Here is a 72,089-nt window from a genome sequence, read left to right on the forward strand (position 1 = left end):
TGACTGCATACTGTGGAGAGGTGGGCAATTCTACGTGACTCTACTCCTTGGGAGATGAAATTAGAAAGCTCATTTGATGCAAGTAAAATATATTATAGGTGTGGGGCGGGGCAAAGCATCCTGGTAACATAGAGAATACTCAGACATGTTTTCCTAAGGTCTAATATTCATGGGAGACCTCTAGCCATTCATTGATCACCTAAAGTATGTCTTTTTATTAAAAAAATTGTCACAAAGAGATGACAGATGAAGAATAGAATGATGAAAGGAATTGTAGTTGTTTCTGAGTACTAATTTACTTAAAAAAATGGCTGAACAGTGTATATGGACTCTGATATATCATAGATTTAGACCAAAATCCATCCATCCATCCATCCATCCATGAATTGATCCATGCATTTATTCAACAAATATTTATCATGTCAAATGAGGGTGTATAGGTGTTCTCTTTTACCGCAAAACTAGGAACACTAGGATCCAATGCATGAAAAACGAGGCACACAAGTTTTGGTTGAGGGATGGAATGAACAGGCTGTCTCAGGAGAGAGTGAATTCCTCATCTTTTCTTCTTTCTTCATTCAGTAAAGATTGCTGTATTCCCTTCTTTGTGCCAGAGATTTTTCTGGGCACTGGACATTTAGCAGTGGATAAGGTATACCAAGTTCTATTCTAGTGAGAGTTTATGCTCCATTGGGGTAAAAATGAAACAGATGGAATTCTTGATAAGTGCTATAAATATAAAGTCAGCTAAGGGGGTGCAGTGAGGAGGAAATAGGGGAGCTCTTTTGAAAAGAAAGATCCTGGAGTTCTCTCTAAGGAGGTGGCCTTTGAGTAGTGTCCCAAATGCAGTGTGGGAGTAAGGCTGCAGAGAAAAGTGTTCAGGCACAGGGAATGGCAGGTGTAACTGAGGAGGGAAAGAACTTGACAGGTTTGAGAAATAAGGTCAGCATGGTTGGGAGGGGGCAGGGGCAGAGGTAGTCTGGACAGGAGTCTGGGGCAAGATGTGCTAAGGCCTTGCAAGTCATAGGAAGGAGTTGGAATTTTACTCTGTGATGGGAAGAAGCCCTTTGAGAGCTTACAAGCAGGGAGGTGATAAAATCTAATTTCTGTTTTAGAAGACTGTTCTGGCTGCTGTATGGAGAATGGTGGAGTAGGGCAAAGTGGTCCTTTGGATTCAGTTCTGTTCATTTTTGGAAATGTTAAAGGAATAGATATTCCTTTTTTTTCTGATAAGACACTAGATAATACAGATACTGCATTATTTTCTGTCCCATAGAATCTTTAAACCTTTCAAAAACCCTTTCTAACCTGAACTAAAGTTTTACTAATTTAGCTGGTAATAGGTCAGACCAAACTGTGTATTTAATATAGTTAGATATTTAGTATATATAGTATTTAATAGAGTTAGAATAGCAAAATGATAGTTCAGTCCTTAGTGGTCATTAACTAAATCTATCCCAGAAACCATCATATTCTTTTAGTTATGAGAGTAACCACTCTGGGGAACAGGTGATGCTAAGTAGTTGGTACTACTGAGTTCCCAGGTGCCAGGCATGGTTCTGAGCATTTTGACTTACTTAATTCTCAGAACAATCCTCTGAGTTGGGTACTAATATGGTCTTCATCTTATGACGAGGAACTTGAGGCTCAGAGAGCTCAGGCAACTTGCGCAAGAACACACAGTTAGCCATAGGCCCAGGAGCCATCTTCTATACTGATCCCTGTACATGTGGAGGGGTGCCTCTGGCCAAAAAAGATGCCAAACTGCAGGATTGCTTCAGAAATTTCTTTGCCATGCCCAGGCTCAAGTCAAAGCCTGGCTCCTTCAACTGGGCTTTCTTTAGTCCAGCCCTGCTGCTCTAAGAGACTGAATAGAAACTGCTGAGTGCACCACACCTATTGCCGTCACCCTGACTTCCGGCCCTGGAGCCACAGCTTCTAGCTCTATTGGCGGATCTCAGTGTCAAGCTGGTTTCCTCCTGCTCCTGGGGACAGGAAAGAGGGACAAGGAGGTAGAAATCCCTTCGTGTGACTGCCAAGAGACCAGTGGAAGGGATCCGGCTTTGTGGGACCCTGGTTCTTCAGGTGGTTCCATCAAGTTCCATCGAATGCCGGTGGCCTCTGCTGTCACCATGATCTTTGGGCTTTTAAGGGTTTCCTTGAGGAGGTTTTCAGCATCACCCTGGACTCTGCTGTCACCCTGGACTCTGACAGCCCTCTGGAGGGCACTCAGTGTCCTTTTTGGGATGCACTCACCATACCCTCTTCTCACACTTTTTACTGATCTAGACAAGTGCGTGTATACAAATGTACATGTGGGCAGCTTAACATGGGACATCATGATTCCACTCATAATTTTCCTAGTTATCATTGCAAACAATAAACAACTGTGAGTTTAATAGCAACTTTTTATGTTAATCATCTGTAAACACTTGGCCCAGTGCCAGTCAGGGCAGACCTAAGGCTCCTGCCACACCCCTCCCCCAGGCCCTGGGCTCCTTCATGTAGAAACAAGGAAACTGCTCATCTGTACCCTCCAAGGGAACAGAGAATGGGGGTGAGATGGGGCCATCTTTGCAAACGTTTCTTGGTGTTTCCCTCGTGTGACTTCCGGGAGGGAGTAACAGCTCCCCACAAAGCCTGGACTACCTGTGAGATTTATTTGCCTTCCCTTTTAGCCCTATAAGGATGGGGTGGTGGTGTGGGTGGTGGTTGACCTGTCTGTCTCCCTGCCTCACAGGGAGCCCTGGAGGGATCTTGAGAATGTGAAGTGCTTGCTTTTTTAGGTCTTCAGCTTTGGGCCTTATTTATAAGGACAAGAGAAAAAAGCCCTCCCCTTTGACATCCTGGCAAAGAATTTTGCCCACATATGTTTTTAATTTCCTTTTTCTTTCTCTTATCTTTTTTTTTTTTTTTAACCAGAAAGTCTAAATTATTTGCTTAAAGGCATTCAGTAAGATGAGAACAGATCTAGAGCTAGAAGAAAATCTATTCTGGGATCTTTTTATCATTGTTACTGTATTACTCAATTTTTTCCCTATAAAATGTGAAAACTTCCTATTTTTCACCTCCACTACATATGAGGTAAATCATGAAGTGTGTGATAAAAACAGTCAGACACTCTGCTTTCCTTTGGATTATAGCCTGTGCTACCAGCTCCAAGAGGTGTCAGATTGTGATATTTTGGCTCCTTGAATCCCTGCTTTTTCCTAGAGAATTCATACAAGGCTGCCTTCTCCTTCTCCTTCTTCTTCATGTTTATTTCTGAGAGAGAGAGAGAGACAGAGTGTGAGCAGGGGAAGGGCAGAGAGAGAGGCAGACACAGAATCTGAAGCAGGCTCCAGGCTCCGAGCTGTCAGCACAGAGCCTGACGCGGTGCTTGAACTTACGAACCGCAAGATAATGACCTGAGCCGAAGTCGGATGCTTAACCATCTGAGCTACCCAGGAGCCCCATCCCCAAGCCCTTCTTAATGTATGTTTACCATGTTGTTGCTCAGATTGGAGATCCAAGGGTCCTAGTGGATGCCAATATGACCTTGCACTAACATGACTGTCAAAAGCCAAACCTGGTCCCTGAATGTAGAAATTGGGGCCAAGAATGCAGGGACATGGGATGATTCTTACACTCAGATCAATCCAGGCACATAGTAGGGTGTGTTCAGTGTCTTACCCCAAATTATAGGTCTTTCCATTTGGAACCACCTCTCCTCCACCCTGTGTGGTTCTGTTGTGACAATCTTTTGTGGTTCTGGGAACTGACATATAACACAAATGGGGCCAGAGTAGTTTTCTCTGAGACTGCTCTGCTTGAGTGACCATAGAAGACTAGTTTGTGCTTTTTGAGGTCAAGGTGCTAGGGGTGGAGATGTGAATATTATCCTGCTGATTGTCATTACTCCTGCCATGTGGAGATAGCCTATTTTCAGAATAAAGCCACATATAAAAGGAAGTATAGCTGAGAGGCAGAGAGAAAGACACTCAATGGCATTGTTTAAGCCCCTGGATCCAGCTGTACCTGAAACCTCCTAGAATTCAAGTTATATGAGTCAACATATTTCCTTTTCTCTATTCTTGGGGTATAGGAGTTGTATTTCTATCATTTACAACCCAAAGTCTAATAAGGGTACTCTGGAAATTATGACTAAAAATTTAGAAAAATTAGAAATCTAGGAAAAAGTAAATGAAGTGATCATTCAAGTCTGAAAAGGAGATTGTGTTTCTTTATGAATTTTTCTCTTCATGTCCCCTGAGTACCGAAAGCAGAAGTTGAGATATATGTGTTTGATATAAAAATGTATTTCTAGATATGAATGATTTTTATACATTAAGTTTCCAGGAATGGTTGGAAAAAAGGCATTGAAAATGGGATTGCCATTCTTATGTCCAGCCTGCTTTGTGTGGTGTTGCTTGAAAACAAATGACAGATGACTTCCTAAATCCCTTACAACCATCATTTCCTCAAAATAGTACTGTTTGTGGCAGCACTTGACTTAAAAGCCCTCCCCATACACCATCTATTTGTTGCACACAGTGAAGCTAATCCTGGGCTAGCCCCCAGGTTTCTGCCTGCTTCATCAGCTTTCTGTGACAGGTAAAAGATGGAGAAAAACAGCTGTGTGTGTGGGGGGACAAAGGGGTTTTAGTCCACAGAGGGGCTCCCTCCAGCCATGAGCAGGTGGAATCTTTATGTCCCATGATTAAAGAGGCCGACTTAAAGCCCATCTCACCACATGCAGCCCTGCTGGGAAGGGAAATGGAGCAGACAGGGAAGTTTTTCTTATTCTTGAGTCTTGGTTTTGAAAGAAAAGAGTATTGGAGTTCCATAAAATACGCTGGGGCGCTGAGGGGTGGTGGGGGAAAGTGGGGGGCCAGGGGGGAGAGGGCAAAGTCTTGCTGTTGGGGGTGGGGAGAATGAGGGCATAGCTGGACCTGTGTTGGTTGATCTCTCCACAAGATGGCGCCCCTACTTCTTAGTCTTTGCTTTTAGTTCCAGTCTTGAGGAAAAACTTGTTCAAATCATCATGGAACAAATGCAATCTTGACTTAGGATTCATAATTTATGAAGTTGACTTCATATGCTATCTCAAATCATGTGTTAGTGTGTTTCAGACAGAGCTGTTTTTATTGTATCATTATTATTAATGTAGATGTGCTTCCCCCCCACCCCCACCCCCACACCCCGCCTTCCTCCTAGGCCCTGCTTCTGCCTCTGAGGCCCCACTCACTCTCCCAGGCATCAGGGAGGCAGCCTGGGGGGAGAGCAGTGATTCTCAAACTAGCTTGTGGTGCCAGACCAAGTTCATTAAAATTTCCAATGTTGTGGGCTGACAATATCATCAAATGAAACAAAAATGAGTAACTAGAAAAATTAAATTAAAAAGACATACAAAATACAAGCCTGATGTTATTACTTGTAGTTACAAAAGGTATAACATTACATTTTAATACATGTAATCAAAACAAAATAACATTGGAAAAAAGGTTTACTAGAATCACATGATTGTTCTTAAAAGTGCATGTATAGGAGATTAATATAAGAAATAACTGTTATACTTGTGAAGTTTTGTTGCCCTGCAATCATAACTAATAGCGATTCCCTTGTATGAAGCTACTTGTATGCATGCTTTGAATTAACCCTGTTATAAAATGTTTTTTAATTGTATTTTAAAAATTTTTTAATGTTTATTTATTTTTGAGAGACAGAGAGACAGAGCGTGAGCAGGGGAGGGGCAGACAGAGAAGGAGACACAGAATCTGAAGCAAGCTCCAGGCTCTGAGCTGTCAGCATTGAGCCCAAAGCAGGGTTCAAACCCACAAACTGTGAGATCATGACCTGAGCTGAAGTCAGACGTTTAACCGACAGAGCCACCCAGGTGCCCCTAAAAATTTTTTTTTTATGTTTATTTATTTTGAGAGAGAGCGTGAGTGAGCATGAGTGAGTGGGGGAGGGACAGAGAGAGAGGGAGGGAGAGAGAATCTCAATCAGGCTCTGTGCTAACAGTGCCACTGGACACGGAGCTGGATCCCGTGAAACATGAGATCATGACCCGAGCCGAAATCAAGGGTCGGATGCTTAACTGACTGAGCCATGCAGGTGCCCCAGTATAAAATGTTTTTACGTGAACACATTAGCTTGCTTCTTGCTTAATTTATCTAATCTAGGTTGGATTGATGCAATACCATTTATAGGAGATCATGTATTTCTCAACTGTTGCTATGTTTCATATTTATAACACTCATAAGAGAAAAACTGGGGTATAATGAAAGAAAAAAATTGCTTTGGAATAATTGAAAGGAAAGCTGTGACTTTATTTTTTTCATCCTCTCCCTGCTCTATGAAAAGTTACTTCTTCCTGTTGCAATGTGCCTTTCCCCCAGTGTCCTTGTGCTTTTACCTCCAAGGGCCAGCACCTGTGACTCTCCCTGGCCAGTTGCTCCAGAGGGCAGGAAGTGTCTGGGAAAGCATGTCTCATCTCCCAGCGACCCTGCTCAGTGACCAGTAGGCACAGCTGTAGAAAGGCTCCAGCTTTTTTCCAGCTGGGACCACTCTAAGCATAACGAATCCTCCAGAGTTCTCCTGCAGAACCAGGTCCAAAGCTGTCCTCCATGGAAAAAGCCTTGCTTGCTTTCTTTCCCTTCTCTGTCCTGCTTTCCCCTCTTCCTTACCAGTTCTTTTTTGGGGAGCCCTTCCTTTTTTTTAATGTGAAATTTATTGTCAAATTGGTTTCCATACAACACCCAGTGCTCATCCCAATAGGTGCCCATGGGGAGCCCTTCCTTAAGAACACACACGTGCACATGAATTGTCCCAGTGTCTCCTTCCAAGGAAGCCAGCCTAAGGCAGTATCACATTTAGAGTATTTTAGAAATAGGCACGGCAGGCCATAAAAATATCTTTATGTATTTTAAATCTTTTGCTTTCATGGATACTGATGTCCCATTATTGGTACATAATCCAAATGACCACTTTCGGAAATAAATCAACCTCATTTAACTTCCATGGCTTTTTAGAAATCAGAGAAGCCAGAGATGTGTAATGTACCAATTACATATTTGGAAATCACGTATTTGGAAACACTTGTCATAGACACTCTCTGTTTTACATAGATCTGTGCATTTTTTCCCCTCCTTGTTTTCAATTAATCTAAACCCAATCATTTACCCTTAGAGAAGATAAACGTAAAAGCTTCCTCTCTCTAACAGCTTGAGGTGTGTCCAAGAGACATTTTAGAGTTTTCCCCCCTAGATATTTTTAAAAGAGCTGCATCCACATTAATCTGTTTTAGATGATACGCTCCCCCAGAACCATTCTGACGTGGTCACTTGTCATTTAGCTGTACTTGGGATTAAACCACATGACAAAACATAACAAATTCAGACTAATTTGGAGGAATGCTGCTATGAATTCATGAAAACAATTAAAGGGTTTTAAAAATGGAGAGCACTTTTATTGCTGTAAGGTAAATGTGTGCTGTCTTGTCAACGATCCTTTATTACAGACACCTATTATGCACTAGGTATTTGCATTCTTTCATTTAGTTCTTACTACCACCCTGAAAATGAAGTATTTTTCTTCTCACTTTTTAAAGAACAGATGAGGCATCGAGAGATTAAACACCTTTCTTTTTTTTTAAGGCTTGCAATTAGTGAACAATAGAGCTGGCATTGGAATCTAGATCTTTCCACCAAGCCATGCTGCCTCTACAGTTCAACAAAATTAGCTAACTAAATATTAGTGTACCTCATCAGCTTTAAGGAAGGGTCAATAACTATGTGTAATTGACACACTCATTTAGTATGCAAACAGTATTGTTAACGTGCTGGTTACACTTTAAAGAAAAATAACAGTAATCTCCCTGGCCATCTTGTTTAACAACAATAGCTGCTATTTACTGATTGTTTCAGGCATCTTACATTCATGTGTACTTTACTTAGACAAGAATTCCTAGGTGGGTATTATTAATGTTATATCATATTTGGGCAGATGGTGAAGCACAGAGACTTTCGATAATTTGTGCCGTGTCACATGGGTAGTAAAATGTGGGGTTTGGGCCCAGAAACCGGTGTGCTCAATGGCTATGCTCTTCACTGCTAACGCTTAGCTGAAACTTCCTTAGGTCACATGCAAAGGTGACTGCGAGGTGACAGCGGAATCGGTGGGTGGGAATAAGTAAGAACGAAGTTATGACTTCCTTAAAATACTTTGTTCCTCATTGATGCCAAGTAGGTATAGAGAAAGAGGAGGCCAAGCCAGAGATATGACAGCGCTTGGCTTGATGTTAAAGGGATGCTTTTGTTCTTACTCCACCATTTCAGTTTTCTCACCAGCTTTGGTCCCCTTCCTACTGTTCACCTGTAAACAAAACCACTGTTCCCCCTTTTTTTTGGAGTGGGTTACTAAGAAACTCACAGGGTTCATCATAGCCAGGTGTTTCTCTGCACCTGGTGTGTCTGATCTTCAGAGCAAAGGGATTCATAGACAAACACAACAGGACTCATTGTAGACTACACAATTAATCATTCGAGGTTTCTGATTTGCTCTTGAAACTTGCTATGTTCCTGTAATGGGAAAGAGACAGCTCCATTTATCACACGGCACCTCGTGCTGCTCCTTGGCACCGTCCCCTGGGTCCTTTACCATCCCCAAACTTCGAAAACATCTGCTGTGGGTACCATGGCGGGGATTTCTTCACATTCTCTGCTATACTTGCCTTCTCAGCATCTCTGTTTAAGCTCTCCTTTTGTGACCAAAGACAGAAAGGCCAGTATTCTCTGTGGAGATGAACAATTAGTAAGTTCATTACTTATGGTGGCATTCATGGTTCTTTGCCAAAGATTACATTTTTGTATATGACATTTTGCCTGATGTTGTCAAAAGAGCACTGGACTGGGAATTAGCTTTGCTGGATTTTTGTCTTGGCTCTACCACTAATGATTTTTCTGGGCTTGGGTGAGCTGCTGCACCTCTCTCGACTTTTGGTACCTCATTTAATGATGAATCTAGATTAGATCAGTGCTTCTCTACCTTGGATGCACATTAGAGTCACATCAAATGCACGAAACTCTAATGCCCAGGTCATAATCCAGACCGACTAACTCAATCTCTGGAAGAGCAGGACCCCCTGGCACTGATATTCTTATTCAGGCTCCCCAGGAGACTGTTACATTGACTTAGGTTTGAGAACCACTAGCCTCGGTATAAGGATTCTTTAGTCTCTAAAGAGACATCTTTTTCTTAAGATGGGAGAATTAAGGGGTGCCTGGGTGGCTTAATCGGTTGAGCGCTGACTTTGACCCTGATCATGATCTCGCAGTTGGTGGGTTTGAGCCCACGTCGGGCTCTGTGCTGACAGCTCAGAGCCTGGAGCCTGCTTCAGATTCTGGGTCTGCCTCTCTCTCTGTCCCTCCCCCTCTCATACTCTGTCTCTCTTTCTGTCTCTCAAATAAACATTAAAAAAAAGATGGGAGAATTAAGATCACATTTGTACAAAAAGGGAAGAGACAGTAGAGAGGGAAGTTTGGCGATAAAGAAGAGGGTGAGTGGAGACACCTCTCCATCTTCGAGGAGGCAAAAGACTGAGTGCTATGATGGAAGGGTTGGCTTTACGTAAGAGCATGGAGAGTATGTTCCCGGGTGCAGAACCACACTGTATGGGTGCAGAAGTTGGTAGGTAGGTGGAGGCAGCGGTAGAAACGCACAGAGGTTGTCTTTCTGGTTGCTCCAATTTTTCTTTAACATGAAGAAGAAAGGTCATCAGAATGGATGGGAAAGAAGGTGTTGGGAGAGATTTTAAGAGAGGAGAGGTGTGAAAGTCATCTATAAGAATGGAGAGTACATGCACTAGAGAAATGCGGTAGGACTGCCAGGGATAGTGAGAGTGTATTTGAGGTTGGCCAGTGATTGTGTGCATTTTGCTGACGGGGGTCCTGTCGAGTTTGGACAGTCTTTCTGATGACGGCCATAATCCCAACTAGTGGTTTCTGCTTGCATACTAGCTTCTGTGTTCGTCTAATCCTGGGTCAGTTGTTGCCTTTGAACTATCTGGAATGGCCACCCATTTTGCTTATTTTATCCAACTTTATTGAGATATAATTGATCTATAACATTGTGTAAGTTGAAGGTGTACAATGTGTTGATTTGATACACTTATGTATTACAATATGATCACCCCTCTGTCACATCACATAATTCGTGTGTGTGTGTGTGTGTGTGTGGCACATCTTTATCCATTCATCTATTGACAATAATTTAGATCGTTTCTCTTCCTTGGCTTTGTGAATAATGCTGCTGTAAACATGGGAGTTCAGACATCTTTTCAATGTCCTGTTTTTATTTTCTTTGGATATACATCCCAAAAAGGAATTGATGGATCATATCATAGTTGTATTTTTAATTTTGGGGGAAACCTCCTTACCATTTTCTGTAGTGGCTCTACCAATTTACATTCCCACCAACAGTGCACAGGACTTCCCTTTTCTCCACATCCTTGCCAACACTTGTTATTTCTTGTTTTTTTTTTTTTTTTCTTTATGACAGCCTTTCTAATAGATGTGAAGGATATCTCATTGTGGTTTTGGTTTGCCTTTCCCTGATGATGAGTGATGTTGAGCATTTTTTCATGTACCTGTTGGCCATTTGGATGTCTTCTTTGGACCAGTATCTATTCGGTTCCTTGTTTATTTTTAAATTGGATTTTTTTTTTGCTATTGTATGATTTATATATTTTGTGTATTAAGTATCAGATAGGTGGTTTGCAAGCATTTTCTCCCATTCTATAGGCTGCCTTTTCATTTCGTTGATTGTTTCCTTTGCTGTGCAGAAGGTTTTTAATTTGATGTACTGCCATTTATTGATTTTTGCTTTTGTTCCTTGTGCTTTTGGTGTCATATCCAAAAAATCATTGCTAAGACCGATGTCAAAGAGGTTCTTCCTTATGTTTTCTTTTGGAGTCTTGCTGTTTCAGGTCTATGTTTCAGTGTTCATTTCATTTCGACTTAATTTTTGTGAGTGGTGTAAGGTAGGGATCCAATTTCATTTTTCTGCATGTGATCATCCAGTTTTCCTAACAGCATTTATTGAAAAGACTATCCTTTCTCCATTGTGTATTCTTGATTCCTTTGTCAGATATTAGTTGACTGGTCATTCCTGTTAAATAATGCCTTAACCGCGGGCCACTGCAGCTAGTTGCAATCTCCCTAGTGTTAGGGAGTGAGGTATGGCCTGGCTTCTGGCTTACCTGAGTTTCTGAGGACTCACTGTACTTTCCCCTAGAGACAGACAGTCAGAGCTGCCTTCTAGAAGGTGGTGAGCTACTGTGCCATATGAATGAAGGAGTTATAAAGGAATGGTTAGTGAATTTGAATCTTGTGCAAGAGAAGCTGCCTAGAGATCTTTTTCCTGATTGGAGCAAGACTATCATGGGACAACACAACGGTTTCCCCCTACTTTCCTTAGATCTGCAAGGGACACGGTGCACACAAATAGTAAAGTCATACCTCTAAGATTAGAAAATGTTTTAGTTAGATTAGGACAAGTAGCTTTTGATTGTCTAAAAGTCACCTGAAGTGTTAAGTGGTAAATTAGGTCATCTAAAGTAATAGACTTTCAGACCAAGCTGAAGCAAGTGGCAAACTTCCGGAAAATTCAGCATCCATGACAGCATTTTTCTGAGATAGTGGAGACTGAATATATAAAATTTTTACCATATTCATTTTAGTGCCAATTCAAAAGGATTGGGAAACTAAGAGCCAGCAGGTGATTAAATGGGAGTATTCAGAGAGGACAAAATGGACTTTGTGTTCTTCATGTTGAATAGGTTCTACATAATATCTTTAGATTTTGGCATTGAAAAGTAGAAGGAAAGAGGCCCCACCATTAGTTTGGCAGATTTATCAAGCTGAGCTATGTCAATTGTATTATGCCGTTTCCAAGAAGACAGTAGAGCTTGTGAAATTTAACAGTGTCTGTCACCACTTGACATATTGGCTAAAACAAAAGCAGATTGAGGAAATGACTCACAATAGTTAATTGTTTCAATAGTCAGTCTTTCCCATCTGCACAGTGCGTTGAATTTGATGACGTCTGATGGGAACTTTGTGGAAAATTAATGCACCAACTTGTTTTCAAGAAGCAAGCCCTCTCTTTGCTTTTTTAGTAGCTACATGTCAGTATCTGAAATCTCCATTTTATCTCTTTTTGGTTTAGGTAACACTGCAGTCTATCTTGACTTATCGAATACAAAAAGAAAAGCCTAACCATTTATAAAAAAACAAAATCAGTCAATAATAATTCCAACTCTGTTTCTTCACTTAAAGAATGGATTAGGTACTTTGGCTTTGATAAATTCAAAAACAAAGGGAAAAATTGTTCACAAAGAACCAAATTCAGGATGATATATGCAGCAAACATTCATCTTCCATTATCACATGAATACATAGCACATCTGGCTGCAGAATCTATGATGCCACTCTACAATTTATCACGCTTTATGGGAAACCATTAATTTATAACAGTTGCATTAATGTATAGCTCTGTGCTTTAAGTTCACCCTTGATAGATCTAGGTCTTTCACTGTGCTGAATTCCTTTGTAGACCCCACTTAAAAATCCAACTGACTTATCTGACCTGAAGAACAGTTTTATATTCTGAAGGTGTGGCTATCAAGTAAGAACATCAAGTTTCCTTTTTGGATATCTGCCAATGGGGATAAAGCTTAACTCCATGAAAGTTGATTCTTTTGGAGAGTATTTCTAGTATTTGTGTTCTTGTTGGACATCCACAAATGAGTCTACATTTCAGGTGCACTGGAAACTGCTATTTACAAAGAAGAAAGGATTAGGTCTGTCTGTTCCCTACAGATAGATTTCCTTGGTGCTACTTAAGATATCATTGCTATCTTTTGGTAGTCATGGCAGAACTGTGATGTTTTTTGAACAGATTTGGTATAAAGAATGAAGGTGTCTTGTTAAATAAAGAACACAATAATCTAAGAGGAGACTTCAAGACTTTCAAGAGTTGTGATAGGGAACAAAGAAACTTCTTTTCTACAGCTCAATAGGGCAAAACCCATAGGGCTAGCCCAGATCATTAGCAGGCTATGGCTCACAGTAACAAAGAATATTTCTTTTTTTTTTTTTTTTTTTTTTTAATTTTTTAAATCTTTATTTTTGAGAGAGAGGGAGACAGAATGTGAGCAGGGGAGGGGCAGAGAGAGAGGGAGACATAGAATCCGAAGCAAGCTCCAGGTTCCGAGCTGTCAGCACAGAGCCTGACGTGGGACTCGAACTTATGAACCGCGAGATCATGAGCTGAGCTGAAGTTGGATGCTCAATTGACTGAGCCACCCAGGCGCCCCACAAAGAACATTTCAATAGGGCATTCTAAGGAAATAGCTGCTCTGGGAGGAAATAATCTCCCCATATTTTCTCCTGGGAATTCTATTGGGCGTTGACATTTGGGAAAATTTGTTCCCGGTCTGAGGCAGCCTTTCTCAGTCTAAGAACATGTATTCCAGCTCACTGAAGATTACTGTAGCATTAGAAGTGTATTAATTTTTTGAATAGTTTGAACTTTCAGAGAAGGTGGGTGGAAAAGTGAAAGGCAGGATGTGGGGAGGACGATGTCCAGCGTCCCTTTTGAATGCCTTGCCTCACTGAAGCATATTTGTATTTCCTGAACTGACAACTCAAAAGATCTAAAGTAGAGTGATACACAGCACCTATCAGAAATAATTTGCACACTCCCTGCTTTCTTTGCAGAGATCTCTAAATATATTGGTTCTGCCCCACCCAGGGAGGGCTGGTGTTCAGGGGCAGACTTGCAAAACTTGTAGCATCCCATCTTTGGATACACTGGTTGACTCAGGCATCATCCTTCAGCCTAATCTGAAGAGCACACTGTTTGTTCTCTTCTGGTACAAAAGAGACCTTTTAGTTTATGTGGTCTCCATCTAAAACTGTCACAAAGTAGAAACCATGAATCAGAAGGAGCATTAGTGAAATAATTTTGCTCATGTAGACGGATGAGAGCTGAACTTTTTTTCTTGCTGTATCTATGAATTCCAGTTCATATTTCTTCATGTGAAAGTGGATTTTTTCCTCCTGGATTTATGTTAAGCTGAGCAAGCAGTTCTGGTGAAATTAAGCCCACGTATAAACAATAGATTCAGACAGCTCAATTTTGGTCCTGAATGCCATTAGAATTTTTCCCCCTCCTGTACTTTATTACAATTTCTGATTCTTTGCTTCTTATAACCCACTTTTTATATTGAATATCACATTGTGTACGGGTATGCCAAATTGGTATTGGTATATCCTGATTGCCTTACTTGGGAAAAGTGCTGAATTCAAGTTTGAAATGTTTGCACTTGACCGAACTTTAGGAAAAGAAGAAAAAAGAAGAGAGTATTTAAAACCCAGAAATGATTTTCTTTGCTGTGGTAAGCAACATCTTGAGTCTTAACCAACAGTTAGAATAGATTTACAATCTGCATGAAATGTATAAATGAGATGAAGTTAGAGGAGACCAATAGTACATTCTGAGCAATTTCCAAAGAGTTATAGGAAGCATGAGTGACTTAACTCCTGAAATGTGTGGTCAGATATAATATTTAATTAAAAACTTATGAGGGCAGAAGTGTTGTGGAAGGCACTCAGGAGATGCCAGGAAGTATATTGATATTTTTACAGGTGCAATCTCATTGAACCCTCACATCAGTACTATGAAGTATATACTGGGATTCCCATTCCAAAGATGAGGACAGTGGAGTTCAGAAAGCCTATTCAGGTTGCTTACAGGTTTAGAACCATGATTTGAATCCAGATCTTTCAGATTTTGAAACCATTTGTACAGTAGTAGAAGCTTGTCTGGGCTCTGTGTATTCTCTTCACAAGGAGATGTCAAGGAACATTGAGCAAAAGGTAGTATTACCAACAAACAAAAACCAAAACTGACACATGATGCTAAGGAAGGAGGCAGCTCCCTCTGTAGGGTTGGAAAAGATCATGAATCCAAGAAGAGGTCACAATGAGGCAAAGAATGAAGAAACTTGGGAGATTCTTATAAAAAAAAATTGCAGGGCCCCAAAATGGTGTAGAAGTTTAAAGGAATATGTAACATGGCTCTTTGCTTCCAGGACAAAGAAATAACATCAGTCATGGCCAGGAGGAAAACTAGACAGAGAGTTTAGAAGATGTGAACAGCAAGTGGTAAAGTTACTAAGGGGGACTGGGCATAGAAATACCTGGGATCCGTGATTTGGGGGAGGGGTAGAATGTAATAATAATTTCTCAAGCACTGTTAATTATATAATCCCTTTACTTCATAGAACTCAGTATTTTTTTGTCTATACAATACTTCAATTTTAGAGTATCAGTGAAACACAGGGGAAAAGATGGATTTTCCTGGGTGGCAATCAGAGTATAATTAGAGTTCATAGTTTTCAGGCTCAGACCTTGGAAATCTCGTACCGCAGATAACCCTTTCTCCATTGCCAACACATTTGTCCATACTTTGTTTTATTTTTGGAAACTATAAACTCACTTGTCTCAATGTGACATGACTTCCTCCTGAAATCCCTAATGAATTTATTTATTTTAAAAGAAAGGCTGTGGCAGAATAGGCCGAGATATGTGGGGGCTATTGGTGAAAGCTAGAGAACATTAATGGAAGTGTGGGCTGTGCTTATTCTGTGTTCAGGGAAAGGACTGGCCCACAAGGAATGAGGAAGCATGCTTAAAATACTGCCTTTAATATATTACGAACAGGGAACTAACTTTTCCTTAGTGTATCTCTTATTGTTCCATTTCTTTTTCTTGCTCAATAAATACAAGGAAAAAAAAGCATTGCTTTTACGTTTTAATTTCCCAGCAGCACTCTGTATTGGAGACAGTAATTATTGAAAATTATAGGCTAAACATTTTACAGTTTGCATTAAGTGCTTTATCCATGTTTTGTTAAAGAATCTCATTCTACCTAGAGATAGTGAGTGTTTGAGTGTGTATTAGGGGGGAACACACATGCTAGCATCCCTCTTGAAGTTGTCCCCAACCAACCCTGTATGGTGGTATCTAAAATATGGGGTCCTATGTCAAAGAGATTGTTTCCCTAGTCCTATAACGTGACTTTATTTTTATTTTTTTAATATATGAAATTTATTGTCAAATTGGTTTCCATACAACACCCAGTGCTCATCCCAAAAGGTGCCCTCCTCAATACCCATCACCCACCCTCCTCTCCCTCCCACCCCCCATCAACCCTCAGTTTGTTCCCTAGTCCTATAACATGACTTTAAATGTAATACTCACCTTCTAAGATGCCTTAGTTACCAGATCCATCCACATTTCAAAAAAGAAATAATCCAGACCACGCGTTCTACTAACAAAATTAAATATTGTCAAGCTGTTTAAAAAAAATCTTGAAAACATGATCAGGACATGGTAAACAATATTTTTAGCCTAGCTCATGTTATTATGTTATATAATAAAATTGTATTTTCTTTCAATCTTTCCATTTTATAATTGAGCACAACAACAAAGAATATTGAATTGGGCTAGTTTGACCTCGAAAAATGAAATTTGTATCCTCATTTAGAAGTGAATACACTTTTTAAAGAGTAGAGGATATTTTGCCTAGAGAAATTGAATGAGAAGCATAGAATAAATAGTGATTTCCAAACTTTTCCCAGGCTAATTCAAATATTAGAGTCTTAGGCTGAAATAAGTTAGAGGCCTTATGATCACCATCCCATGAAATAAAATATAAAGTTATTTGCTGAAAGGTATTAAAATAAATGAAAGGATCTGTGGTGTAAGAAAAAGGAAATAGAGGCAGGTAGGGGAAAGAGTGGGTCATAAAATATACAATTATAATTGCATAGCTGTACTTTCTAGTAGACACTCTAATTTAAAAATATAGTGATCAATTTAACATAGCAAAAAATTTTAGGCATCTATTGGCAATAGGAAGATACAGTAAGAAGAGTAAGACCTGTATCTCCTCTCAGGGCAACTATATAGTCTAGGGCATGTCTTTGTGTGTATGTGTGCATGTAGTAGGATGTGGGCAAAACATGGGGTAAGTGAGTGGGGTGTGGGGAGATTATTACAAATCTAAAAATAGCATGTTACAGGATAGCAAGTTACCTGCTGCAGGAGATCATACCAACTATGTCAGTAAGGGCCATACCAGAGTCAGAACTCAGAAAAGAAAAAAGGCCTGGGAGAGCAAAGGCTATGTCTGGAGACAAGATCAGGTACCTTAAGCTCCCTAGGTTATCCAACAGTTCTGGCAAATGAAGTACATCTTACCCAGACGGCTTTAATGGGTTGAATGTCTACACGCTGGTTTGTTCTAGGTAATGTCCTTTGTGCCATCCTCCAAGAATGATTTTCACTAAAATGAATTTGAGATTAGGGTACACAGCATACACACTAATCATTATCGAGAGGCAGTGTGGAAGTGGTTAAATGCATATGGATGAGAAAAATGTCTTAAAACTCAACATCAAGACAAATTGGTATTATCAGGATTATTGACAGATGAAACACTCAATCAATCACATGTTAGAAAATGGAAGTTTTCATCTGATAACCAATTCTTACTAGCAGGAGTATCTGGACAAGTAACAATCTCTCTGAACTTAGTTTCTTCATCTGTAAAATTCTTGTCTTCTAGAGTTTTTGTAAAGATCACATAACATCTTTTGTGTGAAAGCCTTTGCAAACCACAATTTTCTATAAAAATGTAAGTTGTGAGGAGAGATGAATATACTAAATGGAGGGTTTTAGGGAGAGAAATCCCATCACTGTGTGGAAGCTATACTGCAGAGGACAGAGGCACATGGTGGGAAGTAGGTCTGTCAAACAAGAAACAAGACTTGGCCAACAAATGATCTTGCTACAAAAATAGATTTCTACTCAAAAATACTTGCTGGGAAGGGAATTCCTTCCCACCACCTTTCCTTATTCCTATATCTTATGGACAGAAATGGCTTCCATTACTCAAAGAGTTGGGAGTATTTATTACAGATGGTGTTAATGAGACATGTTTAAGTGGTTGGATTGGTACAGTTTCCTGCATGTAATGGGTTATTATATATGTATTTTTTCCTTTCAGATAATTGTTGAGCCTATGCCATATTTCAAAAGCCAAGTTAATTTAGGTCAATGAAAAGAGAATTTATTTCCAGTCTATTACCATCTAATCCCTAATTAAATCAAAGAATAAGGAACTGAGTGATCCAGGCAGATCATTTGTCTCTTGGCAAAAGTTAATCCAGTCAATATAAAGAAAAGAGAAATGATTGTTTCCAAAAACCTAGTAGATTCTTTTGGCCATTTATTGCCTAGGCATGGAGGAATGTAGGTTTTATTGAGAGAAGCTCTGAGCTTTAAAGAAAAGCTTTGAAATCCAAGCTGTCAGGCATTTTATGGTAAGAGATGGAAAGACTGGCCATCTCAGTGTTCAGGAAAGAAAAAAATATCCCCTGAAGTATGGAAGGAATAAATGCTCCATGGCTTACATATCATCTCTACAGGTTTCTTCCCTTCAAGTCATGGCCTATTTCATGGCCCATTTCCCTTTATTTTGAGAATTTTTTTTCTTGATTACAAAAGATTTCAAAGATAATTGGAAAATACAGAAAAGTACAAAGAAGAAAATAAAAATCATTTAAAATTATTTAGTCATCTCCACCTAGAGATAATAGTAATAACCTCCCAGGTTATTTTTCTTTGGCTATGTGTGTGTATGTATGTGTTTGTGTTTATTTATGTATATAAGGCATGTGTGTGTTGGGGGGGGTATGTTACAAAATTGAGCACAGAGTTATATGTAGTTCTCTTTTTTTTGCTAATTAAAATGTATTTTAAATATTTTCCCATGCCATTAAAATGTCTTTATAATATTTTAAATTCTGTATAATATTCCCTTCTGTGGATATGTGGCAACTTATTGAAATACTTCCTTATTGTTTTGCATTCAGAATGTCCCTGCATTTTCTGTTCCCCCCCCCCCCCCCAATCCAAAGGGATACCTCAAAAGATATCTTTGCAGCCATTTATTTATGTGCACTTCTGATTATTTCCTTAGTATACATTTCTATAATTGTTGGATCAAAGGAAAGGCATGAATTACATTTTTGTTTTTGATCTCTATAAACTAGGGACTATATGAGGAATCACCTTCTTAATCTGCAGTGAGCATGCTCAGTGTCTGAGGTGGAAAGGAGGAGGTTGGGGGTTCCACAGAAAGCAGGTTCTGGCTGGTCCTGGGTGACAGTTACTGGTTCAGAATGTGGAAGTACCATCCTCCAATTGTAACGGACCAGACTGCCTTGCTCTACACGGGCAGCTTCAGAGGATAGTTGGATATTTGTAATCTTGGAGGAATGGTCAAGAGACACCTGGGCTATCCTAGGCTAATGTCATTTTAACTTTAAAAGTCAAGTAGAGCCAATAAAAAAGATGCCTGGGGAGTGTACTTCTTATTAGTTGTTCATGCTGTTTGCCTAGGTCTCGCAAACCTAGTTGAGTGTTCAACGTACCAGTGAGCTTTCTCAGTGAAATCAAGTGGGATGGAGGTGGGGTGAGGAAGAGGACTCAGTAGGCTTGTGAAAAAAGAAGCTGTTGGACTTCAAGATTGGCATCAGTTGTTTGTGAGACATATCTGCTGTCTGCAGAGGTTGATCTCTTCCACTACCCAAACCAGTTAACTCCATTTCTATCGGTGCCTGTGTCTGTCTCCTTAGCTAGAAATTTGGTCAAGATTCGTCACCAATCTCCTCTATCCTCTTAAGTCTGAAATGCGCCAAGGCCTGTAATTTTGCTCTGTTTGGAATGTCTCTTAAATCTTCCTTTCCTCCATTCCTTCCTTCCACCTCCATTCCTACTACTGTCACTCTTTTCCAGCTTTCAGCACAGATCTGCAATTCTGGTATCACTTCAAACTCCACAGCTTCTCCCCTACTCCCTACTGCTTTCAGTTTACTATTCCCATGACACCTCTTAACTGTTTCCCTCAAAGAGCCTGAAACTATTGCAAATAGCTTGTCTGTAGACTCTGAGCTCTTTTTCAAGATCAGGGATTTACCTTACTCATCTTTGTAGCTCCAGTGTTTAGGAAAGTGGTCGTCACCTAAACCAATTTTAGCCTGGAAGCAACCCCATGGCATTTTTGAAAGGGACACTGCAGCCCAGGGAAGGAAAGTAATCTGCCTGAGGCTACATAGCTACTAAGTGTCAGAGCGAGGATTCAGTCCTGGGCAGGTCTGTTTTTCCCCAAACTACATGAACTAAGCTGCACTTGGCCATACTTCCATTGTCAGGAGTCTGAGACCTCCTCAATCAAGCTATCTTACTGTACTTCTAGCCCTTTTCTGTACTGAATGCTATGTCATGGGATATCACCTGCCACAAGAAATATATTTGAGCAGATTAGGGGTGGAGACAAGAGGGGGAGGGCAGGTTGATAAAGACCAAGAGAATTTTTTTGGGAGAAGGTGCATCTTAAGCTGGGCCTTGAAGGTTGAAATAGTTTGGTCTCAGCAGGAGACCAGGGCAGAGGCATTCCATATCATGGGAATAGACAGCAAAGGCCCTGAGACAGAAATGAATCAGTAGTGCTCTGAACAATGAAGACATTGGCCTATTTGTAGAAAGTTTTCATATAGTCTTGTTGGAAACAGCCTTCCCTTAAAGTAATGGTTTTATTAGTACCCTGGAAATAAACCCCATGATTTCATAGTTTGAAGTGCTAAGAATTGCAGAGAAATTGACCTCTTTCTGTATGGGGACAACAGAGAGAAGAAAGCTCATTTGGGTGTGGCATTCCTTCACTTCAGATTTCAAACTGGATCCGGATCATGAATCTCTCTGGCAAGTCCTAGAGCACAGGAACCAACCAGCTTTGTAATCTTAACATGGCTTCAGTTTTTATGATAACTTTTGGCCTTCAGAAAAAATTTCACCCCCAAGTTTAGGAAATCTGAAACATAATATGGATTGGAGGTGGTTTGAATGTACTTTCGAAGAGTATTTTTTTACTGGCCAATAAACTCCTCTGTGGCCACAAGTGTGTTGTTGAAAGGGACCTGGCTGATGGCAAACAGTAACATGAGGGAAACTTAAAACTGGAGATGATGATCAAATGTAAATCAATGTCAGGATTATTTCAAAAGTAGTAGTCAAGTAAAAAAAAAAAAGCTGACAAGAAGATAAAATTACATTTTAGTAAAAAAAATCATTAGATATCTCATTTTTGATATTTGCCTTTCCAAACTTAGAATAAGGAACCAAGGAAAGCAAATCTATTAGCTTTTAAGTTACACTACATGAATGTGTGCACAGTGGATTAAGAGAGTATTTTGAATTTCTGCTTCTGTGAACATCTGAAGGGGTCAGGGAGGATGTTATATGTTTCTTCCCCTCCCCATCCTGGCCCCAAACGTCTCCTCCTCTGGGATTCCTGCTATACAATTTATTTCAGGAATTTAGCTCTGTCCTCCAAATTTTCAACAGCCAAAGTGAGAGCAGAATATATGGGAAGTGTGTATCTCAGCCCTAACCCTCAGTCTCCTCCTGAAGGAGGACCAGCTGATTAGCTACCACATCACACAAGTGACTAATGTTCCCAGAGATCATAGTTTCCCAACTCTGATATCAACAGTGGAGGCAGGTCTTTGCTGAGAAGGGCTCCTTCTTAAGGGGCCTCACTGCAGTTGGTTTAGAATCTTTAGGCCTAAAGAGGTTCCACAGAGGGAGAAAGGCCCAACTGTCAAGACCTCACTTGAACAATCCACATGGCGTTTTGCCTTTCTAAAGAAGCAGATCTTTCTGAGCTCTTCTTCCTTCTCAGCCATCCTCCTTGAAGCCATCTTTCCCAGGATGATGAGCACATGACTTACTCAGTGTTCTTGACCCAGTCCTGGTCAGTCTTGTGTGCTTACTCTGTCTTGATGTGGTAACCAGTTTATACCTAACTGGCCCTTGACAGCCTGTTCTGCTTTCCATCTGGGAGACCTGTTAGGACATGCCTCATCCTGACAGGGCTTCAGGCTGCCCCAAACGGTGATGACTGAGATTAGGTGATGGCTGCCTTCACTTTGGGGTTAGTTGCCGCTCCCTTACCCTCCATCAGAGCTCTTACTCAAGAGAAGGGGCTGAGATTAGGGTTTGGTTTAGAGATTCCTTCCCTCCTTCCTAAAGTACAATCAGGTCTAAAAAGTCCTACCTCTTAAGACAGTAATGGGAGCTGGTGTTATGAAGGTCACAATAGAGATACAACAGGAATGAAGGAGTCCCAGCACCCTCCGTCATTAGACTCTCAAAGTAGGGCTTGTGTCGTGTTCAGGATTGAATATACAGCACCAGCATAGCATCTGACACAGAGAAGGCTTTCAAGGAATATTTATTGCATATAAACATTAAAAATGTGCATGTGGGGGACTCTCCTAGTGACTCTTATGATCTGGGCATTTTTCAGTGGACAATACTATTAATTAATGCAGTCCTTATTTTAGTACCCTCTTCATTGCCCTTCAGCCATGGGGGTTAAGCCTGGAACTACTTAGTTTTTTGGAGTTCACAGTTAATAGCCGAGCCCCAAGTCAGCTACTGCTCATAGTAGATGACTCATTGTGTTCCTCTCATTACTTATCCTTGTGTCCACATTCCAATAACAGGTTGCTGATTTGTTTCCTTATCTTTGTGTACCCTTAATGTTCCCCATCACCATATGATCTGCCAGGATCTTCTTACACCCTTGGTGTATGTGTGGGAGTCTTGACCCTGGGCCTCAGATGCCGTAGCTGAGTGTGCTCCCCTTGCTGCCCAGGCTGCCAGTCTCCCATGGTGCAATGCTCTGCCCTCATGCTGGCTCATTCACCTGTGGCTGGACACTGGGCCTGTCTTATGATTATGTCTCTGAGTACTGCATATAGCTGGGAAATTCCTATATTGTGTTTTCTTCCCACAGCTGGTCTGGCTCCCACATTCTGGCTTCCCTTATCAGGTCCACCCTGCTGCTGACTGAGTCTTATTCCTGAGAAAGAGCATATTTCCTGTGTCCTGATGTACCCCTTTTAGTATCTCTACCATATTCTGATTCAGAAACCGTTATGTCCCCTTTTTCAAGTTAATTTTACACATGGTTCTGGATCACTAAGAAATACTGTTTTCTCAAAGACTGACCCTAACCTTGGGCAGAAATTCCAGGTTTTGGAAGAAGTTTAACGTTGTGTATGGGGCTGTGTATCTTTTTGTGGAGGTCACATGTCTTTGGATATGGACTTAAATTGTGTGAACTTTGTGTGTGTGTGTGTGTGTGTGTGTGTGTGTGTGTGTGTGAGAGAGAGAGAGAGAGAGAGAGAGAGAGAGAGAAAGAGAGAGACACTCCTTTTGTAGTGTTTTCTGAAAAGCATTTCTCTAAACAGAACAAGAAGAACAAGAATGGATAGGAAGAAGATTAGCCTTTATTTATATCCTCCAGTTATGTGAAGAAACATCATATATCATGTTGTTTAGATGGTTCACCTTTCCCATGTGATATTTTTCTGGCCTTTATTCTTGGCCTCCTAGTGAACTCAAGGTCAGAATAAAAATGACCATCATGACTGTATAAAACTTCATAGCAGTAGAGAAACAGGAATTTAAAAAGATAATATAGTGTGGTGTCTGATGAAGAGAGCTTAAAGAGTGATTCCATTTGTGTATTACATGCTGTGTGTCTACAAAAAATGGCACAAGGTTTTAATTTTTCTTTAATGTTTAATTTTAATTTTTGAGAGAGACACACACACAGCATGAGTGGGGGAGGGGCAGAGAGAGAGGGAGACACGGAATCTGAAGCAGGCTCCAGGCTCCAAGCTGTCAGCACAGAGCCTGACGTGGGGCTGGAACCCACTGAGATCATGACCTGAGCTGAAGTCGGATCCTTAACCGACTGAACCACCCAGGTTCCCCAAAATGGCACAGGATTTTAAAAACTAGCTATCCTGTTTTAGGAAGAAACATTTTCCTGTTTTACTTCATTTCCAGGTAGAGAGAAAGGAGTTGATTTAGTCCAGTACAACATTTGGATGCTCTTCCTAATCTTAAATTTGTGTTAAATAATAGCTGTATGAATATTCTGTTGCAGCTGACCTTTTGGGATTGCTTTTCCCTAGTGAATATTTTTTCTAATTTTCTTTATGTGCATTTTACACTGGGTTGCAGAAGGGATGGGAATTTAATTGTTCTATTTGTATTTTATCCATTCACTTTCATAGCTAGGGCAAAGGGGTGTATTTTGAATAACTCTAGGAAGTAATTTATAACTATTGATATTGATGAAATACAACTGTAGCATATACATCTTTGTGTGAATATGCCTGTAGGAAGGATCAATGCGTCCACGTGGGAGGGTTGGTATGAATGTGTCTCTCCTCCTCTTTAGCTTTCTTTTGCCATATTAAAAATCCTGCTTTGGGGTTTCCTGCCCTTTTCTGCATTTTAAGCATAGCCGATGGAGGTGGGGGGGGGCAGAAAAATTACCGAGCTTAGAACTAACTCCACAGTTGTGGGGTCTGAGACAGACTTTTGCCCTATGGTATATAGAACAAATAGCAATATCGTGGGAAAATAGTTGGCAATATAGCAAAGGTAGAGTGTGGATCTGTTTGGGTATGGGTTTAAAGGTTGAATAGAGGCATAGAGGCTTTGTTTTTGAAGTGTTTCACTGTTAGAAATAACCTTACAGAAGGCCAGACAGCAATGTCCTTTGGTTGACATTCTGGGTTAGAAACTTGAAGAGACATTTTTCTCTGTGAATGAGATTGGAGTGGTTTTATTGTGGTTGTTGGCAGGAGACCAATAATACAATACAGTTAAATGAAGACTAAGTTGTTTTAGGTCTTCCCAGCACAGTTTTGGAAACCAGTGGTCTAAGAAATGGATGCTGGGTGATAAAGCATGTCCCAAACTCTTCCCACCTCCAGCACTCACTGAATAACTTATTAAATAAAAAAATTAATAGGCATAAGCTTGTGTTAAGGAAGAGCAGTTCCTAAGAATGTGTGGTACCCAAAGTCACATTTTGTTTTGAGTGTGCTTATTTCCATGATCAGATGGAATATACTCAGTGACTTTATTCACTAGCTTGGGTTTCACATGCCCATTTTGAGGTGATGTTCCCCTGGGGGAGCCACTGTGATTTAGCCATACTTAAAATAGAATATGCCACTGCAAATATTTGGCATTTCTGTTAAGGATGAGTGAGACCATGGATTGGATACCACATTGTCTCAATGCTACCGGGGGAGGATTTTCTTTTCCGTATCCCATACTGAAGTGTTAACAGTGAGTTCACTATCTGCCAGAGCATTTGAACAGATTCAGAGCACAACTTAACGTGGGATGAGTAAAGACAGAACACACCCATTCTCATCTTAAGGCCAGGTCTTTGCTGTGGGTGGACCTCCCTGAACAGAGGAAAGGGCAGGAGTCAGGCTCCTCAAATGGAGTGCTGAGTTTGGTGGTATCAATGAAGTGCTTGGGGGAAGTCAGAGGAGGGAAAATTGAATATGGACTTGGGATAGATCAAATCGGTCTGGGAGAGGAAAAGGCCCCAATTGGACTTAATGCAGTAAATGTCAAGGAAAAGGAAGGGAGAAAATTTATTTTGCTTCAGCAACAAGATAAAGATGTTCAAATAAAGAGATCGGGAGGTCCAAGGAGGGCAGGGAGCGCTGGGAGGAAATGGGATCAAAGTCAAAGGAGGTTAGACCTAATGTCTTGGGTATTGGGTCCCCCTGCAGGTGTCTAAACAGGATCCTTGTGTGCTGAACATGGCATTTTATAAATAAAATACTAACTTACTGCAAAGATACTTTGATTAGATAGATCTTCATCAAGGTAATTATTTCTGCTATATGGTGGTTTTTGTTTCAATATACATGTTAAAAACATAAGAAGAAAACTTAATGTGTGACATTTTGATTGTTGTCCAAGTAAAATCAAGGAGAAAATGTTTCCTAAGTCCCAAGATTTCCTTTTCCTCAGTGTCTCTTATCTATACTCTCTTCCTTTGTAGCCAGGTCACCTTCTTAATCCCTCACTGTTTCCTTTCCTATAACATCCTTCTCCTTGGAAAGGGATGAAACATCTGTCACAGAAACATGAATGTGTTATTCAATGCAATCCCAATAAAAATTGCACCAGCATTCTTCTCGAAACTAGAACAAGCAATTCTAAAATTCATATGGAACCACAAAAGGCCCCGAATAGCCAAAGCAATTTTGAAGAAGACCAAAGCAGGAGGCATCACAGACTTTAGCCTCTACTACAAAGCTGTAATCATCAAGACAGCATGGTATTGGCACAAAAACAGACACATAGACCAATGGAATAGAATAGAAACCCCAGAACTAGACCCACAAACGTATGGCCAACTCATCTTTGACAAAGCAGGAAAGAACATCCAATGGAAAAAAGACAGTCTCTTTAACAAATGGTGCTGGGAGAACTGGACAGCAACATGCAGAAGGTTGAAACTAGACCACTTTCTCACACCATTCACAAAAATAAACTCAAAATGGATACAGGACCTGAATGTGAGACAGGAAACCACCAAAACCCTAGAGGAGAAAGCAGGAAAAGACCTCTCTGACCTCAGCCGTAGCAATCTCTTACTTGACACATCCCCAAAGGCAAGGGAATTAAAAGCAAAAATGAATTACTGGGACCTTAGGAAGATAAAAAGCTTCTGCACAGCAAAGGAAACAACCAACAAAACTAAAAGGCAACCAACGGAATGGGAAAAGATATTTGCAAATGACATATCGGACAAAGGGCTAGTATCCAAAATCTATAAAGAGCTCACCAAACTCCACACCCGAAAAACAAATAACCCAGTGAAGAAGTGGGCAGAAAACATGAATAGACACTTCTCTAAAGAAGACATCTGGATGGCCAACAGGCACATGAAAAGATGCTCAACGTCGCTCCTCAACAGGGAAATACAAATCAAAACCACACTCAGATATCACCTCACACCAGTCAGAGTGGCCAAACTGAACAAATCAGGAGACTATAGATGCTGGAGAGGATGTGGAGAAATGGGAACCCTCTTGCACTGTTGGTGGGAATGGAAATTGGTGCAGCCACTCTGGAAAGCAGTGTGGAGGTTCCTCAGAAAATTAAAAATAGACCTACCCTATGACCCAGCAATAGCACTGCTAGGAATTTACCCAAGGGATACAGGAGTACTAATGCGTAGGGGCACTTGTACCCCAATGTTTATAGCAGCACTCTCAACAATAGCCAAATTATGGAAAGAGCCTAAATGTCCATCAACTGATGAATGGATAAAGAAATTGTGGTTTATATACACAATGGAGTACTACATGGCAATGAGAAAGAACGAAATATGGCCCTTTGTAGCAACGTGGATGGAACTGGAGAGTGTGATGCTAAGTGAAATAAGCCATACAGAGAAAGACAGATACCATATGGTTTCACTCTTATGTGGATCCTGAGAAACTTAACAGAAACCCATGGGGGAGGGGAAGAAAAAAAAAAGAGGTTAGAGTGGGAGAGAGCCAAAGCATAAGAGACTGTTAAAAACTGAGAACAAACTGAGGGTTGATGGGGGGTGGGAGGGAGGGGAGGGTGGGTGATGGGTATTGAGGAGGGCACCTTTTGGGATGAGCACTGGGTGTTGTATGGAAACCAATGTGACAATAAATTTCATATGTTGAAAAAAAAAGAAAGAAACATGAATGTGTTTAACCAAGGACCTGTAACCCCAGAAGCTTGATCTCTCATGGAAGAATAACAAGCCTTGTTACATGTCAAGGAATGTCACTCACTGGGAATGTGGGGAGCTAGAGATGTAAGTGGGTCAGGGCCCTTTTCCAGAAAGTAGGAATCATCCCAAGTGTGTGGCCTTCCCACCTGTACTCCCTACTTTTACTCATGCCAGTGTCAGTGTGCTATTATAAATGAATTTGTCCTCCTTTGTTTTTTTCTTCCAAGGCTGAGACTTTAGATTTGTAGGTGGAATATATTTCCTACCAAGGCTATAAGAATCAGAAACTTCTCTGGGGCTCTTTCACTGGAAACTGCTTCTGTTCACAGACCAGGCTCAGACATGAGATAGTTGGGCCCTTTTAGGTACAACAGGCCTGTGATGAGCAACTTTCAATGACCTGTCCACTGGACACACAATCGTGAACAGATTAATGAAAACACTTAAGGAACTACACTAGCAGCTGATGAATAAGGCATGGTTCATGCCCTAAGTGTTTAGTAATGCAGATCTTAGACACAGAAACCAACAGCTTAATGCAGAAATCCTCTCTTGGCATCCCTGATGCTGGTTACTGATTTTGCTTGAGTCCCTTCCCACAACCCTCTCTTTGGCTGTTCAGTCTTTTGTAGAACATCTCCAGCCCTGACAAATACCCGTCTGAGATACTGAGCTAAAAGCTGATTCCTTATAACTTCCTCCCATGTTGGAAATAAATCCTGTTCCACCATTTGAGTTTCTCAGAGCCAAAGGAGAATCTGGAGGTCTCATTACTGGCTCCCAAAAGATCTGCAATCACAGGATCTCTGGGTTAGGGCTGGGCAGGATTCCAGGACAGGTGCTGCAGGAATCCCATGTAACAGTTGGTTCCTCTGCACCTGTCCCAGTTGCAGTGTAACTCAGGGTTCTTAGAAGGAGAGGGTCACCTAAGAAGAGAGGAGTAGAAGGGCATGGCTCTGGTATTTCTTAGTGATGATTGTAAACTGGCCAGGGTTGGTTGGGGAGATGCAGCAACTCCTCAGGAAGATGACACTTTATAGTAAGTCTTGATGGCCAAGAATGGAAAAAAAATGTCTCAAGTGGCTGAGGGCTCAATCTAATAGGCCAATTCTGGGCATACATCAGGACCTTAATTCTGACCTTGTATTCAACATTGAATCTCTGGACCTCCTCTGCTCTTTGTGTCAGGTCATAGATATTTAGAAGAGATGGGGTTTGATAAAAGAAGGATGGTATTAATTCTTTTTGACCATACCCCCAGGCTTTTGACCTCTCAAATACCAAAGGTTATTATTACACATGAACAACTAGTCCAAGTCAGGTGTCATCTTTGAGAGCTGGATTTGTGTCCTAGGTTGATGCCCATGCCAAGGGACGAGCTCTTAATTCTTCCCTCTTTAATTATCTTATTTTTCAACACAGGCCAAAGTCTCATGTGTGTCAAAGTTAGTGCTTTCCAGTTTCCCCTCTTTTAGGTGGTGCAATTGGCACTCCTAGTTTTGATACCTCTTTTGATGCCAAGAGGACAAAAGGGTTTTGAGAAATTTGCATGTTTCCTAGACCAACCCTGCTGAGTGAAAGGTCCCCACTGATGGTCCATCTCACTCCTAACATAGTTGGCACTTCTGGGAAACTAGTCTCCAGTGTTGACTTCAAGTCCATATCCTGGCAAGTATCCACAGAAAAATAGTGGTACCCATTAAATAGTTGGGCTTTTTGAGATCACACACCCAGGGCTGAATCATGATTATCCCTTTCCCCAGGTACTCCTTATTGTTGGGAGGACTTGGTCTGATCTAACATGAGCCTCCTAGGATAGCCTTATCCTGAGAGCTAGCTGAGAAGGGATCTTTCGTGAGTGACTTCTCTGGGAATGATGCTGTCTCCCCTCCATTCTGTTTAACTCTTGTGCGGAAGTCTACTTCCCTGTCTTCAGTCACACCAGCTCTTGAGTTTGGGGAAAAAGCATTGTCATTCATTCATTCACTACCATTTGGTTGCCTATCTCAGAGGAAATTCCCCATTATGTAAAGAGAAGCCTAGAATCTGACTTCATCCTAAAGAGGTCCTTTGATCTTCTCTTTCCATACTCACTTGGGAGCATTAACTGAGGGTTCTGTCATGTGACCTTGGAGAGGTCAGAAGGTTCCAATCTAGCCTGAGCTGGGCTGGCATGTCTTCCTCCTGTGAAGAGCCCTTGCAACTGCTGGAGAATTTGCTTTCCTCTTCTGTTTGTTTTCTGCCTTCTCTTCATTGCTCCTCTCTTCTCTCAATCCAGATGCAAGCCTGTGATTTGGAAAAATCTGGGGATTTTATTTCAGCAAGCTGTCTGCAATACATTTACCACAATGTGCACAGAATATCACCAAAGTCATGTTGAATACTCGTGGTTCTAGAATCTGCCCTTTGAAAAGTACTCCATAGAGATATTTGGCTAGGCCTTAACTCTGGTTAGACTGCAGCCCCATCAGGGAGCAGGGAGTCTGAGCACAGGATGGGTACCTCTGGTATCTCCCTCTCAGGAGACTGTGTCTATCCCAGGCAATGAACCATATAAAGCTGTGTAAATGTTCATTTTCTGTCCTTCTCTCCATAGCCCCTGTGACTTTCAACATTTCTCCTTGGAGGCTGTCACAGTCCAGCTTAGACTTCTCCCTAGAAATTCTGAAGTTGCCCTTTTGACTGCTCCTCTCTTTCCTTCCCCTTGATATAATCCTTGTGTTTCTGCTTCTCTCCTCTTACTTCCTTTGCTTAGTTCCTTTTCTTTCTGCTGTTCTTAATGCACTAATATCGTCTGTTCTCAGTGGTTGGGAATGAATATCTTCTCTTCTGTTTTCTTGTGCTACTAATAGACTTAGTAGGAATCCCTTAGAACTTGGATGAGGGACATATCTTCATTGTACCTTATCATTCTGCAGTCACTCTCTTGAGGCAAACTGACCAAATTCATTCTTTCTTTCTTTCTTTCTTTCTTTCTTTCTTTCTTTCTTTCTTTCTTTCTTTCTTTCTTTCTTTCTTTCTTTCTTTCCTTCCTTCCTTCCTTCCTTCCTTCCTTCCTTCCTTCCTTCCTTCCTTCCTTCCTTCCTCCCTTCCTTCCTTCCTTCCTTCCTTCCCTTCTGTCAGTTGAACCACTGTTCCAGGTCTCTAATCCTAGATTCTTTTGCAATTGAAAGTCACCAATCAGGGGTGCCTGGGTAGCTCAGTCAGTTGGGCATCTGACTTCAGCTCAGGTCATGATCTTGCAGTTCATTAGTTTGAGCCCCGCGTCAGGCACTGTGCTGACAGCTCAGAGCCTGGAGCCTGCTTCAGATTCTGTGTCTCCCTCTCTCTCCTCTTTCCCCACTCACATACTCTCTCTCTCCAAAAAAAAAAAAAAAATTAAAATCACTAATCACTAGGTGGAAGTTCAAGGAGGTAGACAACTGGGAGAAGGAACTAGTTCTCTCTAGCTGGTATTAATGGTAAAGTACTGAAATTACACAAAGACAGCCTTAGCAACCCTCCAAGGAAAGTATATAGAGAAGTTGTTCAGCAATTCTTAGAGCTCCTTGAGCTGTTGTTTTTAAATTTCCCCCCTTTTAAGGTTGGCTTTAATATTTACCAGCAAGTTACTTTACCTTTACCAACACAAAGATTTGGCATTGATCTTGCAAGAAAGGAAGCAGGTAGATGTGAGGGAGCCCTTACTGCTGTTATGTGTTCTGACAATTCAGATGTTGGAAGAATTTCAGCCCTGATTCTAAGATATAAGGACCTATTCTTGTCATCTTTTGGGAGTGCCCAGATTTATTGTACATTACTTCTTTGTTAGAGGCCAACTGTGTGATATAGTCTTGATGTCTTTTTATAAAATAGATTGTATCTGAGACTGAATTCTAACTCAGATTATATCTGTGTTGCGGCCTCATGTCTGAGACCAAAGGACATCACTCCAGATACCAAAATTAAGGGCTTCTTCTGTTGATAACCACATTCTATTTGCTCTCTTGTTGGAAGCAAGAGGAATGATCCAAATCCATTTATTAAATGTCTCCTTTTCAGACTTAAATGCATGTATTCATATGAATTGTAAAGGATGGGTTTCCAGTGTTCCAGAATTAATGAACTGGGGGAGAGAATCCCCTGGAACCAGAACCAGAATGAGTAGCTGTCATCAATGAGTGGATTCCTGGGTGCTTAGGACATGGGGGACATCTCTAGTATAGTTTCCTACCACTAGAATCTACTCTTCTTGCTGTCAACAATAGCAGCTGTCTCTTCTCTCTGTACTGGAGATGGAGGTGGTGCCTATGGTCTAGGTAAAGGAGGACATACTACAGGATCTGGACTCCACAAAATTTTTCATTTCTTTTGAGTTAGAAATAATTGTGTCTTGGATATGGAATCATTTTAATTTTGGTATGTTTGGTCTGACTATTTGATGTAGGGGAGGTTATTGTTTTGTGGCAGGGGGTGGGTAAGAGACTAGAAAGTCAAGTCTTCATTCTTTGACAGAGTCTCCTCTACTTTATGAGCTACCCTGGGGAGGCTCATACAAAGAGGACCAACACTCACTGTGTCATTCCACGGCACTGGCCCTCTGACCTCCTGGTAAAGGTCTTGATCTTGATACATCCTTCTTTCTGGTCCATCTGATCTATCACTTAATGGAGTGAATTACAGAGAAGGCAAAGTCCTCACCTGACTAGGAACTAAGAGGGCACCAGAAGTGCCTTCAGCATGGAAGACCCATTAGTGGCAGCTAAACATGCAGGAGAGGGTTACCGTTCAGGGAAATCGGTCAAGTCAACGTCAGGGCAGTGTTTTCACAGATGCTCTTACCTCGATGTCTTCCTCTTCCTTGTGGGGCTCACTGGCTTTAAGGATGTTAAGGTTGAACCTCCATCTTCTCAGGGAGGGAAATCTGTGGTGGTCTCCTCATAAAGTGACTTGATATAATCTAAGCCACACCACCTTTCATTATCTGTCCTCAACTGACCTGTAATGTATTACTGGGTCTTTTCCTCTTGGAATATAACTAGAAAGGATTTGCAGAGGCCATAACTTGAGAAGCAGTAACAGTCAGAAGATTAAATTTCCCTTCCCTTCTGGCCTTGAGTTCTGTCTACATTCTGCACTCCTAGAGAGCCAAGATTAGGACCATCTTCTAGTCTCTGTGTTCCTAAGTAAAAGAAGGACAAATATGAATTGTTTAATGTAGCAACTGAAATTTAGTGTTTCCTGTTTACAAGTCGTGTTGTTAAAGAGTTATGACATGGAAATGTGAACACTGGCCTGCCTCCTCTCATGGAGTATGAGGCATTCAGACTACCATTCCTTTCCTTCCTGGCCTCTGGCCTTCAACCAGGGAAATATCTCCACCTAAGTAAGCTCATAAGACTCATCTGACCACTGTATTCCTCACCGTGATCTCCACTAGCTTTGGGTTTGTCATAATTGCATTTTATATGCTCCAAATGTGGGAACCCCCAAATTAGAGACATGAGAGTATCAGTAAGTGGGGGAGAAGGAGTTGCCTTAATGCTTTCATTTGACACATTTGCTGAGCATTTTTAAGAGTCAGAGAATAATTTACCAAAGAATGGTGTCAAAACCCCTGGGGGGGGGGGCTCTGTCCTACCTAGCCAATGCTCATCTTTCTGTTGATAACCTCATCCCATTTCTCTCGCATTGATAGGAATGAAGAAACAGTAAAAGTCCCTGAAGAAAGAGACATTTCTGATCAATTTGTAATGTTTCTTCATTAGAATGATATCAGCCTAATGCCTAGTCATAAGTGAAACCTAGGTATGTGGGATCCTTGACATGGGAAGACACTCAGCTGGGCATTAGGGTAGATAGACCATCTCTACTGATATCTGACATGAATAGGAAGGAAACTCCGCTGGAGGTTCTGACTGCTAGGTTTTTAAAGCCTATGAAACCAATGGCCCAGGGGCCATGTGAAGCGTTTTGCGCTGTTCCTACAATTCTCTCTTCTTGCTCTCAACAATGGAAGCCTTCTCATTTCTTGGCACTCTGAGGTGGAGATGGTACCTGTGGTCTTGAAGAAAAGATGTGCTTCTCCATATAATCTGAACTCTGTAACTTTCACCTTCTTTTATTATAGATATATTGTGGACTGGATCTGGAGGCATTTCAATCTTAGTATGGTTGAAGGATGTTTGATATGAAGGATGTTATTGTTCTGTGACAAGTGTGTGGGAGACTAGAAAGTCAGGTCTCCATGGTTGAAAAGTCACCTCTACTTTATGAGCTACCCTGGAGAGGCTCATACAAAGAGGACCAACACTCACAGTGGTCATTCCACAGCACTGGCCCTCTGGCCTCCTGGTAAAGGTCTTGATCTTGATACATCCTTCTTTCTGGTCCATCTGATCTATCACTTAATGGAGTGAATTACAGAGAAGGCAAAGTCCTCACCTGACTAGGAACTAAGAGGGCACCAGAAGTGCCTTCAGCATGGAAGACCCATTAGTGGCAGCTAAACATGCAGGAGAGGGTTACCGTTCAGGGAAATCGGTCAAGTCAGTGTCAGGGCAGTGTTTTCACAGATGCTCTTACCTCGATGTCTTCCTCTTCCTTGTGGGGCTCACTGGCTTTAAGGATGTTAAGGTTGAACCTCCATCTTCTCAGGGAGGGAAATCTGTGGTGGTCTCCTCATAAAGTGACTTGATATAATCTAAGCCACACCACCTTTCATTATCTTTCCTCAACTGACCTGTAATGTATCTCTGGGTCTTTTCCTCTTGGAATATAACCAGAAAGGATTTTCAGGGACCATAATTTGAGAGACAATAATATTCAGAAAGATGAATTCCTCTTCTCTTCTGGATTTGGATTCTGGGTATATGCTGAACTCTCTAAAGAGCCTAGGGATCTTCTCCCTTTCTCCAAGTTTCTGAGGAAGGAAATAGAAGGTCTTTGATTTCTATATACATCCATAAACTGTTCATATGTTTTGAGTGTCTCTTATGTACTAGGTACTATGTTTGGTTATTTCACTTCTTGTGATCATCTCCCTCATGCCTTAGAATTTTAGAGATTGTTGGGGAGATGGGACATTCTCTTCCGTTCCCTGTCTTTGGCCTTCCATACTGGTAGTCTGCCCTGGGAGTTTGTAGTGCTCTCCTTGGCAAGCCTGGTATCACCATTGCTCTATTTCAACCAATGATAAAGCAGAATTCAATAGGAACCCTTCAATATTCCTCATTCTGGTCCAAGATCACTCCCCCCCACAACCCGCTACCTGTCCTTTCTCCAACCATCAATTATAAGATCATTTGTTATAACTCAGACATTTTCACTGTCCTGTGGGAATACTCTGGTTCTTCTAATAATTTATTATAGCTACTGCCCCTGTGTCCTTGGGTTCCTCATTATCTGTCAGTCTCATTCTTTCTCTCGTTCATCCCCACTTACCTGCATTTACCCTGGGATCCTGCCAGGCATCTACTCACAAACTAGAGTCATCAGTGAAGTCCTTTCTCCCGAGAGAATATTGAACTGGCCATGAACTCCTAAGGCCAGTGCCTCATATCCATCTGTCCTCTGTAATTATCCCATATAAAAATCTATGTTTTGATCAGGAAACATGGAGCTGCCAGAGCCTGCCAGCAAGATTCACAGTGGCACCTATCACCACAGACTAGAATGCCCCGCTGAGTTCTCACTGTCAAAGAGAAACCACTATTTGGGTCTTCCATTCCTTTGTTTAAATCTTCAGGGCTTCCTATAATGGGTCTTGATTTTATCCTTTGAAAAATTAAGGACTGAACTTGGAGTATTTATGTCCCAGTTTGCTGCCTGGGTGGTCCCTGGCAGTGACTGACTTTAATGAAGCAGGAGCAGCAGGAGCTCCTTAGTTTCTGCTCAGCCAGTAGCACTGTGCTGGTCGTGAAGGTCAGGCACAAGTCCCTGAGATGCTCAGTGTTGGAAAAGCCTTCAAGAAGCAGGTAATGGAGGCTTTGTAAGCTCTGTAAATCCTCAGGCAAGGTTGGAGGCTTTCTGAGCGACAAAAATAGTCATCTATATGGCCCCATTCATTCCACCATGAATGCTGAGATCTCTCCATTTCACTCTTCTTGGAAAGCTTGATCTAGCCCTCTGGCCCAAAGGTGTCTTGACTACCTCCATTTGGCTTGTGGCTCAGCTCATTTCACAGCATCATTTTTCTGAGGCTCTTCCTCTTAGTGAAGCTTTGTGGGCAGTGACATGAATGGCTTCTGGGAAGTCTCCTCATATGAGGGTCCGCTTATCTCCGTAGCTGGTGTGTTCTTGACTTTCAGACAATTAGTTGGTAATGATGTACCTCCAACTGAGATGATTTTCACCCACCACACAAAAGTAGCAGTCTCCATGGGTATAAAATTATGTCCTGGGGCAGGGGGAGTTCCCTTTTATCAATGGGAAATCTTCCATGGAGAACACTTCCATGTTCTGAGCCATTACTGGATGTGTGCATAAATAGCTTCCTGGTATTAGGAAAGAAAGAACTTTGATTTCCCCTCTCCACCTTCCCTTTAATCCTTTGAGCCATGTTCTGTGTGTGTCTCAGTTCAGATGCCCTTCCCACGCACTCTTACCTTCCAGCAGCTTAGACTCCCCAGGGTGCAGTTACTCCCTTTTTCTGCCATGATTCCTTCAACTTTTATGCTTTTGTTTTTTTTTTAAATCTTATTGTATCAACATTATAATAGTAGAAATATTTTATTAGTGAGAAGATATAAATCCAATAAGCCCAGAAATATTTTTTCATTTTTTTCATGTTCTTTTTCTCCCTCGTTTGTAAGTGGATGAGATATTTATGTAGTTCTGATCCCTGAATGCAATTTTTTTTTCTGAATACAATTTTTACAGTCCTGTATAATCTGCTGCTGCTGGGATCAACTTCAGGGGTGACTGAGGGGTTGTCAATATTGATGATCAGACACATGGCCCTTCTCTGTCTATGGTCACTTGTACGAGGGGTATTTTTTTTTTTTTTTTTTTTAATTTTTTTTTTCAACGTTTTTTATTTATTTTTGGGACAGAGAGAGACAGAGCATGAACGGGGGAGGGGCAGAGAGAGAGGGAGACACAGAACCGGAAGCAGGCTCCAGGCTCCGAGCCATCAGCCCAGAGCCTGACGCGGGGCTCGAACTCACGGATCGTGAGATCGTGACCTGGCTGAAGTCGGACGCTTAACCGACTGCGCCACCCAGGCGCCCCTGTACGAGGGGTATTTTTAATAAGACTAGAAATGATACCTGCCTCTTAAACTCTGTCTCTGGATCTTACTATTAGTGCTTCCATGTCTGACCACCAAATCAGTGATATGGCATCTGACTTAAGCTTTAAGTGGTCTCTCTTAGGGAGAATGAGTCTCCTAAGGGGTGAGGCATTTTCCTTTTCCTTTTATGGACTCTGCAAACCCTTTCTAATTATATTCTAAGAGAAAATGTCCCAGAGAGCATATTCCACAAGAGTCCAGAGGATGGAGAGGCTAAGAGGGAATTAGGATCACGTTTATTTATAAGCATTTATTCAGCCACTGCTCTGTAGATTCTGGCTAGCAGATGGAGAGTTCCAGTGAGGTAGAGTCCAGTTACGAAAAAGAAATTGTCCCACAATCAAGAACTTAGAAGCTACAATAATAACATCTTCAGGAACATTGGCTTCTAGGACACTGCTTTCTTCCAGATTTTCTCCTGGGTCCTTATACCTGCTTGTCCCCTCCAAGGGCCTACGAGATCTATTCATAGCTCTTATCTCACCCTGCATATGCTTTCTGGACTGCCATGGGTGCAACCATGGTGACTTCTACGTGCTTTGTGCTCAGCATCTGCAGGTCTGTTTTTTTAGATGGGGGTAAGACATTCCCTTTAATTTTTAAAATCTAAGGCCATGTTTGTATTATAGGAGTAAAACACTGTCATAACTGGAAAGACCAGAGAATGCAGATGAGCAAAAAGAATACTGACATGGAGTCAGTTACTGTTAACATCTATGTATGTATCTTTCTAGACCCTTGTGCTCTCTTTTTAATGTTATTTCTCCAGGTTTTTAGTGCAAATAAATATAACTGTTCTTGCAGAAATGTGATCATAACAGTTTATCTGCCCACTATCATTCTCCATAGAAGGCATCTTGAGCATCTCATCTTAACTATTTGCATTCAGTATCTTGCTCCACTCATCCTCTGCTCAACATTCTCCACCTCCCATTATGAGTGACATCACCACTTAATAAGTTCTTTAAGTCTGACGAACCTGAGTCTACTCCCAGAATCAGATTGGTACTCTCTGTTTCACTGTGGCTGTCCAGTTTTGCCAATTCTATGTCATCACAAACATCCCTTGAGTTTGCTCAGCACCCCAATGTTATTGCCTTAATTTAGGCCTTCACTAAATCTTGCTTGGGTGACTCTGATTCCAGCCCTTACTACAAAATATCAATGTTTAATCCCTGGTTAAAGTCCTTTTTCTCAAGTTCAATGATGATCCAGATATTCCTCTGCCTAAAACCCTTCACTGGCTCCCCATTGCTTACAGGGTAAGAATCCAGATTCCTTAGCAAAGATGTTACTGATGTGACTCCTGCACAGCCCTTCTTATGTCTTGTCCCATCTTTGCTTTTCCCATGGACTTTGGATTCACACTTACCATACAGTGTCTCCAAATTTTTGTGCCTTCTGTTCCCTTTCATTGGGATGCTCATTATCTTTTTCCATCCTAGGCTAACTTCCACGTGTCCTTTTGCAGTCACTGTCCCTCAGCTACTCAGAACTCTTCTAGGTCCATCACATATCTGTCCATCTTCTTGGGCAACCTGGTTTGGGGATCCTTCTGCTGAAGGTTGGGAAGACAGAGAATTTTTGATGCATCCAGTAAGGAAAACAGGTCAGGTTACCCCAGCCACTGCTAGAAAAGGCCACTGCTCTCATGAGGAGTGAACACATGGGCCCTGCATTACTGGAATGAAGAAGGTGAATTGCCATCACCTTTTTCCAAGTGCCCTCAGACTGCATGTTGGGCTTTAGGACTTCTTTAGAAAATGCCATTGCTTTGTTCTAAAAAGGATCAAAAGTGTCACACATAGATAAGATACTAGAATACAATGAGATACATAACATTAAAAACAGGTAAAGAACTTGTGCCAAAGGGAAAACAAAGGTCATAGTAACCCGGGCGCCAAGAGATAGCACTAAGTAGAGTGAATACTGCTATCTCATTATAGAGAGGAGACACATATTTAGCTCTATGCATTAAGTTATTCCACTTAAAAGAGGGATAACTTAAAGAAGGATGTTGTGATCATTATCACAGACCTGTGATTCAGGAGCAGCACAGTCATCCCTGAGGCTGAGACCTAAGTGACATTTCTATTTGGACCTGTCTTCATAGAACTTTTGGGTTCCTTCCCTATGGTACTGTCTGAGAAATTAATATTAACCAAACTTCAGTGTATACCAGTTATGTGGAGTTGGGTATTACAGGAGGAGTAATTGGAGGGGTTTGTTCTGGGTCTTCAAAGCCTTTTGGCTGCATGGTTCCTATTGATTGGATGGTTTGCTTAGGCCCTGCACTCTCTATGTCTAGATTTTAGTTATTCTTGGGCCTATACTCTGTCCTGCTCTAAAATGCTCCAGATTGTGTCCTTTCACCCCCTACTTTTCCCTAGGTTTCCTGGTTTCTATGATCTTTCAAGGGATGTAAAAATCAGAGTTAAATTTGGTGTGGGTTTCATTTATTCAACAATATGCTCCATGCCAATGACTATGAAATATACCAGAGATGGCACAAAAGGGTGCACAAGAGAAGAAAATGACTCTGAGCAGGCATCTTGCCTGAATAGCCCTGTGTACATACCTCTTTTCTGTTACAAAATTCATCCCAATCTTCTCATGGTACGAAGATAGAAACAAAATCTCCAAAGGCAGTTCCAATCCATTTGTGGAATGTTTCCTCTTGGACTTGTGTATATCCCTTTGGATTATAAAGGAAGTCATAAGTTTATATAGGATTCCAGACCCAGGATGTGAATCTGCTGGCTCTTAGGGCAGTTAGACTGGTTCTCGCTGGTGGGTGACCCAGACGCTGCAGGGACCTCACTGGAACCTTCTGCTGATGGACCTCCCTTGCTTGCTCCATTTAGGGGCCTGTGGGCCTCTAAGGAGGGTTTCTTACTGTTCCTGGTGCTTTTTTGTTTCTTGCCCACAGAATAGGCAATGGGGTGGGCCCTTCAGCAATGGAGATGGAGATGGTGACTATGGTTCTTATAAAAAATAACCTCATTGAGGGGTTGCTTCTCTCTAAGACGATCTGGTCTTTTCACCTTCTATGAGGGCAGTGGGTGGCCTGAATGGAGATATTTCAATCCTGGCATGACTGGTGTGGCTGTTGGATATTGGTGGGGGTGTTCTGGGGACTGGAGTGGCTGGGCTGTGAAAGCCACTCTCCATTTCAGAACTCTTCCCATTTAGGGTGCTCTATATGGGCTCAAGCACATCACAGTGACACTTCCTGAAGGCTTTCCCAGGAACTGGCCTCTTGGGTGGAGCTGTTCTACTTATCTTCACCATACTCTTTGCCTTGATGGTGCCCAAACTTTTATCCTACATAGTTAAGCCTCGTCTCACCTTGTGTTATGTGTTCCAGAAGGGCTGGACTGTGCTTCTGATTGGAGAACAGAAGCCTGAAGGTCCTGCTAAGAGGGCCACTCTCACTAGGAGTTAGAGAGTTGGAGATCCTTGTCTTGGATCTCTTTTGGCACATTATTAGGTCATTAAGCTGGCTCCTCTGGTTGTCTCTTATTCAGTAGCTTTCAGTATTCATTATTGGTCAAAAGTCTGTGGTGGGTAATGGGAAATCAGATGGTAATTACCATAGTCTTCATTGTAAGCAAATCCCACAGTTTCTTATAAATGTGTTCAAATTGTCCCTTTTCTCCTTTGTAGATGCATGTAGCACATTTCCAGTCCCTGTTCTTGGGGCACAGGTTAGAAGTGAACCACAAGGCTTCTCCCAAGTAAAGGAAGGTTTTTGAAGTGTAGGGATTCCCCTTTCTATCTTGACTCTGAATTCTAGTGACCTTTGAACATCTTGGCTGGGGGGTCCTTATGTTTTTTTACCCTCAGGACCCCGGAGAACTGAATTACACACACACACACACACACACACACACACACACACACACACACACACACTTTTTTTTGAGCGCTTTTATATAGTGGGCTTTATGAATTGGAATTTCCTATGCTGATCTCACCTCTGGTGATTTTACTTCTGCTGTGACACATCAAGGGTTGCTGAACAAGAGGCATTAGCCACCTACTATTCTGATGCTGTCTCCTGATTACCCCAAGAGATCCTCTGGATAGGTCCCTACTCCTCCTACTCTACCTTTTCCATTTCCCTGAGGGAAGGATTTAGGTTTGTACTGGAATTGGAGTCTACACATAATTTGGATCTTGCCTGATTCTTACCTCCACTTCACGGTCATTGGGTGAGTGGCAGTGGCTTATGTGGTCTCCATTGTTACTGTCTAGCCCTCTTCAGCTCTCTTTTGTCCTCTGCCACCTTGGTCTTAGCTCCAACCCACTGCATCCTGATCTTTTCTCCCATTTTGTCCTAGCATCATGCATCTAAGAGGCTCCTTGCTACTGTGGAGCTACAATGAGCAATTTCCTTGCAAGGGAATGGAGAGAGCTCCATGATCTCATTATATCTGGAACTCTGGAGAAGGACATTTACTTGTTTTCTGTTTCCTTTCTAAATTAGCAAAAATAAAAAAGAAATTAGGAAACCTGATTAGCATTCTCAGTGGCTGCTGGCATCCATCAGATTGCTCTCAGTCCCTGCCAGAGGCAGACCACTGTTGGGCCACGCTCCTCTGACCTGGCCAGTCAGCTTTTGTGCAGAGTGGTTTCCTTTTTCATAGAGCAATTTACTTTTCTATGCCTCAGTTTCTTCTTCCTTAAACACAAGGAAATGATACTGATTCATACCTAGTTAGGCATCTTTGCTCCCCTGGTTGCACTTAACTAAGCCACAGTTCTTGTGTCTGTTAAAAGAGTCACTCTTGTGGCATATATACAGGCATGGATTGCAGATCCAGGCAACATTAGGGAGGGAGTCCTTTGTGAGATCTGTGCTTCCTCAGTTTGATCCCCTACTGAAAGTCAATGACAGCAGAGCTTTTTGTGGCTCTCTTCTATGCTCTTTGAAGTTTGCAATTGTAGATTCTCGTTACTGTTTTCTTTGGAGGGAAAAACTCCCCCATCTATTCATTTTTGGCTTTCTATGCCTTCCCCTACCCTATTGGACAGCTTCTCTGATCTCCTCATGATCCAGATGCTTTTTTAAGGTCTCTTCATGTTTGGGACCAAGTATATCTCAGGATGATCCCTTAAAGCTGGGGGCTCTTGTCTGTTTGCTTGGTGTATTCTTGGTGCTCAAACACTTAGTTGACGTTGAGGTGAACTCAGCAAATCATGAGAGAGGGGGCTCCCCTCTCAGTGAACCAGGCAGCATCAGCCCTCCTGAGGACCACTCTGGCAGGTCCCTTCTCAAAAGTATTTAGGGGTGCCTAGGTGGCTCAGTCGGTTAAGTGTCTGACTTCAGCTTAGGTCATGATCTCACGGTTCGTGGGTTCGAGCCCCACATCGGGCTCTGTGCTGACAGCTCAGAGCCTGGAGCCTGTTTTGGATTCTGTGTCTCCCTCTCTCTCTGCCCCTCCCCCCGCTTGCGCTCTGTCTCTCTCTCTCTCTCTCAAAGATTAAATAAACATTATAAAAAAATTAAAAAAAAAGTATTTAATCTTCTCTGGAACTCCAGAGTAGACTCAGAAGTATAAGGTCCTCACTTCATACTTCCCCAAATAATGCCCTTTTCCCCCCAAGGAAAAGTTCTCTCCACTGGCCCATTTTTGATGTCTTTCATTATATAGCTGCATTTAGGATAAGTAGTTTCCTTCTTTTGGGAAGATCAGTCTGTCATTTTTCTACTTCCAATATAGTCCCAACCTTTTTTTTTTTGTCAGAGAAGGTACAAATGACCAGGGCAGAGGTTATCCCCATTCAGTATACTTCTCAGGTAACTAGATCCACAAATGAACATTTATTTTATATCCTCCCAACACTAATTTTTTTTATTCTAACATAATAAAAACAAAATATCATGAAAAGTTTTCCACTTTCATTTTCTATTGTTGTTTATGATATCTGATAATATGTAGATATGACCCTTAAGTAGTTACAGTCAAAGTTTGGATACAATTTTGCTGTTTTAATAGATTTCATTAAACATTTTCTGTATTGTTATGGTCTTCAAATGAATGTTTCCAACAATATAGGATTTTATTGATTTCATAAACCATAACATATTTTGGTTTCTTCTATTGTTTATTTCCCCCTTTTCTTTTGCTATTACAAATATTAAAAAATAAACATCTTTGTATATAATGCTTCTTTCATTTGATTTTGTTCCCTAGAGTTGGATTAATGGGTCAAAGGAAATGAATGTTTTTATGGCTTTGGAATATTTTCCCAACTTATTTTCTGAAGTGTTGAATCTGTCATTTATTACAGTTGCCACGAGTGCTAAGTATGTCTCTGGCCATGAAGGAGAGGATATAATATGTAGGGTGGTCTGAAAATGGCTGAACAAATGGTATCTCTCTTTTTTTTTTGTTTAATTTTTTGTTTTACATTTTATTTAAAATGATAAAGGAGAGACAGAGCACAAGCAAGGGAGGGGCAGAGAGAGAAGGAGACACAGAATCTGAAGCAGGCTCCAGGCTCTGAGCTGTCAGCATAGAGCCTGATGCGGGGCTCAAACTCACCAACCATGAGACCATGACTCAAGCTGGAGTTGGATGCTTACTGACTGAGCCACCCAGGTGCCCCAAATGGTCTCTTTTTCAAACAGGCAAACTCAGGTTCACAAACATGGAATTAAGGTGAGTGATTGGTAGTTAATTTCCTTGACTTTTATCCCCCATATGCCGCCACCTCCTGTCCCCTCTTTTGTCTTGGGCAACACATACCTTTCCTGTATGTATGTAGGGAATCCTTAGAAATGCCCTTATTGTCTCTCTCCTACCAATGGTTTAGTAGGAGGTAAAGTTTCAACAATTGAGTCTACAGAATCAAGCATTCCTGCCCTTCTCTTATTTCCTTGCCAACTTCTCTTTTAAATAACAAATCCAATATTCAAATAATGTATTTTTACTGAGAATTTGAAAACTCTTTAAAAAATATAGACCCACAAGTCACTGAGCTCCATGTGGCATGTGATCATTTGGCTGAGAGGGAGAGAACAGAAATCTGGTTCAACTTAAAATTCTAGGTTGAACTTTGATGACAGGGTGAGAGAGTATGAGGTAGTAAGAGCACAAAGACAGAGGGCAGTTCACACAGACCTGGGATGGCATCCCATCCAGAGTACAGTAGAATCCTGTATGGAGATAGGAGCAACAGTGTCCTGGGGTGTTGCAGAGAGCACTTGACAAGTGGGAGGTCCCTGGCAGGGTCAGAATAAAGGCAGGGGAACTGCACCTCTCGCTCCAGACTCCAAGTTTTCCTTCAGCCACACATCTATTTATGTAAGAAGAGAGGGTGTAATGGGGGAGTAGGAAAGGAGAGAGCTAACCTGTAGAAGGTCCACCTGTAATCCTGCTCTCCCAAAGTTTGAACCACACAGAGTCAGTGGCATGATGTTTTGCCCTCCAGGGATCTCTGAATCTCTATTAAAACTAAAACCAAAAATGCCCATCTGATTATTCTGGAAGAGAGAGAATAATGGATCTAGGGGATAAGCAAAATGATTACAGAAAAACTAAACAACAGGGCCAAAGAATAACAGAGGAGGTTCCTCATCACCCTCTGACAAAATAAATTTTAAGATACAAAAGCAGTTTTTAATTTTCTGGGATGCTTCTCTGGATGGGACCTTGGCAGAAAACCCACAGTTGGATAGTGGGATTTTTCTAAGTCCGTTTGGGTTGTTATAATGGCATCATACCAGTCCACTTTTCCTCAAAATTGGATGCTAGGAAGTTGTTTTTCACTGATCTCTATATTTCTACAAAGGAAGGCGGACCCCAGGATTACCCTCAGTTGAATGTTTAGGTTTGAGGTAGTTAACTTCTTATAGGGATATCCACCATTATAGTACAGACTTTGTTCATCTGATTGACATGTTATAATTTTCCCATCACTACCATGTAGATCTTTACATACATACATCTATATATCTAAATATGATAATATACTAATAATATAAATTTGATAGAAGGTATCATTGGTAGAAGGAGAATGTCTTCAAAATAGGAGCAAGAGGACAAGGATATTTTAAGTAGACCCATTTTCTCTGGGTTAATGAGCTTTTATTTCTACTACCTTGGAGGAGGGGATTTCCTGTTACCTTCAGATAATACACCACCTGGAAACAATCCTGTCTGTGGTTGTAGCATAGAATCGTAAGCATCTTTTAACAGAAGATACTATTTAATGAGTGCTTACTGAGTGCCATCTTTGTGCTAAGTCCCTACTACTTGGAAAATGTTAGTCTTCACAGTCACCCATCATGGTACTTTTATTATCCCCACTTTACACATGGGAAACAGCATTGGAAAGGTTAAGTAGCTAACTTATTCGAGTCTCACAGATACTTAGTGGTAGAAGTAGATTAAACTCAGGCAGTTGGATTCCAGAATTTGCTTTCCAAAGTCAATGTGAGAATGCTCAGGAAATTAAGACAAGTAGGGTGCAGAAGAAGCCACATAGCAATACTGCAAAGTTTGGAACCAGGAAAATTTTGCTTGAAGGAAGACTGTCATTCTTTTTTTCTTTTTTGTTTTTCAAATATATATATATCTCATATATATATATGATATAGATATATATATGATATATATATCTATATCATATATATATTTTCAAATATATATATCATATATATATGATATATATCATATATATATATATATATGATATATATATATATATGAGAGAGAGAGAGGAAGGGGCAGCAAGAGAGGGAAAGAGAGAATCCCCAGCAGGTTCCACACTCTTAGCACAGAGCCCACCGCGGGGTTCAAACTCATGTACCATGAGATCATGACCTGAGTGGAAATCAAGAATTGGTTGTTTAACCTACTGAGCCACCCAGGTGCCCCAAAGACTTGTCATTCTGAGTAGTCTTTCAGTGTATGTGGGATTTGTGGGTGAGCAGCTGGATTTACCTGGGAATCAGGGAGATTCCCTTCTTGGCCACGATAGTTGGGCAACAATTCTCAAAAGGAAGATTCATGGAGATGCCAAACAAGTTTACTAATGCTAATAATCAGAGCTAGTTGTGTGTGCTAGGCATGGTAACAAAAGCCATTTTTTCAGAACTTTAATCTTTCTGCTGTTATGTAAATCTACTACTATTACAGTTAGGAAAATAAACTCAGAGGGTCAGTAACTTTCCCGACATCACTTACCTAACATGTGGCAGAAACAATCACTGTCCCAAATTAACCACCACTTGAAAAAAAAAAAGGCTGTAGCTCATCCACACTGGCTGCCAGTTGGGAGAGCTGATAGTGGTAGATGAGCAGTAGATCTCTGCAGAAGACCAGTGCCTTTGAAAATCCTGAGGGATCCTCACTGGCAAGAAAAGCTAAGACCTCATATGTTTTCAATGAATACATTGAATCAAGTGAAGTTCTCTCAAAACACTTTGATATGGGAGTAGTTTGTCCTCAAACTGATGAAAGTATGTTATCTGATACTGGAATAATTAATGTTCAGGCACTTAAATTAAGAAAAAAAGAAAAACTGAAAGCATTGAGAGAAATCAAATTTATATTTGCAGCATAGATTCCTGCAGTGTATTTATCTTTACCAAACTCAGTGTCATTATAACCATATTATCAGAACACACTCATCTTTTATATAAATGAAATTTCTTACCTCATTAATATAATGAAAGTTTTATCCAGAAAGGACAATGCATAAACTCTACTTTTGCTGCCCTTTGAAGCCCAATTATGTTACCAAAAAACAACCTATTGGTGCCTACTCAATATACCTCCGAACTTAAAAGATATTCATTCACAATCTAGGTATTCATAATCTAGCATACTGTTCTTTACCCTCATTGATCTCCTGGGACAAATTAAGTCTCTTAATTTTGTGATAACTGAGTAATAATATCTGGGCTACTCTATGTGATCATTGTAGAGTTTCCTTGTACTGCGTATATGGAAAGTACTTATTTCCACTCATCACTCAGTGCAGTCTTTTATGAGAACTGCAATTATTTGGACAGAGTAAATACCAGAATTCTTGATTTGATGTAAGCAATAACAGCAAACAAACCAGGAAACATTGATTTCATACATTAAAGTTTCTTTATATTTCTAGGGTACTTTACAGTTTATAAAGTACTTGAATCAAATCATTAATTTTGAGCCAGCAAGTGCAGGGAGGCTCAGTGATATGTTCAAGGGCTTCTAACTAAACAAATGTCTAACTAAGGGTTAAAATCCATAATTTTTGAACACCACGGCCATGATTAACATCATTCTTATAAAATGTTTTGTGAGTAATTATTGATTTCAATCCCAATTTTAAAATATTATTGCTGGAAATACTACTGGGAAAGACAAAATAAAACAAGCAAAAAAGAAACTACTGTTGCACTCAGAGATATGGAGCAGACATAAAGTTCAGTCAATGAAGTAAGAGATGGAAGAAAACCTGCAATATGATTGCATGCAAATGAAGTTCAATAGTAGGCAAAACAAGGATTTCCGTTTCTGGCCAAGATGAAGTAACCGGGATTAGAATTACTCTCCTGCCTGAAACAACTAAAATCCAGACAAAAAGTATGAAACAATGTTTTTTAAGATGTTAAATGTCAGGCAACAAAGGACAGGGATCTTTGAGAGAAGGAAAAGAAAATAGGTTGAACCTCAGTCTCCTCCAGGAGAGTTTCTAGTTTGCAGTCCTAGGAGGGAGACTGCCAGTGAGCCTCGTATCATAGGGCAGATGGAGCTGAGAACCTGATTGTCACAGTGGCTAGAATTCTCAGGCCAAGTACGAGAAGAAATCTGGACAGAGGAAGAAATCCCTAAGATTTACAGAGGGTCCCCTTTGAGTCTTTAGCTGAGTACCAGTGAGTTCTTTGCATGTAAGAAAAGAATCACCCAAAAGGATTAGTGAGAAGAATCGTTGGAGCTCACTCAGGGCCAGAATGGTTTCTGTTCCCAGCACCCAGAATATACAACCTCCTAATTCTCAGGGCATTGGGTAGAGTTCTAACTCAGAACTTAGATTTGGGAAAAACTGGCCATAGACTAAATACTGCTCTGGTCCCACCTACTAAAGTTTACCAACAGACCCCAAATAATCAAACTGTTTCCAATCATGTCCCAGAACAAAGCTTAAGAATATATGTAGGAAAACAAAAATACCCAGCATGTACAGGCAAAATTTACAATATCTGGCATCTGATGAAAAATTATCAGGCATGCAAAAAATATATTTATATACCCAGGAAAATATAACTTACAATGAGGAGAAAAATCAATCAAAACTGATTCAAAAATCACACACATGATAGAATTTGTAGACAAAGAAATGAAAACAGTTATTATAACCTTATTCCGTATGCTCAAAAAGACAGATAAAAGATTGAACATGTTAAGTAGAGACATGGATAATATACAAAAGACCTCTTAGTAGGCAAAACAAATCTAAAATGACAGAGGCCAGAATAGTATTTAGTTTTAGGGAACAGTAATAGGGGAGGGCATAATGTTGCCTTCTGAGATGCTGGAAATTTTTTATATCTTGATCTGGGTGATTCTATATGCATATGTACATATGTAAAAAGTAATTGAGCTCTATGCTTAAGATACGTGTGCTTTATATAAGTTAAACCTCAAGAAAGAATCCCATACTATCAATGCTGTTGCAAAGCAAGTAAACCCATGTAAATAAGCAGATCTTTTATTCCATTGGATGGATAAAAATGGATGTATGTCCTCAAGAGTCTATAACAGACAGAAATTAACTATTATGGAGGAGGTAGAAATTAACTGCATCATAGAGATTAGTTTACCATTTTAGTTAAATTAGTCCCAACTGGTCAATGAGGGCAAGACTCATTAGTTGGCCACTAACTATTGTTGGTTGCTATTAACTCTTGCCAGTTTTGGTCCACAAAGGTACAAGATGGAGCCATAAGGAAAGAAAATCAATTGTTTTTTGTTACGCATTTAAGAAAGAAGATATGCAGAGAGGGTCTAACTTACAAAATAAAGATTGATCATATCCACTTTGCCAGGAAGTCCGTACGTGTGGTACAGAATAAAGATAGTACAGAATAAATCAGCCACTTCTGATAGATAGATTCTGTGTGGACAATGGGACAAGAATGGGGTCAAGGCTAGTAGACTCTAGATGGGAGTCAAGCGATCAATAAAAGTAGATTTCTATTGTTTCTGTCACTCTGCACCACTCCCACCAAGTACCAAATGCAGGCCACTGAGTAAATAGTTCTCCATAGGCAATTCTACTTCTATCAGCTGCTGCTTCTCAATTAGAATGTATCTCTCACCTGGAATTCCAGTAGGTCAAGTTGTGGATCGAAGAGCAAGAGGCCACATTTCTTTTTCTGTAAAGGAGGGACACATTGGATGGAGAAATTTTTCACGGGGCTTTCTTTGAGACAGAGTGAATTATTTCTGAATATTGTCATTAATTAAAATAATAATTGTCATATCTCCTTATGGAAGTTGACACAAGGCTAGTTGGTAGTCTGAGTTTGATATTTTGTCATTTTGTCATTTTTTTTCTTTTATTAATTGCCAGCCATAATTTTCATTCGTATCTTACAAATTTTCCCTGTGAACTGTGTTTTTTTGACACTTGGCAGAAGAGTCATAGTAGTAACCAAAAGAAATGAAGACGTCAGAAGATCGTATTTAAATTTTTTCTCTGGGCATTAGTCTTAGTTTTGAAGCATTAATGGTGGTCATTGCTGGGGATGGTTAATTTTTCTGGGTAACCTTGGGGAATACTATGACCCAACACTGGGAAGATCTCTAGGCCTCTAGTTTTGTAGGACTCAATAGTGGAAATGTCACTAATGTTTCCAGAGTTATCTGGATGGGGTAAAATAGGATAGCAGTAATGGAGATGAGTATTGCTCTGCTTCTGCCCAGCCCTCTCTCAATCCCCACACTCTGCAGAAATCTTGTTTCTGCATTTCTCCCCATGCATTTAGGGGGTATTTCTGGGTGATCATTTCAACCTACCACATGTGTTCACTTTTTCTCTCCCTTTCCTGTTCTGGTTGTCTGATATTAATATAATGGAAATTGTAGTGGTGGATTGATTATATTGATGACCCATTTAATGCCTGCCCTCCCTACTCCCTTTCCCTGGCTTCTTGGTCCTGTAACATTGTAGGCTCTTCCCACTCTGCTTCTGAGGTTGGCCATGTGTCCTGCTTTGACCAAGGGGGCTTACAAAACACCTTAATGTTTTTGTTTCTTCTTTGGCTCCTCTACCTTTGTCATGAGAACATGTTTAGGCTAGTCTCCTGGAGGATTAGAGGCCATATAGAACAAAGCCAGTTTATTACAGCTGAGGCCATTTTGGGGGCTTAAGATCCTAGGATGCAGATTGCTTGAGTGAGCCTAGCTAAAATCCACCAAATCTGGCCCAGGCCAGTAAAACTACTCTGTCAACTCACTGGACTCTTGAGCTAAATAAATGTTAATTTATTAGCATTTTTAAACCACTGCATTTTGGTTGTTTTGCAATGTTATGATAGAAATATATAATTGATACATGTGCCTGTGCCATGAAACCCTTTGAATCGGGTTCTCATTTGCTTCTGTCATTCCATACATTGTGGATATGGCTCATGGCTGAGGTTACTGCTTTTTTCCTGAGTCCCTATAGTCACCCCAAGTTGGAAAAGTGTCTTTTAGCCCTCCTTCCAAACACTGCTGCCCTGTGTTCTCACCGTTGGTTATTATCTAGAGTGGACTTTTTTTTTTTTTTTAACATTATGAACTATTTCGAAAATAAATATGTAGAATATCCTATAACATACATCAGTTCTGTATTTCTATAACCCATTTTTATCAAATGCTTTTACTACTTTGCAACTTGTATTAGTTTCTTGGGGCTGCTGTAACAAACCAGGTAGCTTGAAATAACAAAAATTTATCATGTCACAGTTTGGAAGGCTAGAAGTCTGAAATCCAGATGTTGGCAAAGCCAAGTTTTTTGGGAAGGCTCTAGGGGAATGGCTGTTTTATGCCCTTCTCTTAGCTTTTGGTGTTGCTGGCAATTCTTGGCATTCTTTGGCCTGTAGCTGCTCTACTCCACAGTCTCTGTCTCCGTCATCACATGGCATTTTCTCCTCCTGTCTTCAGATCATCATCTTATAAGGATATCAGTCCTATTGGACTAAGGACCCACCCTACTTCGGTATGACCTCATCTTAACTAACTACATTTACAAACAACCTTATTTCCAAAGGTCATTTTCTGAGACACTGGGGTCAGGACTTTGACATATCTTTTCTGGGGACACAAGTTCAACCCATAACACCATCCATTTGTTAATATGTAATATTTTTGCATCTGTTTTCATATGTAAGCTTTTTTTACACTTGTACTATGCTTGTCTAGTTTTGGTCTCAAGGTTATTTAGCCTAATGGAAATAATTTGGGAAAGTTCTTTCTTTTATTATTTTCTGAAATAGCTTATAGGGGATAGGTGTAATTTGTGACAAAGAAGTTTGGTCATATCCATCTATAAAACTCTATTAACCTATTATTTTGGGGGGAGGGGTGATTTTTGACTCTTGACTCAATCATTATGATGGTTATTGTTTTCTTCAGCTTTTCAGTTATTTCTTGAGTCAATTTTTATAATTTACACTTTTTCTAGAGACTTTACTGCCATAAAGTTATTTGTAGTATTTATTGAATGTTTTAAAAAATCTACAGTCTCTTTAGTTATGTTTTCTTTTGGTCCTAATATTATTGATTTATGCTGCCCATACCACTTTTTTGTTTGCTTTATGCTCTATTTATGTGATTAGTTTTACTATTTGTCTATTTTATTAGCATTTTCATGGAAGACTTTCTTTGGGTTATATACTGTTGTTTCTTTTCTAGCTTGTTAAATTGAACATTTAATTAATTGAATTTTAATCTTTTCTTTTGTAAGTCGTTAATTTAGGTCTATAAGTTTAATTCTAACTACTGCTTTTGCCTGATTATGCAAGTCTTGATATGTCATTCCTTCACTATTATTTAATTATATATGTTTGGGAATGGCAATCATTCACTAAAGTTGTTTAGAAGTGTATTTTTAAATTCTCAAACATAAGATTAGTTATTTTAAAACATAGCTTCAAAATTGTGTTGTGGTTAGAGAATGTAGTTAGATATTGATTCTTTAACATTTATTGAAAATTTCCTTGTGAACTGGTACATAGTGAATTTTCATGTGTCCTGGAAATGAATACATTATCTTTAGTTATTGAGTGTAGAGTTCTGTGTATCACTCTTAGAACAAGCTTATTAATTATATTTTTAAAAAATGTTCTATATGCTATATCAGTTATGCATATTATATTAGTTTCTATGATAGGTATAGTAAAATCTCTTGCTCTTATGATTGATTTGTCATTTTCTTTTTGTAACTTTTGTCATATATTGTATTGTATATTTTGGGATATACTGATAGATACATTATTTCATGGTTTTGCAACTTCCTGACAAAGGTTTATTATTTACTGTCTTGCTTGACACATATCAATGATTTTCATCTTTAAATTCTATTTTGTCTAACATCATTTTTTATCCCATTTGTCCTTAAAAAAAACAAAATCCAAGGATTGGTTTTTAGCTGGTGAGTTTAATTTGCTTTCATTTATTTTTTATATTACTGGTATATTTAGAGTTCTTTTTATTGTCTTCTTCTAGTCTTTAAGTCAATCTTTTTATTGATTGCTTTATTCTACTTTTCTGACTTTATTTGGATTATTAACATTTTTTCTATTTCCTCTTTGGTTTTCTTTGCTAGGTTGGAAGCTATGTATTTTATCACATATGTATAGAATACATATATACATTTTATGTATTTAGTGTGTAATACATTAAATACATATTTATGTATTTCACACATACGTTTATTTGTATTAAATATATATTTGCATTATGTATGACATATACTCTATGGCATAGTTTTCTGAAATGTTTAATACACACACTTAACTATAAAGTTTCCTAACAAGATATGAAGTCATTCAGTGTTGCTCTTCCCTTTAATAGTATAAGAGCTTCAGTGTACTTTACATAGATATTGATAAATCTTCACTTACTCTTTGTTGTTATCTGGAGTTTTAGTGTCACTTGATTTCAATACAAAAATGTATAATTTTTAATAGCAAAATTTACCTAACTTTAGCAATTTATTTTACTAATAGCTGTGCACCACATATCTCATTCATCTTTCTTTTCCCCTCTGGATTATCTTTTCTTTTTGCTCAAATACTTCTTTTAGTAGTTGTTAAGCAAGAGACTGTAGAAGCTCCTTTAGTTTTATGTATATAAAAATGTATATTTTGAATACTAGCTTAACTGCATCTAGAATTCTTGGTAAACAGGTTATTTTCTCTCAGTACATTGGAGATTTGCTCTATTGTCTTTTGCTATCTATTGTTTCTGATTAGAAGTCTATGTTCAGTCCGTTGGTCATTAGTTTGTAGGCTATTTTCTCCCCAATGTTCTTTAAGGTTTTCTCTCCCTTACTGTTTTAGATTTTACTGGATGTGCTAATGTAGATTTATCTGCTCACCTCTCAGACTTTTAGTCTTTCAATATTGGTTCTCTGCCATTCCCTTTGTTCTTTTCTTCTTGATCTCTCATTGAATGTTTGTAGATTCATGTTGGATCCTCTTAATTTATATTTCTTTTAGCATTTCTGATTGGTTCTTTTTAAAAAATGTGTGTTTTGGGGCACCTGAGTGGCTCTGTTGGTTAAGCTTCTGACTTCAGCTCAGGTCATGATTTCACAGTCTGTGAGTTCAAGCCCTGTGTTGGGCTCTGGGCTGATAGCTCAGAGCCTGGAGCCCGCTTCAGATTCTGTGTCTCCCTCTGTCTGCCCCTCCGCTGCTTACACTCTGTCTCTCACATTGTCTCAAAAATAAATAAATGTTAAAAAAAATATGTGTTTCCTTTTTTCCCTGTTTTTGTGTCATTATGTCTCATCCTTAATGGGTTTATTCAGTCTTTTATATCTTTAAGAATGTTAAATCTTATTTTAAAATCATTTTGTAATTTCTGCATTAATTTCATCTGGTATGGTAGATCAGGGCGTTAACAGCCTATTGCTGATTTTCTAGGCACTCTCTCATCATTAGTTTTCACATGTATTTTGGACCGTTATTTGCAGGCTTTTCTTGAGTTAGTGTTTTCTCCTCCTCTCTCTACTAACTTCATTCTGAATAGGGTTTTTTATGTTTTGCCCCACTGGGTAGCTTGGGTTCTCTAGCTCACCATTAGATGTTACAATAATGACTTACAGCTCATGTTCTGTTAGATATTGAGGATGTTATATATCCAGCTATTTTGGGGGTCCTCAAGACCCACCCATATATTCAGTGATTTGCTGGAAGGCTTCATGGGACTCAGTGCATAGTCGTACTCAGGACTAAGGTTTCTTTTTGCTAAAGGATACATGGCAGGATCAGTAAGGGATAAAGACATGGAAGGAGTCTGGAGAAGTGCACAGACTTTGTTATACCCTCTCTCTTCTGTGAAGAGACACACCTAGCATGTTTCCTTCTCTAGTGGTAACAAATGCAGAAAGATGTGTGTAATAGGCTGTGCCCATTACAGACTCAGGGCCTGTATTTGTTTCCTAAGGTTGCCATAATGAGTTACCACAGCTTGATGGCTTAAAACAACAGAAGTGTATTCTCATATTCTGAAGGCCAGAAATCTGAAATCAAGGTGTTGGGAGCCTTGGTGCCTTATGACGACTATGAAGGGGAAGCCATTACACACCTCTCTCCTAGCTTCCGGTGGCTGTTGGCAAACCTTAGTGTTCCTTGTATTGTAGACACAGCAATCTCTGCCTCTGTCTTCACATGGCTTTTGTGTTTCTCTTTGTTTGAAATTTCTTTCTGCTTTTTCTCCTATAATAACACCTACCTTTGGATTTAGGGACTACCTTAAATCTAGGATGATCTCATCTCAAGATGCTTAACTTAATTCCATCTACAAAGATCTTTTTTCCCCAAATAAATCACATTTACAGGTTCTGGGTATGAGGGCTTGGACATGAATTTTGAGGGGCCACTATTCAACCCACTATAGTGCCCAAGGTTTTAATTGGGCACCGATCACATAGGCACCTTCTGCCTGGTATGTCCCCAAATTCCAAACTCCCAGAAGAAAAGCAAGTGTTCACAATAAAATACACTGTTTGTATGAACATTCAAGGTACAGTGAGACTCCCTCATAAGTAGGGGACCTGTTTGAATGCCAAGTTCCCAGATGCCAGCTCAGGGCCAATCTTGAAAGCAAGCCCTTCAAAATATGCCAACCTAAGGTCTGCTATATTAGCTCTTTTCTGTGAAGTCTACCCACTTCACCTGATAAAGATATTCAAGATATCTTTATAGCAAAATTAGTATCATTAGGAACCCACAATCTAGGGACCACCGTGCAATATTGATTTCAGTCGTGCCTTCCAGAGTTCTAGATTTAGCCAGTTAAACAAATCCCACTTACCATAAAGATCTTAGAAAGCTTGGTGACTTCCTTGAGTGATATGCCTACCTCAATTTACAGCTTTGGGCAGGCACCGGAAGTTATGAATGCAACTAGTCTCTGTATCAGGATTAAAGAGTCAGCCCGCTCAATATCAGATTGATATCAGGGAACAAATCCCATTCCATGGACATCTGTATGTAACTCAGACCAGCCAGCATCTACAATGATTTTACAGTTTACACTCCACTGAGGGCTGTTCTAAATTTGCAACAGTCCCAGAGTCTTAGTCTTATTCATTGAGTGGAGAGATCTCATCTGATTTCAGTTTAGCACAGCTGAGTACTAAGGCTAAAATAGCCCATAGCAGACAGTATAAGATTTCAGCTTAAGTCTAGGCAATTAGGAGTTTGAATTCAAAATTACAAAAATGCCAGCAACCAATTTTCTTCTGCGGTAGCAAACCCGAGACACTGCAAGGCCAGAGAGCTGTGTTCAAAGTCCAAATAATGAGGCTTTCCCAAGGCCTTTTTTTCCCTTGTCTGAGTGTCCAGATTGACCCACTCTAAAATATGCACATTAGGCAGGAAAAAAATCATCAGTCTTTAAGGGTCAGGCATTTGGTTTCAATAGGAAGTCATTAGCAAACTAAAAACTGCTTTTTAAAGCTAATAAAAAGCATACTTCCATTTGGAGACCCCTTTAAAAGAGGCTGCAATAAGGGGCACCTGGGGAGCTCAGTCGGTTGAGCATCGGACTTCTGCTCACACTCCATGAGTTAGAGCCCCGCGTCAGGCTCTGTGCTGACAGCTCAGAGCCTGGAGCCTGCTTCAGATTCTGTGTCTCCCTCTCTCTCTGCTCTTCCCCTGCTCATGCTCTGTCTCTGTCTCAGAAATAAATAAAAACATTAAAAAAATAAAAAAATAGGCTCCAATAAGCAAAAATTATAACAAAAATCATCCGTTATGGAGAATTGTCCCGTTTTGCATACCCAGACTTTAAATTTCACTCAACCACTCACGGCAAAAATCAAAGGAATTGTGTACCACTGACATTTTTTTTTCTTAGAGTCTTTCCATGATCGTGATGATCCCTTTCTAGCATTCATGAAATTGTAAGTGTATGATAATTTTTAAATAAATTTTAATCGTACATAGATGAAATAGCCATAAAACACAAGGGCATTTATGCAAATCTTTTTTTCCCCCATTGCAAGTTTTGCTCCAAGCCCTAGCAGTAAATTCAGCACTTACAGGGTTAAAACTACAGCTACTGCTGGAATACAAAGAGTTGGGGTGCTTTAGACAGGCTGCATGAAAGGCTTGAGTGCTCCCTACTTTTTTTTCTTCTGCCTGAAGGGAAGGTGAGAGCAACTAACCAGGTAATTTTTATGGTCTCTAGCCCATTGAAAGCCCAACCCGTGGGAATGTGTGATCCCTTTTTCCTCCCACCAGGTGGAGAGCACCAAAAAAACCAAAGGCATCACCTGGGCTTCTCTTTTTTCTTCATTTTAGCTTAGCAGGGCCCAAAGAAGTCAGGGAGTCCAATGAGTCAAGTCTCCTGGGCTTAAATCTGTTGTCAAATTCCACGGGTGAGTTTCACCTCTCACAACAGATAGCAGTTAAGCTGCTCTTTTGTGCTCTGAATAATTCCATAATCATCCATGCACCAGGATTTTGTCATCCCCTGCTGTTCTTCTTCTTCCCCCCCTGCCCTCCCCACCTCAAATAATTCTGTAGCCATATTTTAGCAAATTGGAGCTGGTCTAGTGAATCCTGTGGCCAGCACCACTTTGGGGATCCTGAAGGCCATAGATGTTTGGAGAATTTTTAGAAGCACTTAGGGAACTCGGCACATAGTTGGACTGACAACTGAGGTCTATTACAGTGAAAGCATATATGACAGGGTCATCAAGGAAAAACACAAGAAGATTCTGGAGAAATCTATGAACAGGCTTCCTTATACTCTTTTTCTCCCATAAGGAGAAATACCAAGTGTGTGTGTGTGTGTGTGTGTGTGTGTGTGTGTGTGTGTGTGTGTGTGTATGGGTGTGTTTAAAGCAAACAAACGTGGAAGTATGTGTGCAATACTTCTGCTCAGGAGAGCCTATTAGAGAATCAGAGTTCAAGACTTTTATTGGTGGCTGATTACATAGGCCTCTTCTCCTGAGCATGGACTAAAGTTCCAGACTCCCAGAAGGAAAGCAGATGTTAAGCATAAATCACATTGCACAAATAGTCTAAGTACAATGAGCCTCTCTTATTAGTTAAGGAGTGATTTGGGTGCCAAATTCCCAGATGCCCAGTCAGGGGCCCAGCCTTGTAAGTGGGCCCTTCCAGATATGGCAGCCTCAGATCTTCTATTAAAGCTTCTGTTTGGTCACTGAACCTGGAGGTGGGTTGAACCGGATCATGACAGAGAGGCTGTATTGGTCTCAACTTTCCCTACCTTTCTTGGTTATGCAGCTGTATTATATAGAACATAGTCCCAACACAGCACAGTGCCGTGTGGCTAAACTATTTTATGATGAGAGAGTCTCACCATAGTTCTTGATTTCGAGCTTAGGTCTCCTGTGGTGTATACAGGAGGTGGTGCTGGTGGTGGTGGGGTTATCCTAACCCTTCTTAGCCTCTAACAGACTTCGGACCCAGGACCCAGAGGGTCTGCAGCTTTAGCCTCACTCACTGCTTTGTATTATAGATCACTTTTTTCTCTATAAAAACATGACTGTGTGTTTTAGATTTTCTTTTAAAGATGTTTATCATTGCTATTTGGAGCAAAGTGTGGTGGGGATGGGGAGGCTTCGACTGTAAACTTACCCGGTCTTAACTAGAAGCACTCTTTTACTTTTAGATACATTGCAACTATTTCTACTAAGATTCAGGACTGAGCCCAGGGGGCTGAGCTGGCCTTCAAGACAACTTTGGTGGTGGATACAGTGCTTTACTCAAAATTGTCTTTTATTGATGTTTCTGGCCTCTTGTCCTTGTGTCTCTTGACTATCTCTTCCTTTGGGATGAATTATTCTCCATGAGGTTCATTATTGGGCCTGCCCTGCAGTGTCTGTTTTTGTGGGGCAACCTAGCCTAGGTGCACAAGCCAAAATTCCCCAACTGCCCCTGGATTTGGCTCAAACGTGTGACTTAAGATGAAAGAACAAAATCAGTCAGTGTTTGGGCAGTCTACCATGTCCAAAAGCCATTCTAGTCACTGCAGGAAAAGACAAATGACTAACCTATAAGTCAACTACTAATTCATTTCCCCCATATTAACCTAAATGGTTCTCATTACATTTATTAACAGCATATGTTCTGATTACTCAGCATCTGCCACCCCAATTTCTTTTTTAGAAGTTCTCTCTTTTCTATTATGTGAGCCTGTCTTGGTAGCACAATAAGTCCAGATGTGCATACTTTTACTACACAAGTCACAGGAGATTTTGGAGCCTCTTCTCCACTCCCCCCACCCCCCGACCCCCAATCCTTTTTGTTGACTACTCTGGCCCACCAAAAGGGTGGTGAAGGAATCTCAGCTCGGTCAATGAGTTGATGTCTCCTAGGATATTCACTCTTGGATGGGTTGAGGCAAGCACTAAAGACAAAGAATTGCTTATTCCTGCAGCCATGCTGGGTCAGCAAAGAAATTCTTCCTATCCTAGTCTATGTTATTTTATCTTCTATCCTAGTCTATGTTATTTTAAAATCTGGCACTGAAAACAGAGCATGGCACTTCAGATAAGATGTGACTGATGTATGCTTAGTGATTTCTACTGCTGGTGAGTCCATGAGATTCATACACTACGCCGCCCCCCCCCCCCCACCTTTTTTTTAAATGTAAAAAACATTTTTACTGTTTAACCAAAGCTGTTTAAGCTATGTTGCTTCATATTACTGTTACGGATCTACATCTATGTTGTTGTTGTTAAGAAACGTTGCTGGGGCGCCTGGGTGGTTCAGTCAGTTGGGCGTCCAACTTCAACTCAGGTCACGATCTCGCGGTCTGTGAGTTCGAGCCCCGTGTCGGCTCTGGGCTGACGGCTCAGAGCCTGGAGCTGCTTCGGATTCTGTGTCTCCCTCTCTCTCTCTGACCCTCCCCCGTTCATGCTCTGTCTCTGTCTCAAAAATAAGTAAACGTTAAAAATTTTTTTCTTTAAAAAAAGAAACGTTGCTAAGCACAGCTGCTGGAGCAGCTGATATTTGAACCCCCAACTCAGGTTTAGGGTAATTGGAAATTATTATTACTATACAGTTAAACATTTTTTTTTTTTTTTTTTTTTTTTTTTTTTTTTACTATTAGAAGCTTATTTCATGCTGACAAGATGGTTTTGAACTCAGACTCCGTCACCCAGCCAGCTTGGCGTCATCTGAAATCTTGCCAGAGTTTGCCAATCCTAGGTGTTGCTAGCGTGCTGCAAAGGGGACACCTACATGGTTTTCTCAATCCAGCACTCCTCAAGTATTTTCTTTTGAAATACAGAAACTTCATTGGTGATCTCTGGTCTTATATTCAACCCGTTTTTAACAAATATTTTGAAGGTTTAATTAAAAAAAAGTTTTTTTAATGTTTTATTTATTTTTGAGACAGAGACAGAGCATGAGCAGGGAAGGGGCAGAGAGAGAGAGAGAGAGAGAGGGAGGGAGACACAGAATCCAAAGCAGTCTCCAGGTTCTGAGCTGTCAGCACAGAACCCCACGCAGGGCTCGAACTCACAGATCGTGAGATCATGACCTGAGCTGAAGTCGGACGCTTAACTGACTGAGCCACCCAGGCACCCCGGTTTAATTTTTTTTTTAAAAAACAAGTTGTTTCTTCCAGTTTCCTTTTTTTGTGCTTTCAGCATAGCTGTATTCACCTGTATGAGCTCACCTCTGACTTTCTGGATGCAGAAATAATATAAAGTTCAAAACAGCAAAAAGTTAAAAACTGCCACTCTACATTCTCAATGGCATTCTCTGAAGTATAGGATTACAAAATGCTATTTATTTCAGCCTCCAGAAGTGAGTATAATCTATTCTATTCCAGACTTTTGCTGGGAGTTGGCTCTGAGAATTAGGTTTACAAAAAGACAAGATGATAATAGAAATTATTCTTCTTTCCTGTATTCAGGTGGTTTGATATGCTTTTATCCTCTATGCCCTTTATTTACTTAACTTGTAGAGTGATCTATTTTACACTTGCTCGAATTGTCTCAAATCAGGTGAAATATGATATGAACATGAGTAGTTCTTTTTGAGTAGGTCCCCTCCAGGATGGCAGCTCCTGAGGAGTCCTCAGGATTATAGATGCTGAGCATGGTGTGTGGGGGGGGTGGCTAGCCTGGTGGAGCCCTGGGCCCCAGGGAGCCTAGCCTCCACCTCGACTTCAGGGAACCCTGCATGACACAGAAGCAGATGCATCTGAACCTCAAGGGGGGTGACCTGGCCAACAGGAACATCAACCATGACTAGTGATTAAATGTTACTTTTTTTCTGTCTTTTTTGGACACCACAAAATGTCTTGGATTTCTCCCCTGGGAAATCTTAATATTAACCTCTAAGAATTAACTTCCAGCCTGGCGGGATGTGTTCCTGGACTTTGAATTAAGTTTCTGTAAAGGAAATAGGTGACGTTTATCATATACATGAGTTTGTGGACTTTGTCACATACCCAATGAACCTAGTACAGATATCTCTTAGAGTACTGGTTTACTAAAAAGAGGAGAGCCTGCAAGCAAACTTTATTGCAGGAAACCCGGGTTTAGGGAGAATGCCTACTGTGTGCCTACTTTGTACCAGGCCTGATGTATTTCATTGTATTTACTTCATTTGCTTTACCAGATAGGCATTACTTCCATATTATAACCAAAGAAGCAGGTTGTATTAGGGTTCTCTGGGGGAAACAAAGTTATCTATCTATCATCTATCTATCTTAAAGAACTGGATCGATGATTATGGAAGCTGAGAAGTTCCAAGGTCTACAGCTGGCAAGGCATTTTGGAAACCGAGGAGAGCTGATAGTTCCAGTCCACTTCTGAAAGCCTGAGATCCAGGAGAGCTGTTGGTATAAGTTTGTGTCTGAAGGCAGGAAAGAAGCCACTTCCCAGCTCATCAACCAAGGCTTCTTCCATAGCCTTTTGTTCTTTTCAGGCCTTCAGTTGACTGGATGAGGACCACCCACATCAGGGAGGCTACCAAATGTTAATCTCGTTCAGAAACACCCTCACGGACACACCCAGAACAATGTTTGCCTAAATGATTGGGCATCCAGTAGCCCAGTCAGGTTGACACATGAAATCCACCATCATACAGGGTAAGAATGATGTATTTAGCACATACTTAACACATCAGTAAATGATAGAGCAAAAATAAACCTCCAAGATTGGAGCATTCGAAAGCTTCCTTACAAAATTTGTATGTTGTGTGTCTGGTACTTAGGAATTACTTAGGCTACTTTGAAGTCAACAAGCAGTTCACAAATGCTATTGTCTACTCTCCTCTCCTACTTTGTGTCTCCAAATTAGAGAGAGAGAGAGAGAGAGAGACAGACAGACAGACAGATAGACACACCCTGGACCTCCTACATGTGGTTGGGAAAACCTGGGTTAACATCTTGGGGGTTGTTTGCATTTTAGCCTTCTACTGTGATAGTCACCCAGGCAGGTAACTGGCTCCCAGCGATACTTTGTCTCTAACCAGCAGCCCTTCCCTTGTATCCCTTGCTGACTGTAACAGGTACTTAGGACCAACTTTATTTGTAGACCTAGAGTGCAGAGTCTCCAGGGCTGGACTGTGACACCAGGCCAGGTGGTTTCGGCTAAACTGTAGTCCATGTAGGAATAGGAATGAAACTTTGCTGTGTTCTACAGCAAATAACTTCAGTGAAAAGTCCCCTTTGCAGTAGGAAAAGGGGAGACGATAGAGGAAAATATGGCAGCAGCTTTTCCCTTTTATTCTGAAGTGAGTTAGCTTGCCACTTGCCTGACAGCCATTTAAACTATGCAGTTAGAGTCCTTTTCTCGAAGAGCGTGAGTTTCAAGTTCAGGTTTCAAGGTGCCTGGACTGGTGAAAGGACACCCTTCTAGCCCCACCCTCACCCCGACACAGACACCTGTGGAAAGCCCGGAGGGGTAATGTGCTGATACATTAATGTTATGGGCCTTAGCATAACCAGGGGAGGGCAGAGCACAGTTGTGAATGTACCATTTGAAGGCAGAAGAAAAGGAAACAAGGGCTTTCTAACAAGGCAGCAGGTGTATAATTATATGGGAAAACCTGAGAGGTGATTTCAAATTCTAGATTGGGTCGGCAAAGTTGCCTTGTTTTGGAGACCCGGGTGTTTTCTTCTCTTTGACCATCATCTAGGACTTTGTGCACCCTCGCTCTTTTAGAAGCAAGGCGTTAACTTTCCTTCCACACGAAACAGTCCCTTGAATCACCTCCCCATTGTGACAGGGAATTTGAAAAGTCACACTAGGTGCTGGCATTATTGCTGACGGTGTTGCTGCCAGCCCCTAACCCTTCAAGCCCAGAGGCGTTTCTTTGCTTGGTGTTTGCGCTGCTGGCCTCCTGGTTGCTACTCTGGAAGGAAGAGAAATTTGTATCATTCTGATCTGGAGACTCTGGAAAATCAAATAGAGGGAAACATGGAATCAGGGATTGGAGACGAATCCTGGTACAACACAACCTCCAGTGGTGCGCATCTGAATATGCCGCAAGTCAGTCCACTTTCTGGAAACAACCACAAACAGAGATGGCCGCATGTGATCCTTTCTTTTGTACTAAAATTATAAGGAGAATCCTTTGATTTCTCTAAAGGCTTTAAAAATGACTTTGTCATTCCGTGTTCAGTAAGAAAAAGAGAATATTCAGATGAGCAGGAAAAAGTCCCTCAAATCACTCCTTAGTCCCTTATGTAGAGGTAACCTTGGTGCATGTTTTGAAGTATAGGTGTTAAGATTTTCCCCTCATGTAAATATTTGCATCCACATACAGACACACATCACAAAAATGGGATCATTATATGCATACTGTTTTAAACATGGCTATCTTGAGGCGCCTGAGTGGCTCAGTCAGTTGAGCATCCGACTTTGGCTCAGGTCATGATCTCCACATTTGTGATTTGGAGCCCTGCTCCGGCTCACTGCTGTCAGCACAGAGCCCTCTTCAGATCCTCTGGCCCCTTCTTTTTGCCCCTCTCCCCTTGCAGTTTCCCAAAAATAAATATTTAAAAATTGTTATCTCAATAAACTTTAAATGTCGCCTTTTCAAACAATGGCCCAGCATCACACCGTTGCACAAATGTGCCATATAGTATTTAAACAATACCAAATTATTGGGCACTTGGATTTTTATTTTTTTTCTTTAAACAGTCTTGTAATAAACATTTAAAAATATTTACCTTGGCCCTTGTTTTTTGTGGAGAAATTTCTGGAATTATGTTTTAGACCTACAGTTGCTAGTTCCTGAAACCCTGAAATATATATCAGCTATCTACTATTGCATAACAAATTACCCCCCAGATTTAGTGGCATTAAAGTAGCATTTATTTTGCTCACAAACTTGCAATTTGGGAAGGGCTCAAATTGCCTTTTCTCAGACTTGTCTCTAATGATGTTGGTTGAGTAGGTTCATTCATTCAGGGAATGAAGGATTTACTTTCAAGAAGGTGTGTCATCTGGCCAGTTGGTGTTGATAGTCATCTGGGAGTTCAGCAGGTTCTGTGAACCAGAGTCCTTAGTCCGTCTTCACACAGGCCTCTCCATGGACTATTTAGGCTTTGTAGCATGGTGGCTGGGTTCTCAAGAGTGAGTGTCCTAGGAGAATAAGGTAGAAATACATGGCATTTTCATGACCTACCTTCGAAAGTCACAAAGTCTCTTGTTACACTTTGTTGGCTGAGGAAGTCAAAAAGTCCTGCCCATGTTTAAGAGGAGAAGACCTAGAAGACCTTTTGATGGACGAAGTGGCAATATTTTAAAAGGAGATGTGGGATGGGAGAACTGCTACCACTTTGGAAAATATAATCTGCCAAGCAGTTTGGTAAAAAATAGGCTGATTTAAGATTTAGAATTTTGAATCAATCTAGACCACATACCTCTGTGTATTTTATGATCGACTACAAGTTTCTCAATTTTTATTGTTCATAAAGGAAAGGTAAAGATTTGTGGTTTCCCTCAGTGATCAGTAAAAATGTTGGAGTCTACAACTGGAATGTGGTCAAGGTTTTCCCTGAGGGTCCTTATAAGGCAAGGAGAGTAAATGGGGGCAAGACAGATCAAAGGCATGTGGAAAAGAAGGCAGTCAAATGCCAAGCAGACCAATTACAAATGCCATTTCCAAAGACTCAGGTGTAGCATCAACCTCAGATTGTAAAACAAAGAAATCAAGATTTATTAGTTGGTCAAGTGTGTATGGAGGTCAGCTGGGTAAGGACATTCAAATCAAAGGGGGACCTAGAAGGTTCCAGGCTTCAACATCATAAAACAATGTTGCTTGCTCATGTCATCCAAAACACAAATAGCATCACATGGTAGTCTGCATAAGTCTCAGGATAGGGTTGCTGAAATAACCTTGGACATCACCTAGACTCAGATGTCCTTCAAAAACTTTTGGAGAAGAGGTAGTGTCAGAGAAACCTGGAGAAGTGTGAATGGCTACTGCCTCCACAGACTTGGAGGAAACCATTGAGGAAACCATAATCACACTCTAATTTTTTCTGAATGTCAAAATGTAACTACTGATACGCTGTCTTCTTGTGGGAGTCCCTCTCTACAAGCCATTTTTCATCAAAACCATATGACTGGTAGTTGATCACTATAAATGACTCTGCCATTAAGACAGTACCCTTGGTATTTTCCTTTTTTTTCTCCTTATTGAAACTGCTCTGGAAGGCAATGTGGAGAACTTGTATGAATCAATAAGTGGTTACACCCAACTTTACATAGATTCAAAATGCGTGTAAGAGGGCAGATCCATATCTTATTAGTTTGAATTACTTCCAACAGTGAAGGAAACATTTGTCAGAATGACAAGGGTAGATTGTAATGTGTGTGTCCTAAACAGTGAACAGAAATGTTTCCAAATGCACATACATGTCCTTCAAAAAAGAACAAACAAAAGTTCATGCACTTCTTTCTCTCTCTTTTGTTCACACATACTTTGATTTTATGGCAGAGAAATTTGGGGATTTTATTTCAACATTGGTAGTTTAAATTTGACTTTAATTAACTGCCTGCAAGCAAATATGTAATGACATTTGCAGAAATCAAAGACCCCTTTGGAAATTTGATCTGAAGAGATTAATAAGGCCAAGAATTTAAATTTGAAATGCTGCATGACCATCATGTGGAGTAGCAATTATTACCATTATTTGCTGGGCAATGTTCTTACTAGATTTAGATGTAGTCTAAATGTTTCTCAACCAGGGACAATTTTGCTGCCTGTCTCCCTCCCCATACCCCATCAAGACACTTCTGGTTGACACAGCTCTGGGTGTGTGTGTGTGTGTGTGTGTGTGTGTGCGCGCGCGTGCACATGCTATTTTCACAGATGCTGCTGAATATCTATCCTACAGTGCACAGGACAGCCTTCCATGATAAAAAATGATCCAGTCCAAAATACAAGAAGTGCCAAAGTTGAGGAACCCTGGTTCCACTTCAGACCCAAGAACTTTATTAGTGTTATGAAAGATGTCTCATTTATTGCTGCCAAGGCACCAAAGTCAGGCTTATATATATCTGGTTGAATTATTAAAAAAATTTTTTTTAATGTTTCTACTCTCACAGCTGAATAAGATCCTTTAGCTTTAACTCAGAACCACAGACACAAAGGAATTAACTGAACAAATCTAGACTAACATAGAAGATGAACTATAAACAGATTTCTAAATTATTTAGGACTATCTACAGGCATGACTCTTTTTTTAACTCCTGCTTTCCTTTATTAAAATCTAGTAACATCTTTGGTCTATAGGCTCACAGATTCCCTGTATATTTTTGTTTAATTTTTATTTTATTTTATTATTAATTTATTTTTCTTTATTTTGAGAGAGAGAGAGAGAGCAAGCAGGGGAGGGGCAGAGAGGGAGGGATACAGAAACCCAAGCAGGCTCCGCACTGTCAGCACACAGCCCAAGGTGGGGCTCGAACTCATGAACTGTCAGATCATGACCTGAGCTGAAACCAAGAGTCTGATGCTTAACTGACTGAGCCATCCAGGTACCCCTATGCTTAATTTTTAAAAGTGGTTTCTCAGGGCGCCTGGGTGGCTCAGTTGGTTAAGTGACCGACTTCGGCTCAGGTCATGATCTTGCAGTTTATGAGTTCAAGCTCCGCGTCGGGCTCTGTGCTGACAGCTCAGAGCCTGGAGCCTGTTTCGGATTCTGTGTCTCCCCATCTCTACCCCTCTCCTGCTCATGCTCTGTGTCTCTCTGTCTCTCAATAATAAATAAACGTTTAAAAAAAAGTGGTTTCTCTGCTTTGTATCTTGCTGTTTCATTGATGTTGCTCTTTGTTTTTGTTTTATTTTGTCTTTTTGTGATTTCACATTCCTATATTGCCTTTCATATCAGCATGAACAAACTTTCTTAAAAGGTCAAATACCTAAGCCCTTCAATTGCTTACAAAGGCTTTCTGATCTTTGTGTTTTTTTTCCTGTGCAGCTTTGTGTGTTTCTTTCAATAAGGTTGCACTTTTTCATTGACCATTTGCTCACAATGCTCAGTTGTCTGTGGAAGGCTGTGCTATTTGGCTCTGTGGATACTGGGTTAATGATCTCAGTGATCAGCATCACTTGAGTTTAATTAATTAATTAGATTATTATAATCGATACTGTTCCAGAAAGGATTTGATGCCATGTACCAAAATACTTTTCAGATTTTCTGACTATTTTGGTTACCCTGCCCAGTAGCCACACTGACCACACCCCATGGGCAAACTGTTTTTGATCTTTGGATATTAATGACGTCTCAGTCTCACGGTGCAGGGAGGGATTATTTGTCTAGCCCTTGAGTGCTGAGACAGAAACTGTCTGGCAGAGTGCTGCTGAGAAGTCTACTTCTCTAAAGATACCTTTCTAATCGTCTTTTCTCGTTCCATAGTTGGAAAACTTCCCTTTATTCCAGAGAGTAGGAGAAGAGCTATACTTATTATGTCAAACATATGGATCATCCTTAAACTACTGTTCTCCCTGAAGTAGAATTATTTTTATCTTCTGTAAATCTTTTAACTCTGATCCATTACAAGTGAGTTCACTGCAAAAGGACAGAAGCACTGATAAAGTTTCTGGGTCATAGAGAACCAAAAAGATCAGTTCTTCCTGTGTAATAATCATTTAAATGGTTAAAATGGTAGAAAATATCTACTCTTCTTATTTCTCATGGATTTTAGAGACAGGACATTTGGCAAGACTCCCAGAATACTCACCCTACCACCCTGAGAAGAACAGTAAGTCTGGGCTGTACAGCCTTCATTGAATTTAAAGGTCAACGACTTACTGTCCCGTTGCAGTTGAGGACCCAGCTCTGAAATCACTCCTGCAAGAATTTTTCTCATTTTTAAAATCTCTTTTATGTAAAACTGCCCATTGGCTTTAATCAGAAATTTAATTTATTCAGAGATAAGGCAAAGGAAGATTTTAACTTCTCTGATGTGAGGGATCTGAAGAAATTAGGAGTGAGCAAGATAAATATCAGAGCGTCAGCACTACACACATTTCCTAATGGATAAGATCTTTGCTTTTGTTATTTTAATTTTCTCTGCATGGAATCAGATAGCCTACGTGCCTTCAATAATTATGATGCAAAGTTGCTAAACTTCTAGGTCTCCTCACAAAGTGCTAAAGTAATTTTTAAGTTTCATTTGTGTCCAAAGAGAAGACAGACTTTTATTCATCTGTGAATTCATTCATTCACCCACAGTTTGTGCAAGCTTGCTATGAAAGCAAGCAAGCAAGAAAGGAAGAAAAGAAGGAAGGAAGGAAGGAAGGAAGGAAGGAAGGAAGGAAGGAAGGAAGGAAGGAAGAAAGGAAGAAAGGATGAAAGGAAGAAAGATAACTTGGCTGGAGAAGTTTTGTAACAAGAGAGAAAAGGAGGAGTTAAAAACAGGGACAGTAGTGCCCCGTGTTTCCCTGGCATATTAACTATCCTCTGGTCCCATTCTAAGGACAACAGAGAAAACCCAGGGCTTATTCTAGTTTCAGGGATATTCATAAAATCATGATCTTTCTGAGGGGAACTAAATCACAGACATATGTGATGTTTTACTGTATGTGTGCTGGCTTTGGTTGGCTTTGAAGATTGTTGTCCAGAGAGGAAGAGAAGGAAGAAGAGGCTCAGTGGAGGGGGTGGTAAAATGGGAAATGGGAAATATGAAGCCTGTGTATTACTTTCTGTTGCATTCTATACTTGCTGTGTGACCCCAAGGAAGTGAACTGAGCCTTTGTCCCTCATTTTCCCTACTTGGAGTGGGGGTAGAAATGACTCTCAGAAAAGTTAGAAAGATTCTTGGATCTCAAGAGTTTTAACCTGTATTGAGCTCCCCAGGTTAAAGGTGACAAACCAAGACAGCCCGTTGACCGTTACTCTTTGCTACACATAAATACTCTGCCTTTGCTTCCATCGATCAGACAAGGCCAGGTGGCTCATTTACAGTCCATGTCCATTTTGCAGTCTGCCCAGTCTTGTTTAAGCTAAAGGACTTCTGAGCTGGTATCTGCAAACTTTTCTCGCTTCCCATTCCTATACCTTCCGGAAGTTCAGCTCGACAGTTTCTTGACTCCTGAATCCTGAATGCATCCTTAATTCCACTGCAGTGGTTACAATGCTGGTGGTTATGGTGGTGGAACAGGGGTTGTCTTACCCATTGCACTTTTTTGGACCACCTATTTCTTTTCTGTTCCTCTAAGTCTCTTTTCAATTAAGAAAAAAAGAATCCCTAGTTTATTTTTGACTCCTTCCATTTCTCAACTCTTTTTATTCATTATCTTGATTAGCAAAATAAGACACCCTGGGGACCAGCAGCAGATGTGGCCTATCCCTCCCCAAGAAGGTGTGTTATAAAGGAGCTATGAAGGGAGACAAGTACAGGATGCTCATGAACAGTGGCTCACCACGGGTGAGGGAAGTCAGGTTCCACCCTAGTGCAGCAATGAGGGGATGCGTTGTCTCTGTAAAATTGAAGAGCAGTAATTAAACTGACTCAGATTTGGTCTTTTTTATATTATCCTCATGTATCAGTGATTCTAAATGATGTCAGTGTTAAAATACTCACCCTCACCCTTTGTATACCACTGCTCACTAATATGTTGTTCTTATTTCTTACACTGATATTTTTTGTCCTTGTTATATTAAGTGACCTCTTCTCTTGGATCATGAATTTTTCTTCTGGCACTTGATTCTGAACCAATTCTGTCTAACTGGTCCCCTCTCTGAAAGAGGAAAGTTGTGCAGCGGGGGGAACGCTGTTCAAATAATGTGAAGTTTCTACCTCTAAAAGCGATTAACAACTATAAAACTTTTGGTCTGTGATGGGATAGGAAAAAGGAAGTAAAAGTTGTCAGCCTTGTTATCATTCACACTTTCTAGGATCAATGACACTTTGTAATAATATTAACTGGTCAATTCGCATATACAAATGGGTTCTCTACCAGCTGCAGCTGAGTGCAATGCCAATTGTTTGCCTTAACTACAATGGTATTCAATTCTCAGAAATAAAACAATGATTTTGTACTAGCTCTTTAGGCCATTTTGCCAATTTTTATGTAGCCAGACACCAATCTTGCTTGTATTGCTTAACTAGTTATGTGTATGGGGGAGAGAGCCATAGCACTTAATTCTTGTTTTTGTTCAATGTCCAGACAGATTAACCTGAAGGATAAATATTGACTAAATCAAGGACTTCCTGCCTTGATGTTTTGATGTGTAGAACTGGTATCCTTTGAAACCCACTAGCTTCTGTGAAGTCTTGTTCTGACTTTTGCTTACTTCCATTTGCAATTCACTTTCCAATTAAGGCTGGAGTCACATTCAGTTCATATCCACAAACTGCTCTTATAGTCTTAGAAGGCAACTTAAAGATCACCTTTGCCAACCCTTAGATAGTTGTCTGAACTCCTTTTAACAAAATCTTTTCTTTTTAATTTTTAAAATTTGAGTATAGTTGATATGCAGTGTTACATTGGTTTCAGGTACCCCTTTAACAAAATCTTGATCAGCTGTTTTTATCATCCTTGCTTGAATACTTGCAGTGATGAGGATATCGTCACTGTAAGGTACACATCGTTTCACATTTCATGGTGTAATAGTGTAGGCGCTCTTTATTTTGAGTTGGATCTGCTCTTTACTTGTCTTCTTGAGTGACTGAAAAAAAAAAGAATTGGAAAATGAATACTTGCACTTTCTGTTTGCTAGAAGTAGAGGGTATTTACTGGACTCTTAGCTCTTTTATTATAGATATTCCTTATACTTTAGGATACAAAGTAAGAATGATGACTCTGGAAGGAGAGGAAAAATTCAAACCTGGGATTCTGGAGGTTATAAAATATAGGTTATACTGCGGGAGTAAGACACTTGGAGGAAGCTACACTGTATCTTTTGTTTCCCCATCCTACCCTCAGACTGACTGGTGTAAATATGTAGGAAAGTCACAAAATGGTAGCTGGCTAGGACAGGTAGGGGTTATTATTGTTATTATGTGGATATGTATGTGTATGCGTGCAGGGGAGTTGCCAAAGGAAGGGGGAAATGCCAACCATTTTATCTTTGTGACTGGGCACAAAGAATTGTGAATTCTGCTGCCACTGCCCTTGCTCCTCCCTTTCCCCTTTACCATTCTATTGGGCAGCCAGCGGCATCTCTAGTCTTTTGTTTTGGATACCCAGCTGCCTCTGTGAGGCAGTGGCTTTGGCAACATCTAGATACCCCAGGACTGTTCTTTCTGAGAAGGAGGATAAGCCACCAGATGCAATGGCTCCTTGCTCTGTCTTAGCAAAAATTCCCCACCCCTACCCCCAATGGCTCCTCCCTCTGAAAGGGGCTCTTCAGGTTTAAGGAAAAGAGGCAAAAGTTGACCTTTTATGGGAGATCATGAATTGCCCCTGAGTTGCAGCCTGCAGCCAGGGAATCAGGTGAGAGAGGTGCCTCAATGTGAGGGCTACCGAAATCCCTTCTGTTCAAATCCTGAGACTATTAGAGAAATACATCTTAAACATGACAAACATATCAGGACCTTGAACAATGCTTTTCTCTCTCCAGGTGTCTATCTTCTTGACTGTAAAATGAGTAGGTGGGATTGAGATGGAAACAAAAGTTCTTTTCAGCTCTTACAGTCTAAGAATCTAAGCTTGGTGTTGAATTTAAAGAGTTCAAAATCAGGCTTGAGCTGAGGGTGGGGGAAGAGAGGCTGTGTTGTCATTAAAACCCTTTGTAAAATCCTTTTGAAAATATTCACCCTGAACTTGAAAGTGATTTACTTTCTCAAATGCCGGCAAAGCTTTCAAACCAAAGGACTTCCTTCTAGTGTACAAGGTAGAGGAAACAGTGTGTGACAGACT

General features: G+C 40.5%; 1 long non-coding RNA gene across 1 annotated transcript; it reads right to left on the reverse strand.

Moving 5' to 3' along the window:
• Positions 1 to 8,567: 8,567 nt before the first annotated feature.
• Positions 8,568 to 20,110, reverse strand: LOC131491818 (uncharacterized). Its single transcript, XR_009251660.1, has 4 exons — positions 19,185 to 20,110; positions 17,310 to 17,394; positions 16,308 to 16,377; positions 8,568 to 8,774 (listed from the first exon to the last, which is right to left on the reverse strand). It is a non-coding gene; the product is annotated as an uncharacterized LOC131491818 (long non-coding RNA).
• Between the last annotated feature and the right edge of the window lie 51,979 nt (positions 20,111 to 72,089).

The sequence above is a fragment of the Neofelis nebulosa genome, chromosome 12, assembly GCF_028018385.1.
Source record: "Neofelis nebulosa isolate mNeoNeb1 chromosome 12, mNeoNeb1.pri, whole genome shotgun sequence".
NCBI lineage: Eukaryota > Metazoa > Chordata > Mammalia > Carnivora > Felidae > Neofelis > Neofelis nebulosa.